Source organism: Biomphalaria glabrata, chromosome 9 (genome assembly GCF_947242115.1).
Source record: "Biomphalaria glabrata chromosome 9, xgBioGlab47.1, whole genome shotgun sequence".
In the NCBI taxonomy this organism is placed as follows: domain Eukaryota; kingdom Metazoa; phylum Mollusca; class Gastropoda; family Planorbidae; genus Biomphalaria; species Biomphalaria glabrata.
Window position 1 is genome coordinate 41025716 of NC_074719.1, and position 72089 is coordinate 41097804.

General features: G+C 35.5%; 4 protein-coding genes and 1 long non-coding RNA gene across 18 annotated transcripts in view; 3 read left to right on the top strand and 2 right to left on the bottom strand.

The window, feature by feature from the left end:
• The window catches only part of LOC106061735 (uncharacterized), a 15088-nt gene extending 10360 nt beyond the window's left edge, over positions 1–4728 (top strand). For all 6 annotated transcript variants that reach the window (XM_056041838.1, XM_056041836.1, XM_013219938.2 and 3 more), the window contains exons 8-9: positions 152–388; positions 1165–4728. In XM_056041838.1, the coding sequence (XP_055897813.1) occupies positions 152–388; positions 1165–1218 (291 nt within the window). In that variant the 3' untranslated portion in view covers positions 1219–4728. The remainder of the gene's footprint in view (positions 1–151; positions 389–1164) is intronic.
• Positions 4729–13358: 8630 nt separating this feature from the next.
• On the top strand, positions 13359–47569 carry LOC106052025 (uncharacterized). 6 transcript variants are annotated; one of them, XM_056041525.1, is made up of 14 exons: positions 13359–13510; positions 14437–14577; positions 15233–15295; positions 18218–18280; positions 19120–19182; positions 22099–22161; positions 23015–23077; positions 24052–24114; positions 24925–24987; positions 25716–25778; positions 27251–27313; positions 27782–27835; positions 44289–44354; positions 45279–47566. In XM_056041525.1, exons 2-14 carry the CDS (start codon positions 14493–14495, stop codon positions 46151–46153), a joined length of 1647 nt encoding a protein of 548 aa, XP_055897500.1. In that variant the 5' UTR covers positions 13359–13510; positions 14437–14492; the 3' UTR covers positions 46154–47566. The 6 variants fall into 6 exon arrangements, with proteins under 6 accessions (XP_055897500.1, XP_055897504.1, XP_055897502.1 ...); XM_056041526.1 differs by having other exon boundaries at positions 13377–13510; positions 14488–14577; positions 45279–47567; XM_056041529.1 differs by lacking the exon at positions 44289–44354 and having other exon boundaries at positions 45279–47569.
• On the bottom strand, positions 35404–39154 carry LOC129928228 (uncharacterized). 4 transcript variants are annotated; one of them, XR_008779812.1, is made up of 5 exons: positions 39059–39154; positions 37419–37561; positions 36911–37010; positions 36396–36506; positions 35404–35730 (listed from the first exon to the last, which is right to left on the bottom strand). It is a non-coding gene; the product is annotated as an uncharacterized LOC129928228 (long non-coding RNA). The 4 variants fall into 4 exon arrangements; XR_008779813.1 differs by lacking the exon at positions 39059–39154 and adding an exon at positions 38962–38978; XR_008779811.1 differs by lacking the exon at positions 39059–39154 and adding an exon at positions 38825–38846.
• A 4110-nt stretch (positions 47570–51679) lies between the features above and the next one.
• LOC106065303 (uncharacterized) lies at positions 51680–53890 on the top strand. The gene is made up of 2 exons (XM_013224087.2): positions 51680–51810; positions 52800–53890. The coding sequence occupies exons 1-2, from the start codon at positions 51700–51702 to the stop codon at positions 53808–53810; spliced, it is 1122 nt and encodes a 373-aa protein (XP_013079541.2). The 5' UTR covers positions 51680–51699; the 3' UTR covers positions 53811–53890.
• A 9573-nt stretch (positions 53891–63463) lies between these two features.
• Positions 63464–72089, bottom strand: part of LOC129928266 (uncharacterized) — a 13475-nt gene continuing 4849 nt past the window's right edge. Inside the window, exons 3-6 of the mRNA XM_056041861.1 lie at positions 71908–72053; positions 70222–70351; positions 67754–67904; positions 63464–63661 (exon numbers count right to left, since the gene is read on the bottom strand). Of these exons, the coding sequence (XP_055897836.1) occupies positions 63512–63661; positions 67754–67904; positions 70222–70351; positions 71908–72053 (577 nt within the window). The 3' untranslated portion in view covers positions 63464–63511. The remainder of the gene's footprint in view (positions 63662–67753; positions 67905–70221; positions 70352–71907; positions 72054–72089) is intronic.

A 72089-nucleotide genomic window follows, 5' to 3' on the forward strand; every position in this document is an offset into this window, starting at 1 on the left:
ATTCTTTGATGTTGTCTACCTTTTGTGTGTCTTAGAGTGTGTCTTTTTAATTTACTTAAAATTTAAAACAAATGTGATATTTATTATAAAAAATATATTTCTTTTGGTTATAGAGATGTTAAGTAATATATTTCAAAAACTTTTTTCACAGTCTCTATTGGCATTAGCGGAGAGACTTGGAGAAGTGAGCAAAGGTATGAGTGAGGAAGACATACAGCAGATTCCTACCAGTAGGCATGTCTGTGATCCAGATGGTGCCACAGCTGATCCGGGAGGAGAGAAGCCCCAATGCAACATCTGCCTGAGTGACTACCAAGATGGCGACGAGATGAGGAACCTCCCTTGTAAACACAACTATCATGTGGTCTGTGTTGACCAATGGCTCAAGGTTAGATATTGAGTTGGCCACAATGTTCATAACAGAGTTGTCTTTTAGAATAATTATTTAGTTTGTTTCTTGGTGGGGAGCCAGACTTTTGAAAATTGTATTAATATTCACTATCAATGGACAACTGGGAAAGATGCTAAAGAGGCAATACATATTGCATTAGTTAATGTAGTCCTTTTAATAATTATAATAATAAGGCTTGTCTTCGAGTCTAAAGATTAATGGGGAATACAGTATTTCCCATGGCTACGCAGTCCCAGCTGTGACCTACATATTTTGCCACATCTAGCAAGGGAAAACCTATTCTTCGCCTGTGGTCGATTGAGATTTTCTTCTCTACAGTTGCTAAAAACCACAAAGATAATTCCGGTTGTTTTGGAACTGGATTCACTCATTGAGGTCATTCATTCCTAAATAATTGATAACGTCCTGATTCTTAATTTGAGTCCCTCTGTTTGGCAAATAGTTAATTATGTAACTATCTCATCCATATGGATAGTGGACATTATTTTACATTAATTTAAGAATGATAGACATAAACCTAGTGAGGGGGCTCCAGTTCAAATCTCAATAAAGAGTAAGAATTTTTATTTAAGATCTGACTTGAGCTTAGTTTAGTTGTATTTTCTAAGAAGCATTGGCACCTTCTCCTACACTCTCTCTCTCTCCCAGAAGTCCACGCAAAAGAGATTAGACCAATGCGCACTGAGCATGCTGTTATGTTGTACAAAATATAAAAAACAACAAACAAACAAAGTTTTTTTTTCTTCCTCCAGATCAATGCTACCTGTCCAATATGCCGTGCTGAATTGAAGAAAAGAAACTCCTGACCAGCTTCCTGTGACTATAATAGCCAGGATTCGTCTCAGTGACAATGTTATTAGTAACACATGACTTGACTGGGACATCTAAGCCAGTGATATGTATAAACATCATTTCTATAACAGAAAACAAAATGGCATAACTAACATGTATTTTTTTTTTTTTTTACTGATTTTGGTAATTTTTTATAATCTGACGAGTGGTTTCCAGTATTTGGGCTTTGAACCTCCTATCATAGAAATCTGCTATATTTTTTTTTGTAATTTCTCATCTTTCGACCCGCAAATTGTTTTTAAAAAAAAGTAATTTCGACCCAGTTCTATTTCCAGGTAAAACAATCTTGTTGTTTAAATAATCTTTGCTTCGATAGATTAAGAAAAAAAACAAAGAACACACCATCAGAAAAAAAGCTACTTCCAATTAACCTTTCTCATATTTATTCTGCCCAGGAGAATGCTCCTTACATGGAAACCACTTCTCTAAATACAATTTTTTTTTTGCTTTTAAATTGCTCATGCATAACTTTTGTATGTATACTTTTAATACAATATTCTTCATTTTGTACAGAATGCTTTTTATTCCCTACCATATTTTAATAGACTTTGGTCAAATCATTGATTGGTTTATATGTCTAAAGGCATTGTTTTTGAGAGAAACTTGAATAAAATGTTTCAGTATGATTCTTGGTAGTAGTCTAAAATGATTATTTGAATCCTGTAAATAGTTTTTAAGTCATCTTTGATTTTTTCTTTTCTTTATAAATTTTGTTTTTTTAACCTATTCAATTCCAGCCCACTCTAAATTTTAGACCTTTCAAATCTCAATCAAAAGGGGATAGCTTGTGGGTTCACATAAAAATCAATAAAAAAACAATCTCCAAAGTAAATAGAGTAAATCCATCTGCAATTAATGAGAAATGATTACTATATATTGCAGTATAAAAGCTTTTTGTTTTTACTAATGAATCTTCAATGTTCTTGCATGATAATGTGCTGGACCTACAATTTTTGTTCTTAAATCACCTTGGTCTTGGATGAAGGCATAAAGGCAATTTTAGAATAATGCATATTCAGGTCTAAATCTAGTCTCGTTCACTGCGTTCATTATCATCATTAACTTTTCCTATTATATGAAGATAAAGACCTCATTTTGGGTCATTAAAGTCCTTAAATAATTCAATAACTTCAATTAAACTTTACGACCCAGTGCCTCACGATTTATAGATATTGTTGAAATTGAAAACCGATCGCAAAACAGATTTTTGTTATATTTTCCGCTATTGGAATTAAAAAATAAATTTACAGTAAGCTTCCTTGGCCTCTCTTAGGAACATATCTAGCGAGATATTCGTTTCATTGGCTACTAATAAGTCGCCATATAAGAAATTGTAGACCAAGTGCTGAGCGTCCGTTTTTTGGCTGAATGGGGCTTAGTAGGTAGTGGCCATATTTGTTGGCTATGGGATTGAATGGGTTAAATACAGCAGCATGTAAAATGAGTTCCAAGAATGACAATAAATTTGGTGCGCATGAACTCATGAGTTGAAAGGTATTTTGCTCAACACGAATATTTGTTTTCTATGAGGATTGATTTTTTAAAAATATTTGGATGATATGGATTTTCTTTTTTTATCTTTGTATTTTATTACTTGTGCATGTATTAGCCATTGAGATGTTCTTATAATTGACAAAACATTTTAAAGACTGTATCATAGTGTAGTTAAACTAGTGATAACGTTTCATGTGTGAATGCTAGACTTATGTTTAAGTTGGTAGAAAAAATTCAGTTTTTTTTTAAACATAAGGGGGAATGTAAATAACAAAATTTAGGCATTAGGATCAATTATCTTCTCTTTTGATCTCTAATTTGTTGGGTAAGATTCATGAACTGTAGAAATAAACTAAAAAGTTGTCGGTGTTACAGAAGAAAAACAAAAAAGACTGCTATGAAATGAAATGCTGATAAGATAAAATGAAATCACTGTCTGGAGACAATCTTAAAACATTGGCATGAGCAATACTTTTGATGAATTTTTTAGACCAAGATTTTCACTTTTAAAAAAATTTATTACACAAGAGAATTGACTTTTGAAAATTGATATCATTTTGTTGTTAAAGTTTCTAAGAAGTGTGCGGTACAGGTGGCACAGAATGGACTAAGATTTGCAAAGGGATTCTGTGGATAACAAAAAATAATATTTAAACTGGTTCACTGAATGATACTGGATCATTTTAAAGAAGCAAAGTGTTTCATTTTTTATTGACATGGGGGCATCAGTTTTAAGTGAATAAATACTTTTTCTTCATTTGGAGACACTTTAAACATTCAAATTTTGTTGCCATCAATCACTTGGTCGTTGTTACATTGTTTGGGGCTTGATAAAACTGTAATGGGCATTAAACTAAATTTAAATTTGATGTACAGTGTAAAGAGTTTAATCGATTTTAGTAATGTAGTGTTCTGTATAATATTGATAATAATCATATATATTACACTGTAGACAAGGATACAGAAATCTCATGGTGCTTTTTTACCAACATTAACATCGTTAATGTGCGTAACATGTTTGCCAAAACAAAGTGCACATACAATACTAGGGTCCCTTTTGCAGTCAGTCCAGATATAATGCTAATATTAAGATTGAGAGAACTTTACACACCCTTGAATAATACCAGCTCTTTCATTACCTTTCCCCTCTGATGAAGTGATGCTTTATTTGAAGCTGATATATAAAAAATTCAATTTATACAAATATTGTACAAAAATCTCTTTATATTACATCTAGATCTTGACACAATTTACTAGATTATATAAGAATATTAATTATAGTACTTCTTGCTAAGTCATTTTTAAAATTATGCGGAGGTTCATTTTAAAATGTTACAAATTTCTGTCTTCGTTCTTCATATAGTTGGAAACTTGTCCGTTTCTTTTCCAGTTGAAATTGTGACTTTGTAGAAACACAAGGATGTTATATTGCAGTGTTTCCCACACTTTTGACCTATGTGTACCCCTTTTATAATTTTTGTAACACAGAGTACCTTACGTCCCCCCCCCCCCCTTCTATGTAATTGCATCTATTTGCTGAAAAAACAGATCATATAATTGGTTTCCTGGTTGTTAATTTTAATCTGAGATGCTGTTCCACATTTAATAGTCTGTTCCTTTTTTTTTGACAAATTCTGAAAAAGCAACCTCTCATGAATATGAAGTTGGAAAAGACAAGATGTATTTCAGATGCAGAGAGTTACAATGCGTGACGATCCTAACCTTTTTTAAACCACACAAATGAAATGTATATTTTGACCTGTAACAAATGTGTCACTCCACCACCCAAACTCTGAAGTAAATCACTAATGCCATTTGGTACATCAAAACTATAAATCTTTTACAAATAAGTATTCAATTGATGGGATCAATGTTTATATTTCTACATTCTAGACACTATGGTAAAATAAAATGTAATCTTTTTGACCTTGAAAAACATCCCTATCCATTACCCAATCTTTGTGAATTTTTTTTTAAGATGAATAATAACACAGATTTAGAGTTTGTATAAATATGAAATAAAATAATATTAAAGGATATTAATTAAAACTAAATAATAATTTATTAACAGAACATTATAAATGAGTATTTTTAAAAAATCAGCATAGTTAATGAGGTGAAACGGGGTACCCCACTTTGGAAAGTACTGTTATAGTGTATAAAAGTCAAATTGCATTTATTGCGTGATTGAGATGGCTTCGCAAAATTTTATTCATCCAGATGTGTCACTCAATGAAATATTGCAAAAAAAAATGAATTTGTGCTTTGGTATAAAAAGAGATCTACCATTCATAAATTGCTTTTCCATTTTTTTCTAAAACAGAACAGGACAAGTTTCAGAGATATATAATTTGATATATATTTATATTGGTAGTTGATATAATGTGTTATAAGTGTATTAGCCAAGTATATTTTTAAATAGCAATGATCTTTATAATTAAATGTAATTAGATATTGATCTACAGTAATTACACTCTAATAAAACTGTAACAGAGTAATAACCTATTAAATGTGACAAGCGTTTATGGTCTTGATATTTTCAGCTCAGGCATTTTACTCTTGTTTAGATATAAGTAATCACTGCACTCTTCTTTAATCTTTGGAATCAAGGACATTAGCATATAAATATAAGTTTCTGATCTGATAATAAATAGCCTAAAAATTAGTGTGATATTACAATGCTATATTTCTCTATATACATACCGGTAGTCATATAACTAGAAAAAATGATATACATGCAAGAAAAAAATATTAGCAAGCAGAAAGTTGTATTTCATAAAAGTATCTTTTTGTTTACTGTCAAATAATTCATTCAAGTTTGTGGTTCATTTTTTTCATATCATTAGGTGCTAGTTTTTTTTTCTCCTAATGAATTATCTCCAACCTTTATTTAAAATTGTATTAATCTATTAGTACTGGTATACCAATATTCTCTTTATATAAATATTGGTTAGGCATTACAAATGAATTATGCTAATGTGCAACAGAGGAACTAAATCATTGTTTTATAAGATAAAAAGGCTTGCATAAAACCAATGGATTTAATTTCATATGTTTTGCATATTATAACATAATTAACAAAACTATATTATATATTTTTGCTGTGTTGGCTTAGTGATACATGACTTCAGTACCTTTTCACTAATGACCTGCTGTAAAGTTTTCTTTTTTTTTTTTTTTAACAAAGCTCACTTTTGTTTGTCTGGCAAGATTCTTGTACACATTATTCCTCCACTTCTTAGTCTTGGGTCACCTTGAAACTTTGCACAATTATTCACTTTCATTGACAACATATGAATCAATCAAAAAAAGTTAATCAATTAGTCAATTAATTAGTGGTAATTAATTTTTTTTTTTTTAACTTTTGTACAAAAATGGAAATAAATCTTGAAGTATTGAGAAATTTAGCAGTAAATGTGTATTAAATAATTTTTTTTAAAAAGTATTTTAAAAATATTTTAAATGTAATAAACCATACGATAATATGAACTAGAACTAGAGATACTTCTGAAACCCAGTTCATATTTCTTATACGTAGGTGTTGATATGTTGTATATACTATGGGTCCAATGTTTGTTTTGGTAGAGATTACAAACACTTGTGAAATGTTTTCTTTGTAGCATGAATGAATCACTCTTCTTGTGACACTTCAAATGGTAGCTGATACGTCCAGTGCTTGGCTGCGGGCATGAAGGTCTGAGGCTGGGGTTGTCTTTTCAGGAGTCAGGGCCGGATTTTACCTCTAGGCAACGCAAGCTAGAGCTTTGAGCCACCAAGAAATATTTAGCACTGATATATAATATTTGGACTTATATAAAGGGCCACCTATCTCAAATAGATTAGGGCCTTTCCATGTCTAAATAGAGCACTGTAAGGAGTTAGGCCAATCACAGAGTCCAGTCATTTTTTTAGGGGGGGGGGGAGTAAAAGTAGAGCTGGTTGCTTGTTAAACTGACCACATAACACCCTGCTATCATTTGTCCAGAGAGTGAAGCTCAATTCAGTAGGTCCATAAATAGCTAGATTCTAAGTCATAAGAAAACTTCTGATTTTAAAATAGCTCAAGTTTGTATGTAACCTTTGTATTTATCCTATTCTTGAATCCTAACTGTATGCATTGAATGGAAATGTATGAATGCTATTTAATTTTTTTTTTCATTTTTATGCATAAAAAAAAAGATGTAACAAAATTGTTAGTTCTCTATTTCTTATAAAACCTACTGGTCTGTGCCAGATTTATGGGAGGGCAGGCAGGGCTACAAGAGATGAACCCCCCCCCCCCCCACAATAGAGGGGAAAAAATCCATATTTCAATGGGTCAGCACGTAACATGTTTTTTTTTCTTTAGTCTTTTGTTTTGTCACATTTTAACCAACAATACTTTCAGTTTATAGTTGGCAACACTTTCTCGTTTAAAAGGCTTATAACGTGCTCGTATTCTCGTAATGTACTCCTGTAAACCCTCAAAATTATTTTTTCTTGTACTAAGCTCTGCATATTAAATAAATATTTTTTTTAAACGAATGAAAAGTAAATTGAATTACAAGTACTCTCTTTCTTTTATAATATGGCATGCTTTTAGATATTAGTAAATTTTTTTTTAAATTAATAAGTGGATTTTTATTAAAGCTTTTGAAAAAGTGTAGTGGAGCCTAGACAGACTTAAATCCGGCCCTGGTGTTTTCTTATGTTAAGATATCTGTACAATTTCCCATTACATAAGTATTATCTATAAAGCTATGAAAGCCAGTGCTGGACAATCGCTGAATAAAAGATGACATCATGCCTTGACTTCTTTCTCTTTGTAGTTGATGTCGTATGCAGCCAGTCAAATTTGTGTGCACATATTTGTATGACTCTTGAAATGCTATGTGTCTTACAATACATATTATCTATTATCACTAATAAATTTATTCAATCGGATTATCGCAGTGTGTTTGTAGACAATGTCAATAAATTAAAAGATCAAGAAGAAAATTGCTGTTTTCTCAATTATTTGTTCCTTTTACAATCTCTCTATTCAACCTGCAAATTTATGTGCAAAAACATCTATATTCACAAACCTGGGTGGATATAATTCTCGAAGACGGTTCTAAAGATTTTCCCTAGAAATTGGACAGTTTATGTATTAACAGAATGTCTTTAATGTTGTCACATTAAAAGCAAAGTAATTGCTCTCACAAAAAAGTGATATGAGGCTGAGAGGCCAAAACTGCATGTCCACCTAACATGGGGGTTTGAATTCGAATCCCGACTCGAGCAGAGTTTTGTTTGCTGAGCGACTAAAGACAGTACGGAAACCTTCTTCCACTGTTCCACAAAAGAGACAAGACTTTACCGCTCTGAGCATGCTACAAGCATGGAAATTGCTCAATAATAAAGCAATAATATTTAGGCCTATGTCTGAGTACGAAGCAGGACGTTTTGGCGCCGCCGTTTTGGCGCGAAGGTCGTTTTGGCGCGAGCCGTTTTGGCGACGGGACGTTTTGGCGCGAAATACATTATGTACGTTTATTGTATTATTTCTTTTAAAAGAATTATTCATATCTATGTTTTGCATGAGTGTTTGTGTTAAGACATATTTTTCACGTACTAAATGTAAATGTGTGTTTGTTTTTCACATCATTTTCTTTAATAAACATTTTGGCTTGTGTATGTGTGTTTATTAAGAGGCACACTTTTATTTTCAAAAAAGGTTTTTTAAGATATTATTTTAAAATTAAAAACAAAATGAAACGATGATAGACTAAAAATTGATGCAATTATTTGTTTACATTAACATTGGTTTATTTAATGACTGTAAGGTATCTCCAGCTATACATACCAAACACTTGCTAATAATTAGTAAAAATATAATACATGTACCATGTTTCTCAAAATACTTTAAGTTAAGTATACATAGACACCATGGTTATTTGCCTAAGTCGCTGGAATTCAAGGGTTCATTAATAAAAAAGCTACGTGCTTATTAAATTATCGTCAAATGATATCTCGCGCCAAAAGTCCCGTCGCCAAAACGGCTCGCGCCAAAACGTCCCGTCGCCAAAACGGCGGGGCCAAAACGGCGGCGCCAAAACGTCACGTACCGGTCTGAGTATGTCACCAGCTTCGTAAAGAAAGAATTGTCTTTAAATTTTTAATTATTTTACTTGTTGGTTCTAAGTTTACAGTTATTACTTTCGAGCCATTAGGATTTACAACTTAGAGAAATATTTGAAATAGATTAAATTGAAATTGTTCCTGTGGTGAGAGTGATTTTTTTCCTTTTGCAACTTCAAGTGTGACTAAAGAGGCCAATGGACCTCATTTACCAATTGTAAATAAACACATTTAGCCACGTCATAATATTGATAAAACAATGACAAATACTTATCACGTGACAGCCTTAATGGATTACATAATTTGTATATAAGATATAAAGAATCACGCGGCTAAATGTTGTTTGTTTAAGGTTGGTGAATGAGGTCCATTCTTGATACACAGCTGCGGTCACAGGTTGGGCATATGTAATCGCCAGGCGCCATTGCCCTTTAACTCATCTTTCTACTACTGTTGTGTATGGCTTCTGCAATTCAGGACCCTTCCTTTATGCTCGCTTTTCATGTAAATCTATCCAGTGCCATTTTTTCCCTAACAGTTAGTGTCGATTTTGAAGAGCTTCTAGGCACGACATGGCCTAAATTGTAAAACAACAACAAAATATCAAATTGAAGAGCTTCATGTCGCGTTTGCATACATCAGTATACCTCAAAGGTGGACGACCAGCGGCACTCCTGCCTTCTGTTAGGTCACCATACAGAATGTCTTGTGGAAGTCGACCTTCTATCATTCTTTAAACATGACCAAGCCAGCCAAGGCGTCTGCTGCTGATAACACATATCCCGGACCCGGCACCCTGGTTTTCGCAGCACTTCCTCATTGGTTATCTTATCTTGCCACTTAATTTTAAAAATCTACCGTAGACATTTGAGGCTGAAGATAGTTACCTTTTTTTTTCTGCCATGAGTAGGTTGACACTATATATTTAACATTATAATCGTTACGGTATAATAAGATAACTCAGTTCAATAGGTAGTCGCCTGGAATGCTTTAAAAGATCAGCTCAGGTCACACAAGGAAGCGAATAACAGGCAGCAAGTAGCTCATAAAAGAACTGGTGCAGTGGGACCTGCATCAAAAGATAACCCAAAAGAAAAGCGAAAATAAAGTCAGAAGAGAAATAATACAATTGCAGAATTGCTGTATTCGTTAGTTGTTAGAAATTATTAGGCCACGTGACATATTGAGCTCTTGTTAAATCTTTTGGCTCACTTTATTTTCGGATAGTGTGTCATTTCTTTTAATTTTTTTTTTTTTGCGTATTCTTAGTTCATAAATCAGAAACATTACACAAAGGCTACTCTCGTTTATTTATTCCCCGGACTTTATATGGTTATTGTCCTCTATGGTCAACTCGCGACTGGCACAAGAAAACCTGGTCGCCCCCACCTCCGTTACATAGATGTAGTAAAACGTGACCTCAAATCAGTGAACATCAATACTGACCATTGGGAAGACATAGCTCTAGACCGCAACAGATGGAGAGAGACAGGGACCAAGAAAGCTATGGCTAGTGAAAGTACATGGGTCTCAGCTCAGGAAGAAATACGTACAATCCGAAGAACGGCCAGCTCCTCTACCACCGAAGCAAAAGCCACCTTAAACTGCGCTATCTGTGGACGGGAGTGTCTCTCCAAAATACGGCTCCACAGCCACACGAGGAAGTGTGCTCTGAGATGAACCATAGTCGTTCTACGACTAAAGGAGGCCAATATATATATATGGCCGGAATATTTCCTCCCCCCCCCCCCTCCCAAATAAACTGACCACATTTGAATGATCTCTTGAACATACTCTTGTAGCCCGTGAATTAGTGAATCTCTTAGAATGAAATGAAACAGCCAGCATTCTGTCTCTCGCTCTTCTTTATCTCTCTCTCCCCATTTTATTTTTTCACCCAGAGTACCGTCATGTTCTCTGACAAAGACTTTATAACGCCCCCCCCGCTTCCACCTCTCATGGACATACACACGCACACATGTTTTTGGGCTCATGAATTCTAGTATCACTTTTACTTCTCCTTTCTCTTTCCGCCCACAACAAAAAAAAAAAGTTCGTCCTACGTAAATCGCTGATTATTCTTCGTCTAATCAATTAGATATTGAATCTTTAAATAAACTCTGTTGATCGGGCCCCTTCCCCTCCCACATAAACACACTTCACCCGGTTTTAAACTTTTTAACCTTTGTTATTACAATGACAACACCCCCCCCCCCATCCTGTTTTCAGCATCCTCCAAGTGATCAAACTCAACATTCACTTTTCAGCTTTGTCTGTAAAAAAATGTTTGCGGTTTGCGCGCCGGACTGTCGTTTGGACTTATGGATGGTCCCGTCGTGCTGCTAGAGGTTTGGACTAGGAAGTAACTCCGAGGGAACAAAATCTAGTTAAGTAATTTCGGATTTCCCCGATGTTTAACTAACGTTATTTAATATTTACAAGCGTGATGATTTATCTGTTTCTCTTATAATACAAGCACGATGACTTATCTGTTTCTCTTATAATACAAGCACGATGACTTATCTGTTTCTCTTATAATACAAGCACGATGACTTATCTATTTCTATTATAATACAAGTACGATGACTTATCTATTTCTCTTATAATACAAGTACGATGACTTATCTATTTCTCTTATAATACAAGTACGATGACTTATCTATTTCTCTTATAATACAAGTACGATGACTTATCTATTTCTCTTATAATACAAGCACGATGACTTATCTATTTCTCTTATAATACAACCACGATGACTTATCTATTTCTATTATAATACAAGCACGATGACTTATCTATTTCTCTTATAATACAACCACGATGACTTATCTATTTCTATTATAATACAAGCACGATGACTTATCTATTTCTATTATAATACAAGCACGATGACTTATCTATTTCTCTTATAATACAACCACGATGACTTATCTATTTCTATTATAATACAAGCACGATGACTTATCTATTTCTCTTATAATACAAGCACGATGACTTATCTATTTCTATTATAATACAAGTACGATGACTTATCTATTTCTATTATAATACAAGTACGATGACTTATCTATTTCTCTTATAATACAAGCACGATGATCTATCTGTTTCTCTTATAATAAAAGCAAGATGACATCTATTTCTCTTATTATTCCTTTAAATTATGCCGTAAAAGCATAAGACGATCATAACTTTAGTAATTAATAATGTAGCTTTATTTCTTGATAAAATATGAATACAAAATTAGCCCAGATTTACTTAAAATTAAGTCTAGTTGCAAATATAAATACATTTCCGCTGGCACTATAAATGCCATCGATTAGGCCTACCCTTGAGACGTATCATTTTAACTTTTAAAAATGCTCACGTATGTGCCTTAGCCTGGTAGATCTTCAAGATGTGTGCACAGCAACTCTGTTTAAATTCAACTGTGTATCTCAATATTAGTAGAGGCACCTTGTAACATGAAATAAATCTCAGTGAGAGCAAGAAAGAGAGAGAGAGAGAGAGAGAGAGAGAGAGAGAGAGAGCGAGAGGAAAGAGAGAAAGAGAAGGAAAGAGAAAGAGAAAGAAAGATAAAGATAAAGAATTAGAAAGAGAGACACAGAGATAAAGAGAAAGAACGAGAAAGAAAGAGAGAAAGCAAGAAAGAGAGAGAAAAAGAAAGAGAGAGAGAGAGAGAGAGAAAGAGAGAGAGAAAGAGAGAGAGAAAAGAGAGAAAGAGAAAGAAAAATAGAGGAAAAAAAAAGAAAGAGATAAACAGAGAGACTAAAAGGGAGAGAAAGAGAGAGAGAGAGAAAAAAAAAAAGAAATAGAGAGAAAGTAAGTGAGAGAGAGAGAGAGAGGGAGAGAGAGAGAGAGAGAAAGAATATGAAAAAGCGATGTACAAAAAAAAAGCAATCTTAATATTAAATCTGCCTTTTATCAACTGAGTTTCTTATATCATGGTCATTTAACTTATGCCATCTTTCTACCAATATAGGCTATGTCTCAACGTAAGTCTACACAACACAGCAGTAGATCTACGCTTTCTTTTTCAAACCCATCTATATTACCTGTATTCTATATCAAATTATAAGAACAGTGCCCAGACAGCTCAGTGTCATTGTCAAAATGACTTATAATAATAAGGCTTGACTTTTGAGTTCGAATATTAATGAGGAATGCAATATTTCCCCAGCTGTGACCTACATATTTTGCCTCATCCAGCGTAGGCATAACCATTGTCCGCTGGTGGTCGATTTATATTTTCTTTGCCGTCTTCGTCTGTCCTTGGCAATGGATTTTGATTTGGTCTCAAATGTGTATCCCGCAGCCTTCGTAAGTCACTTCCAACTGTCCAGGTAAGAACCACTTAACTAAACTAAAACATGGGGGCCTATAGTCACATGGTAAAAATAATTAAGTTTCTTAACCTTATCTTCGATGGCTAATATGAAACTAGATTAACTGGCACAGCAAAGAAGCGAGGAGCATGGACTATATCAAGCTAAGTTTAAATTTTATTTCTCAATAAAGCAGGCCCTACTTTCACTTTCGATTTTACACAGTTGCGTACAACGCAGATCTAACATGTCCACACAAATATTCATATCTAGATCTATACATACCTGATTAATAAAAGACTTGAATTTTCACGTTTCCCACATAAAATTGGTAAGCATTGTTAAAGTATTTATTCTTACTAGAAGAAATGAGAATTCGTATCAAATTTTTGTATAACTAGACTTCGGTCTTCTACCTACAAAGAACAATATTATAAATCTGAAACTATACTATAATATAATTCTACATACTTAACCTAGTCATTTGGTTAAGCCATGGAACTATTCTTAGTATAGTTCCATGGTTAAGTTATGTTAACAATCCTTCTGTGTTTTATATTCCATCTGTTTATTATATTTATGAAAAAAAAATAGTTTGTACTGAATGCTAGATTCTATATGTATAAGTGAAGTCTTTTTGTTTACATTTATGAAGTCCAATTTGATTTGGTGTATGAAACTATGTGACGTGTTAAAACAATTTTACACATGAATAAAACTTATATTGATCTTGCAGCAGCTCTAGAATTTAATAAGAAACTTGGTTAAATATGAGAAAGTAGAGACACTCTCTACTATGGAACGAATCACGGACCTGCGACTCAGCAACAAACCGTCTTGCGTTATATATTAACTAGCTATACCAAAACATTTTGTTTTTTGTTTAAATGTGATTTTATAAAAAAAATACTATACAATATTAGAGGACTGGAGAGCATTACATCTTTAGGTATTGTCTGGTTTAACAGATTTATTATAGTGAAGTAAAATAAGGAAGTAATATAGCTAACACAGTAGAAAATATGCAGATCTACACATAGGTATTTAACTATTAGGAGCCTAATTCTAGGAAACCAAGAGTGAAACTAAATTCCTTTACATATTAGATCTGTACAATTCGTCTTTGTATTCCATTAAAGTTACATATAGTGTTACACTAAGATATAAATAGCTCATTGCTCGGTAGTAAAAATCTGGCTAGAAAGAAGATTAGGCGGCCTACGGGGGTGCATTGTATATTTTGTTCTGTCATTCTAGTGTATAGTGAACAGAGCTTTGCCATACAAGTCCGGATGTTTTGATCTTAAGGTACAATGGACGCCACTACCACGCCATCAACTGCAGCAACAGCATCACACACAGATGTGAAGGAAATTGCTAAGCTTAAAGAAGAAAATGGTAACAACTATGAATTAGAATTTGCTCTTAAATTTTTATTGCCTCGAGTGACAACCCCCTCTCCCCTCAACAACATAGGATAATGATAAGGTATCGTTCAAATGTTCTAATACTTAATACTTGTGACATCCAAAAGAAAAATGTACTTAAAAGTGAAAGGCCCTGACGACACTGTCTTCGTTAGAGGAACGAAATATGCATACCAGAGATGGGTCAACAAAACAACGTGAAATATTTTTCCTTAAGCCGTGGACTCATTTCCTTCATAGTGGCCACACCGTCATTATGAAACTCCATGTGAGTAAGAGAATGAGACATTAAAAACCTCTCCCCCAAACAGCCATGGACTAAAACCTTAAAGTTGTATGTAAAGTTGTATGTAAAGTTGTAGGCCTATGTAGTTGAACGTAGTATGTAAACAAATCAAAAGACAGCGACTTCCCCAAACATGTTCTTTGGAAGTCAGAAAATGTAGGAAAAATATTAAAATAATATGAAAAGTCATGAGTGCTTCAGGACTAAAAGAGTCGAGAGTCAAGAGATTATAATACATCTTGTATTTAACTTAATTATTCTGTTAGCTTTTACAAAATTATCACAGTCTTAGGTATTGATTAATTTTACTTTAAATTTTTAAGGATTTTTGATTTTACAGATCGATCCAAACGAGTAATACAGCTCCAAGGTGATGAAATTAAAAAAGTCAAAAACGAAAACTGTAAGTAAAAATGTATGATTTCAAATTAGAAAATCTTACAAACAAATAAACAAATCTTACAAACAAATAAAGAAATCTTACAAACAAATAAACAAATGTTATAAACAAATCAATAAATCTTATAAAATAATCTTAAAAAAAATAAACCAATCTTACAAACAAATAAACGAATCTTAACAAATAAACAAATCTTACAAACAAATAAATCTTACAAACAAATAAAGAAATCTTACAAACAAATAAATCTTACAAACAAATAAACAAATCTTACAAACAAATAAACAAATCTTACAAACAAATAAACAAATCTTATAAACAAATCTTATAAACAAATCAATAAATCTTATAAAATAATCTTAAAAAAATAAACCAATCTTAACAAATAAACAAATCTTACAAACAAATAAATCTTACAAACAAATAAACAAATCTTACAAACAAATAAATCTTACAAACAAATAAATAAATCTTACAAATAAACAAATCTTACAAACAACTCATTATTCTTAAAAACAAATACATCCTACAAACAATTCAATAAATCTTACAAACAAATTAACAGTTTATTTCGTTTAGCTTATTTAAGGTAACTCAATCGATTCAAATAATTTGAACACATATTTATCGTGTTTATTTTTGAAGATGAAATATATATAAAGTGAAATTGTTTTGAAAGAGTCAGAGTAAGTTAGACTAACTTCGTTTTGAGTTGGTGCTGCCTAGGGTTGGCAGTGCACAGAAACACCAAGCAAACTAGGATTTTCAGAGTTACTTGTATTACAGAACATGGCTTTACATTCCGAATCAAAATATTGCCGCAATTTTGAGACTGACACATTATTTTTAAAAAGTCTATTCTAACTAGAATTACACCTTTGTGGGATATAGTCCGATATACTGACATCTGATCTCTTTCTTTTAGCTCAACTTCAGCGATTGCTCAGAGACACTGATTCGTTAGTTTCATCATTAACGTCTCGCTTTTCGAGCAAGAATATGTTCAGTTCCACCTGTTTTGTCTTCACCCTAAAACGAGGCACGAGTTCTAACGTAAAGAATGCAGAAGTCTAGTTGCCGTTAGCTACGAACTGAATCCTATGTTGAATAAGACGCCATGAACTTATTCGACTTCTGGCATTAGCAAGCACAAGTTGCAGACGTTGCCACGTTGGACGGTGATAACGTGTTGAAAAATTGTGATTTCTTTCCGGCTAACTTTACCGGCCACTACGTGTAGCTTTGGACGATCTTTCAGCCCACTCCGAGATATGAAAACCTGGTTGTGGTCACAATGAATGATGAAAGACTCTCAGCACTGTACATGATATGCCTTCATCGTTAGCTAGTCCATCACAACAAGAAGCAATTTATCAGTAAAGTCTTTGACAGTTTAGCCTATTTTTTTTAAATGACCGGGAGACATGAGCAGTACGGATAGACGTGAACGTGTAGAGTTAAACGTTTGTTTATTTTTTTTAATACAACAATTTACAGAGCTCTTAATACTATAGTAGGATGGAGAGGGCTGCAGCTCTTTTTATTTATTTTCTTATGTTTGTCTATCTGTAAATACAAACAGACGAAATTGGGGTACGAGCTAGCAGTAAAAGAAATGAAAAAATTTAACTCGGTGAAGAGATGACAGTTATAATTGAGTCAGATAGAAACATAGACAGACAGACAGACAGACAGACAGATAGATAGATAGATAGATAGATAGATAGATAGATAGAAATTAGAAAAAACTCACGTTTTCTTCGTTGTCTTGTTCTGTTTCTATTGAGATAAAGTCTTTACACTGACCACTCATTAAGATTTACGCCAATATTTATTTGAAACAAAACCCCTCCACCTTTAATACTTTGCTATTATCACAGTTACATTGTCCCTAAATATTTTACATTGTCCTGTTGTTGTAATTTTGTTGTCAATGAAATCAAATGAGACATGATGCTGAAGATGATGGCCTTTTAATCGCTAATTGTTACTAAACTGCCCCAAAAGCATTTCCTTCTGACAAGGCCAAAGATCTATTGCGGACACTACTCAGGACAGTCACGTCGGCATTAGTCATGTGATCATCCATAAGAGACGAATGACGTTCCGTCTGTTTTTAAAAGTCCCTTGGACCCTATATAACGAGCAGTCAAGATGGTTTGTTTCATAGTTTAAAAAAAAAGACACTTCATTTGTACGAGACGAAGTCACGAGTCAGGATGAAGCCCCGTACAGCGAGTCCAGTGTGAAGTCAGTCCGCAACTATTGAACCTAGCGCAAGTGCGGGACGAGGCGGAGAGGCCAGTAGAGTTTGAAACAGCGGTACAAGAGTTTGAAACAGCGGTACAAGAGTTTGAAACAGCGGTACAAGAGTTTGATACAGCGGTACAAGAGTTTGATACAGCGGTACAAGAGTTTGATACAGCGGTACAAGAGTTTGAAACAGCGGTATAAGAGTTTGATACAGCGGTACAAGAGTTTGAAACAGCGGTACAAGAGTTTGAAACAGCGGTTCAAGAGTTGAAACAGCGGTTCAAGAGTTTGAAACAGCGGTTCAAGAGTTGAAACAGCGGTATAAGAGTTTGATACAGCGGTACAAGAGTTTGAAACAGCGGTTCAAGAGTTGATACAGCGGTACGTTTATCATTGTTAAAGTATTTGTACAGTCAGTGTAACGTGATGCCGATTGCACAGTATCGGCAGCAATTTAATACACATTAATGTGTTCGTTATTTTGGAGCTCTGAGTCGTTAAGTTCTTCAAATTGGTGTTGTCGTGTGGTGCAGTTTGCAGTGAGTCTGGATAGCAAGAGTCGTTAGGGTTAGGGTTGCCGCTATTTTGAGACTGACACATAATTTTGAAAAGGTCTATTATAAGTAGAATTATATCTGTGGGATATACTGACACCTGATCTCGTTCCTTTAGCTCAACTTCAACAATTTCTCAGTGACACTGAAGCAAAGAATAGAGAGCTTGCGTTAAATGCAAGTATGTCGCTTTTTAAAACTATTTAACCTATCTATCTTTATCTATCTATCTATCTATCTATCTATCTATCTATCTATCTATCTATCTATCTATCTATCTATCTATCTATCTATCTATCTATCTATCTATCTATCTTTCTATCTATCTATCTATCTATCTATCTATCTATCTATCTGTCAGTCTGTCTATCTGTCTGTCTGTCTGTCTGCCTATCTATCTATCTATCTATCTATCTATCTATCTATCTATCTATCTATCTATCTATCTATCTATCTATCTATCTGTCTGTCTGTCTTTCTGTCTGTCTGTCTGCCTGCCTGCCTGTGTTTCTGTCTATCTGTCTATCTATCTATCTATCTATCTATCTATCTATCTATCTATCTATCTATCTATCTATCTATCTGTCTGTCTGTCTGTCTGTCTGTCTGTCTGTCTGCCTGCCTGCCTGCCTGCCTATCTATCTATCTATCTATCTATCTATCTATCTATCTATCTATCTATCTATCTATCTATCTATCTATCTATCTATCTATCTATCTATCTATCTATCTATCTATCTATATCTATCTATCTATCTATCTATCTATCTATCTATCTATCTAATCTAAAAAGGATATGTATTATGTTCTTAAGCCCATTTTAAAGTCAAAATAAAAAATACGCAACAAATTCTTTTGATATTGCTATTACAAAATCTTTTCTGGATCACTTTTTTTTTTAGATTGATCTAAGTTTAATAACATAGAATTAGAAAACAGTAAATACTAGTTTTTAGAAGTTTGTAACTTAAACGGAACCTTAAAAATTAAAATAAAAATCCTTTCATCTCAATCGTCCAGGAAATATTGTTACTGCCCTGAAAGCTTTACAACTCAAATACAAGGCGGAGCTGGCGTTAAAAGGTAAAGAAAAACTTTTTTTATCTATAGTTTTTACAAATAAATTATTTGTCTAAAAATACAATTTTATAACGTAATAAAATTAATATGGAAGTAACATCAGCAGAGAAATGATACAAGAAAAATTATTTTAATAGCAGAATTAAAAAAAAAAACATTTGTAAAGATGCTACTTTGTTAATTTAGTGTTAAATATTTTTATAATTATAATATCATGGGTAGTCGATGGCTAGGAGAAAAAGGAAGGGAGATAAGATGCACCCCTGTCTCACACCTGTCTCGATCGTAAAAAACTCTGTTGTTCCATCTTCTGTTTTAATGCAGCAACTAGACTGACTGTAAAGGTGTCGTAGGATCTGGACGAAGTTTTCTGGGATACCGTATTCTCTAACTATTTTCCATAGTGATTCTCGGTGGACACTATCAAACGCTTTTTTGAAGTCCACGAAACTGATCGGGGCTACAAATAAATGCATTCAAGAAATGACGGAGAGCCTAGACAGAAAGGCACCCAAAATTGGCCTCCGCATAAACTTGGATAAGACTAAAATTATGCGAGTGGGATATAAGGCAAAGGGTGTCCCTGTCAGACTTGGCGAGTCAAAGCTTGAAGAGCTGGACAAGTTCACGTACCTTGGCAGCATTATAACAAATGATGGAGATGCTTACCATGATGTAGCGTGCCCAATAGGAAAGGCATTTTCCAAAGGCTGCAGCCTATTTGGACTAGCCAAGCTACTGGACTCGAGACAAAAATACACCTTCTCAACACAATCGTCATTCCAACTGCTACATATGCATGTGAGACGTGGAAGTCATCTGTCAAAATTGAGAAAAGACTAAATGTGGCTCAACAGAGATGGCTGAGACGGATTTTGGGAGTCAGTTACACAGACCGGATCTCAAACAAGGAAATCCTATGCCCAACTGGGAGTCGAACACTTAGTGAGGTTGTGACTGAGCGTCGATTGAGGTTTGCGGGGCATGTTCTACGTCAAAATGAATTACGCACACCAAGAGTTGCGATAACATGGAAGCCAATACGAGGAAAGCGCAAACAGGGACGTCCTCGTATTACCTGGCGACACACCTTCATGGAGGACCTCAGAACAGTGGACACAAAGTTGGAGGAGGCTTCAGACATTGCCAGTGACAGATCATTATGGAGACAGCTTGCCGCCCAATGCGCCGAACGGCGCGGGAGGACCTAAGTCTAAGTCTAAGTAATGTCATGGGAAAACTGGCTCCCTGGTCGTGTGGCTTGCACTTCGTACTTTCGCCACAAATTTAATTCCTTCTCGCCCGACTCGCTGTCATTCTGTCCCAGCATGCAGTAGGTTTGTGCTACTTTGTAAAAATCTTTGTAAAAAAAAACAACAACAAAAAAAAAACTTCCGAAGTATTTCAAACAAAACAAAACATAGTATTAGCGTATCAAGGAGATGGGTCAAACATATCAATAAACGGTATTCATACAAATTTTAGGTTATTAGATTAAATGTGTGCTGTAGGTGAAAGCTTAAACTGGCAGAATTACACAAAGACTTTTAAAAAAATATTTAATTTGGGATTTAATGACCGGAGATAAAATGAAAGGGATTAAATGACTATGAGTGTGTATATGTATGTATCTTTTTACAAAAATTATTAAATTACTCTGTCTGGTAAAAAGTGTGTAAAAGTTATATAACCAACACGCGCTATAAGATCAAGCTGAAACTTCGCACAATTAATCAATGACAAAACACGAATCAATAAAAAAACAAGGTTACCAAGACAGTTTGTGTGAAAACAGAAACTCAGAATTGGCCCCCGAAATGGTCCGCTCAGGCAAGTAAAAAGGCAGGTTTCAATATTTTCAGCAACAATCAGAAACTATGAACTTCACACTACCAACAACTACAAGACGTGCTCGTGAGGAAAGTGTTGCAGATAGTTGAACTAAAACGACTTAATACCAAAGGATACGGAGATTTATTAATGTTATTATTATTACTTTGTTAATATTCCTGTGTATTCACTGAACTGATAGCTTTAAATATATAGTTAAATCCTAGGTGTCAGTTACAAAGACCGCATCACGAATGATGTGATTTGAAACAGGATTAATACAGAAGTTGAGCCCCACGTTGACCTGTTAGCTACTGAGGAAAAAAACAACGTAAAATCAAACTCTATGGATGCATCATAAGGTCCTCAGGGCTCGCAAAGACATTCCTTCAGGGAACAGTACCAGGACGAAGAAGAAGAGGAAGACAGAGAAAGCGATGGAAAGACAACATCAAAGAATGGACGGGCCTGTCAGTGAATGAAATTCTATCAAAGGCAAAGGACAGAGTGAAATGTGATAGATCTAGTGTGGTACCCCAACGGTCCTAGTGTAGTAAATGGGGACATTCATACATAAAGGCGCACTCATTTTATGCTCAAAGCTGTGTACGAGCACTTCTGACCCCACAGTGGCCGCCAATTATCATCATCATCATCATCAAACTCCATTGGAGTGAGGGCTTGAGAGGCTCAAATCCTCTCTTGCAAAAGCCCTGGACAGAAACCCTGCTGTCTTGCGTAGTGCATACATGTCAGCATACAAGTCGAACATGTTTGGTTTCCCACACCTGCCGAGACGGAGATCAGCAAGTCTGGGGCAGTCAAACATAAAATGAGGCATGTTTTTTTCTTCTTCCCCGCAGCGGAGACACCGTGGACCGCCCTGGAGACTAGTGGAGGGTCAAGCCATTAAAATTTGCGGGCTCTAAACTGGTGGTGACAAAAAAGGTCTCCTGGCTCACTCCACTTTTGTGGATTAAACCCTGCCCATACGAGTGGCCCTACGAGTGGCAGCTAATAAAGTAGTCTGTAACATTTACTCCATTTATTATCTTACTGTAAGTACAATTATGCTGTACATATTTTCAGATGAAATTCAAAAAGCTATGAGACTTCAAGAAGAAAAGAATTTTCAGCTGTCCATTGAAATAGGTTAGATAATATTTTTTCTCGTACTATTATTTATTAAATGTAGATATCCAAAACCATTGTCACAAAGCTTATATCAACTCACTCTGATTATCTGTCTGTCTGTATGGTTAAAAGTTTGAACATGTTTTTTTTTTTTCTCATTCTCGGATCAAATTAAAACTTTGCATAATTATACATTGAACCTGACAAGACATGAATCAATCACAAAATTTAATCAATTAGTTAATAAATTATTACTAGTCAATTATTTTGTTTGATATCGAAATAAGGGCAATAAATGCTACTTGATGAGAGATGTGGATGTATATACGAATTTAATCCCCTAGTAACGTTTTCACGCGTTTTTCTTCCACTTCCCATTCTCGGATCAAGTTGAAATTTTTCATGATTATTTTTTCAAAATGGCGCTGCACTGTGGCGACATGCAATTTGTGCTTTCATTATTCATTATTATTTCTTTGCTGGATGTATATTGAATGTTCTTTTGTAAATTATGAGTGAGTCTGGTGTGAATGGACACTTTGGTTTCTTATAGTTATAATGTTTTTTGTTTGGTGTAATGCACAAAATGTAAGACAAATTTCCTTACGGATAATAAAGATTATTATTATTATTATAGTCGATGACAATATACAAATCAATTTAAAAAAAATCAATGAGCTAATAATCATTTAGTACTAATTAATTGAATTTGTTTATATAGCAGAAAGGGAGCTAAACTCTGTAATTTACAGTATACGAAAGCTTTGTTTTTTAAAAGTATTCTTTCTTCTATTGCTTGTTAGAAGATAATTTTCTATTAAACCTCATTATACAACCGTGTAACCTTACATTTCTCATACATATAATACAGATTACTATAAAAATGGTCTTATAAAACAAGAAGAGGCTATCTTGAATTTAAAAAGAGAAATAGGTAAGCCATACTTGAGTTTGCTATATGCCTACTATAATCAGCCTAATGTGAAATAGAAAGTACCCATCATGCCTCATTATATATGCTGCATGTATGATGTAACACGCACGAAACAAGTCTATTACAAATAGTATATATATAAACATATATATATTTAACTTTTAATTGCTATTATCCATACATATTTTCATGGGCGTAGTCAGTATTTTTTTTCCTGGGGGATGGGGGGGGGGTCGCGAAAAATCTCACCTAAAATAAACAAAATCAAAGCCAAAAATTAGTCACTAAAGACGTCTCCCCCCCCCCCCGTGGTAGGGGGTTTTAAACTCAAAAACCTCTTGGCTGCGCTGGGGCAAGTGATGGTTTAGTATTAAAATCTCACCTAAAATAAACAAAATCAAAGCCGTCTCCCCCCCCCCCCGTGGTAGGGGGTTTTAAACTCAAAACCCCCTGGTAGGGGTTTTAAACTCAAAACTCCCCCCTCCTGGCTACGCCCATGCATATTTTCTCTAAATGAGCAGATCATTATAAAGGCGGTCTCAGAGAAGAGACGCTGCCATTATGAGCTTAACAAGTGAACTTGGTATGAGTTGTTTTATCTTATTTTATTAACACATTTGGTTACTGTAAAGAAATGTATACACAATGGAGATTAAGTTTTGTTTATTTTTCATTAGCGCTATTTATTCTGAAGTGAGAAGACCTACTAACTAACACAAAAATATTTCTATAATCTGTTTCAAAAGAGTAGAACAAAAGTATCAATGCTATTCGGTTAAAATATTCAGTTTGTTGTAATTCTTCATCCGTGAGAAACATGACATTAGCAGTGGGAGAAGTCCTTTTTAGTATCTCTGCGTTTTTAGTTTTGCAAAAATCATACTACAACGCTACGGGCTATGTCGCCTCTAATAAGGAATTATCTTTCTAAAAAAAAGATCAACATAACATGTGATTTTATTTTTTATACACAGATAATTATATGACAAGTTCTATAAGTCAAGAAAATGCTATCAAGACTATGAAAAGACAACTAGGTAAGCATTATTTTAACTTGTTACGATGAGTTACATCCCCTGTACGTTGTTAGGCGCCTCTGCGCTGTGTCTTTTGCAGATCATTCTAAACGGAAATAACTCTCTAACAACCCAATAACACAGGCGAAAGGCGAAGAATACAGAACATGCAGGAATGTCAACCACATTGAAAGACCTGTTGACTCCACGAAATATAGGTGAAGCGGTGGCCACGGTTAGGAAACAAAGGGCACTGCCATTGCTCATTATAATCAGATAAGAAGAGCAGGTTTTGTCTAAACTTTGAAAAGTTAATGGAGGCGCTGTGGCTGAGCGGTAAAGCGCTTGGCTTCCGAACCAGGGTCCCGGTGTTCGAAACATGGTGAAGACTGGGATTTTTAATTTCGGAATCCTTGGGCGTCTCTGAGTCCACCCATCTCTAATGGGTACCTGACATTAGTTGGGGTTGTAGGACTGGCTACATGACACCTTCGTTAACCGTAGGCCACAAAAACTGATTACATCTTTCACAAGATCTTTTTTTTTTTGTCACCACCAGTGTCGACCAACAAAACGGTAAAACGGCGGAATAAAAATAAAGAGGCCAAAGCCCCCCCCCCCCCCCCACCTCCACGACACACACGTACAAATTAGGAAATGTGATGTCTGAAAAAGACTGACCAGTACTGGCCAGATATACCTATCACTTGATTTAAATATACACTGTCAACTACTATATTTCATCTGTATTAGTTTATATAAACTGATCTACCTAATTGGGAAGTCAAGTAATTGTAGAAATTGTCTAAGTTTTTACTTGTGTATCCACAGATCACTATGATGAATGTTTAAATGAGCAAGACATTATCATTATGAGTTTGAAAAGTGAAATAGGTAAAAACTAAAAACTTTGTTTTTATGTTTTTGTGAAATGGGTAACAACTGGGTTTTTATGTTTTTGTGAAATAGGTATGTATAGCTCCTCCTTCGTGATCGAAGATGAACACATATCTCATATCCTTTGAACTCGAAGATGACTGTAATCCTCACTTTAAAAACCTGGCCGCATACGTAGCATGGGTAGGTTAGGTCAGTTGCAGATAAGCCTGCTTCTTCTCTCAGCTTTTTTTTTTTTTTGGTTCGGCGCTCTTTCACGCTTCGTATCTCGTGACTCCGAGACTCACAGCTTCACGCCATGAGGAGCGATCGAGAGCTAGTGCTTCCCAGCCGTGAACGTCAATATCACATTCCTCGAAGAAGCTCTTAAGGGTGTCTTCATAGCGCTTGTATTGACACCCCTCCCAGGAAGCGCTTTCCTGCATACAGCTCCACGTACAGAGGTCGGATGGGAAGGGGATTGTCTGGCATGCGGACTACATGTCCAGCCCACCTAAATTGGGAACTTTTTACTGCATTGATACTGTCAAATAAGTAAGAACTAGGTTATAATGTTTATACCCAGTTATAGACGCGAATCGAGAGTCAAAGGTTTCTTTACTACTACTATTATTACTACTTTGTAATTACTAATATTTAAATAATTAGAAGAATTCGTTTTTTTTTTCACATGTGTTAGTATCTAAAATCCATTAATCTATAAAAACATTCAAACACTATTTCAGATAATTCTGTTCTCCTTGTGAAAACCAAAGATGCAAACATTCTTGAACTTAAAAATGAAAACGGTAAGATGGTCAGAAATGTTTAGAGTGTTTCGGGCGTTCCTTCAGACTTCAACATAATCTACATCCTAGTCCTAACCTCCCGCAGGGTGAAGTGGGATGACAGTGGATAGAGTATGATCCCGAGACAGTCGAGACGACCGAAAAACAGTCCATAAACATAAACATAAACAAATAGTAAACTATTTCACCACACCGATCAATTAGGCAGCCATGGTAATATTAATAGCTAGTTTTTCACCAAGCGTGTCTTGTAATAAAATATTTAAAAAAAAATCCTGTTACAGTAGCTAAAATCATATGTTATTAATTCATATGAAAATGCATTCGTTAATTTATTTGTGAATTCTCAAGGGAACTAATTCAACGTATACAACCACATTTGTCAAGTACGATTTCTTTCCCTTGTTTAAGATACCAAGCAAAAGAATTAATTACCATGAGTTAATTAACTAATTGGTAACTTTTTTTTTTTTATTGATTCTTGTGTTGTCAGGTCAAGTACGATTTCTTTCCTTTGTTCAAGATACCAAACGAAATAATTAATTACCATTAGTTAATTAACTAATTGTTCTTTTTAAATTGTTTCTTGTGTTGTCAGGTAAAAGAAATAGTAGTACAAACTTTTAGACTTGATAAGACCCTAAGCTACTATAGATATTGGGCCCTTACTGAGACAATTTTTTTCGTATGCTCTATCTCCATAATGATTGAAAATATCCCTGTAACCAAACGGAGCCCCAAGCTATGGCGTATGTTGCCTATAGGTAAACCCAGCTCTAGTTAGTTTTCCCTTTAAGACCTTAGGATCTATGGGGCAGATGATGTTAAAGGTCATCTGTTGTTTTTTTTACCAATGGTTAATGAGCAGGGTGTCATGTGGCCAGCACAATGACCAACCGCCTTTATTTTATCCAACTAAATTCAGGCACCCATTAGTGGGAACTCTGGGGCGCCCTAAAATTCCCGAAATTCAAAATCCCAGTCTTCACCGAGATTCAAACCCAGGACCCCAGATACTGAAGCCAAGCTCTTAACCACTCAGCCACCGCGCCACCAAAGCCAGCCCTGCTTATGTATATTCATAGAAAAACTGATATGTTAAGCTGTATGTTATTTATTATGTTAATTCGTATACAATTCATATATTGATTCATATGTTGATTCATATGATTCATATGTTGATTCATATGTGGATTCATATGTTGATTCATTTGTTGATTCAATTGTTGATTCATATGCTGATGACATAGCTAACAATGTAAATTTTGAGATGCAATTTTATAAAACGTTTAGCCTAACTTTTTTTCTGTCTCACTCATTTATTTGTTGAAATTTGTATGTTGAACATTTTAATTTTCGGTAATGCACATTTCTATAGAAACTTTCACATTTTCGGTAATGCACATTTCCATAGAAACTTTCACATTTTCGGTAATGCACATTTCTATAGAAACTTTCACATGTCTCCACAGATCATTACGAAAACGTCCTACAAAGTAAAGAAAATGTTATTGAGCAGTTGAATACCACTTGCGGTAAATTTTATTCATTAAATATTTATTGAAAACTATTTAAAAGTAGTAAGATATCTGTGCTTTAATCAAACACATTTTTCATTTTTATATGTACACTCTGTTTGTACTTGCAACTATATTGTATTTGTTATAGTAGTGGGCCTAAGGCTGAGGTAAATGGTGATTAGATGCCGCATCTCATTTGCGCGTTGACCAATGAAATTATCTAATCAAATTCTTGTTGTTTATATAGTAAATACGCTATGGAATATATTATTTTTTAAAAATAAATATAATACAACTTAACGTCCAACATATGAAACTAGAAGGTAATATTAATAACAAAAAATAAACCCCTGCCTTTGTTTTATTTGTAGAGCTGGAAGAAAAGAAATAGAATAACACGAAAAACATTACAATTATTAAATCTAATGTGCACTTGAAATAAAATATTGAAATAATACATTTCCATTTCTCCATATTCTACAGCCGAGTTTCTGGAAGAGAATAGTAGTTTAAATGAGAAAGTAACACAGGAAAAAGGTACGTGGAATAAGACACAAAACATAAAATCAAATAAAAAATGTAGCTCAGACCATGACCAGAGACCTTATCATACGAGACATTTCATGATTATAGCAATTCATCATTTAGGGTTAGGGTTACGGTTAAGGTGAGGGTTAAATTGCTCAGTACGTTAATTACTTGGTTACGCCTACATGTACTTATGTTTGCAAATTGCACTTTATGCAATGATGAAATGTTATGGTGATAAAATGTTATGGTGATAAAATGTTATGGTGATAAAATGGTGCAATGATGAAATGTTATGGTGATAAAATGTTGTTGTGATAAAATGTTATGGTGATGAAATGTTATGGTGATAAAATGTTGCATTGATGAGATGTCTCGTATGATTAGATGTCAGGGAGCCAGTTCAGACATGGTGGTCGGAGAAGCGGGGCCATGATATAAAATTGTCAAAGTTCCATAGATTAGTTTAATTACACTTATGGATGTTTTTAATATACCTCGAATACAAGAGACTGTGGTACTGATGGAAGTACTTGATTGCTTAAGGTACAAAGTAGGAGCCTTTCCTGAGATCAAGATCGATAATCAAAAAGTAAAGTTCCCCTTTCAGACCTTGTGGTCTATAGAGCAGATGATGTAAAGGTCACCTGTTTCTGTGGCCTACGGTTAACTAGGGTGTCATGTGGCCAGCACAACGCAAAACCACATTTTCTTTTCCCCAACTAATGTCAATGAACCCATTAGAGCTGCGTCGACTCAAGGCGTCCAAAGAGCCGAAATGAAAAATCCAAGTCTTCACCAGGATTTGAATCCGGAATCTCCGGTTCGGAAGTCATGGGCTTTACCGCTCAGCCACTGCGCCTCCAGATCGATAATCAGGAATTCAATATTTGCTTTTGCGACTTCTCAGCTGTATTTGATACATAGTACAAAGAAGGGGCGGTTGAATACCGCTTTTTTATGTGTCTGTTAACCTTATGTCCTTTGAACTATGACCTGCACACACACACAGATACACGAAGCAAAACAACACATTATAACCTGTACATCATGCGAGGCTCAATGGAGCTAGCTTTTGCACCCCCTCATCTTGGCTTCAATAACCCTTTCCTTGGCTGCAATACACCTCATTCCTACAGTATAGCACCCCTGTTCTGCCCCTCGAGTCATCTTGATTTATGTTATACTTTGATTGTCTACCATGGGCGTAGCCAGGATTTTTTTTCGGAGGGGGGTTTTGATCCCCCCCCCAGCGAAAAAAATATTTATATGTATGTATGTGTGTACATAATCTTTATTACATTCTGACCCTTCATTCTTTCAGAAGACGTTTATTGTGCCCTAGAATATGTTCTTCCTGGAGTTAGTGGAAAAATTGAAGACTCCTCGCCATTGCCAGAAAGGGTGTCTGGGGGAGCGCTAGGAGCTCCCCCAGCGCGGGGCTTCGCTCCAAGCACTATTTCTGGTTTTGAAAGCCAACAAAATACATATTCTGAGGGATCTACTGTGCATTTTCCTGCTGTTAAAAAGGTTTATTTCAAAAACCTAATGTGCTATTCTTACTGACTTAGACCCTCCCGCGCCGTTCGGCGTATTTGCCGTCAAGCTGTTTCCACAAAAATCTGTCACTGGTAATGTCTGAAGCCTCTTCCCACTTTCTCTGAGGATCTCAATGAATGTGTGGCGCTAAGTTGTACTAGAATGTCATCGCAACTCTTATTATGCGTAATTCATTTTGTCGGAAAACATGTCCCGAAAACCTCATGCGACGCTCTGTCACAATCTTACTATGGGTCGACTCCCAGTTCGGCATAGGATTTCCTTGATTTAGACCCGATCTCTAAAACTGACTCCTAAAATCTGTCTTAGCCATCTTTGTTGAGCCACATTTAGTGTTTTTCAATTTCGGCAGATGACTATCACTGCACTCTATTAATGGAGCCTGCCACTGGTAGAAATGTGTAACCTTTCTTGAATACGCTCTTGAATACGCTCGTGGAATTAGGTGACTGTAGTTTGCATTAGATTTTATACCGAAAAGTGAAGTTTTATCGTCAACGTCAAATTCATCTGTTGGGGGTTTAAAACTAAAAAATCTCTGGAGATGTTTTTTTTTTTTTAATTGAAAACCCCATTTAGCTACGGTAATAGAATTTAATAACTGTAGTTTGCTTTAGAATAATATTGAAGATAGAGGTTTTCTGTAGGGGGATCTTAAACTCAAAACCATCTGGAGGGGTTTTAAACTTTAAAAAAAAGCCATCTGTAGGGGAGGGGTTTAAACTCAAAACCCCTAAATGGATTGGCTACGCTTAAATAATTTTAGTGTGTAATTTGCTTTTTTTTATATTGAAGAGGTATTATTTAATTTTTTTTTTCAAACGCTCATAGATTTTAGAGTGAGTACTTTTCTTTTATTTATATTGAAGAGGTACTTTTTCACTTCAAACTCCACTGGAGGGGAGTTAAAACTCAAAACCCCTTAGACTACACTCATAACATTTTTAATGTATAATTTGCTTTGTTTTTATTATTAAAGAGGTATGTTTTAACTTATAACCCCGCTGAAGGGGGGTTTAAACTCAAAACTGAGTAAAAATCCATTTATAACATTTTGAGTGCGTAATTTGAGTTTTTTTATACCTGGTATTGAAGACGTATTTTTTAGCTTCAAACCCTATTGAAGAGGGGTGGGGGTTAACTCAAAACCCCTTTGGCTACGCTCATAGAATTTTAAAGTGTGTAATTTTCTTTTTTTAAATTGAAGAGGGGGTTTATCGTAAATTTTGGAAAGGGTTTAAATATCAAAATATTCCTTAACTGTGTACGTAACATTTGGGGGATTTTCATTTTCATTTTTTTTTGGTGTTATTATTATTATAGCTTTTTTATAACGCTACTTTCATGCTAATACCATGCTCAGAGCGCTTTTGGTCCAATCTCATTTGTGGACCAGTGGGCGGGGGGAGGGAGTATCTAGGTGTTGGTTTTCCGTGCTGCCTTTAGGCGCTCAGTAAACACAACTCTGCCCGAGTCGGATGTCGAACCTCGAGCCCCCTTCTAAGTAGCCAAGCCAAGCCAAGTTCAAGCGCACTTGGCCTCTCGGGAATTTAACTGCGAAAACCCCATGGTAGGGGGGTTTAAACTCAAGCCCCCCTGGCAGGGGTTTTAAACTCGAAACCCCTGGTAGGGGGGTTTAAACTCACCCCCCCCTGGTAGGGGTTTTAAACTCAAAAACCCCTGGTAGAGGTTTAAACTCAAACCAACCCCCCCGGCTACGCCCATGTCGCCAACCCCATTTCTGGAATACATTCATTTTTTCGAGCGTTTTTCAAAAAACTAGACTAGGTTCTCCTTTGAATTAGTGGAAAGACAGTGTATACCACTCAGGACAACTGGTGGAGCGCCTTGAGCTTCCCCAGCTGGGTCCGGGGTACGTAGCCCCAACAACAATACTGAAAATTGTCCAAAAGCTGGCTTCTTAGTTTCAGACACATTCAGACTCTTCACAACCCTGATTCACTGTTATTCTATCCATTCTAGTGTCTTCCTGTTTTCGTTCACTTGTGCGCACCTCAAGCACTGGTGCAAGGCAGGGTTACAACACTACCCCCACCTTAGTCTTTTCGTCCCGAAAAGAAACATGTTCACGGTTGATCAGTGCAGGTGGAGGTCTGTCGGTGGGAATCACAGATTGAATGGATCGTGCTCCCCACAAAGCAATCCACACTGCTCTCTGCAGATGCCGCTTTGTTCTTCTGCTCCAATTGATCTGCCTTTGGTTAAGAGGACGTCGTTTTCGTTGTCTGGCCTTTCTCTTATTCACCACCGAGGGCAGCCTCATGGCAAGAAGCGAGGCAGCTTCCTAAGCGTTGTCATTCTTTCCTTTCGTTGAGCTACCCAAATCTCACTTCTGACACCAATGTAATAACTGAAGGGAGGCAAACTCACGAGACATAGATGTTTATTTACAGGAAATCACAAATACATGTAGAACAACAAGTCTTGAGTAAAACATCTTCATTAGCTCTAGACTTGGGCGGAAATCGTTCTCTCTCTCATGTCAACATCCTTCCAGTCTCTAATCACAGATAGTGCACACCTTCTTTCTGCACTATCTTGGATGGTGGTGTGCATGGCAAGGCTATAACATTATATTCAGTGGTCTCTTCACTGTTGTGATTGGTGCGTATTTGTTTTTAATCATGATAATAGTTCCAAAAGTATATTTCGATTTTTGTTTCAACATACTTAATACATGGATTAAATGGTTCTCTCAGAGGTTCAGGTAGAACTTCATATTTCTATAGCTGGCTCAAAACTAGAAAAAAAAATAAAAAATTGGTAATTTCTGAACGCGATAGTCCACTTTTACGTTAGATTAAAAAACCCAAAGGTTTGACTATGGCACCTTTTGTCTCGGAAGGCAATGGATGCGCCCAAAAAAGAGCACGAATTATGGGTAAGGTAATTAAGTGTAGGTTAATCATTTTTCAATTGTTTATGATTTAATACTTGTGAATTATAAGAACTTACAAATAAAATTAAAAAAAAAAAAGCAAACTTAAAATTGAATGGCGCAAATTTTGAGATTTCCTTTTAATAAATAAAAAAAAAGCAGTCTGCCGCTCTAGAATTGGCTTTATTAGCCACACTAGATTTTGCCCAATTTCAAGACGAAGCAGAAACCAGTAACTCATCTTGGCGCATCCATTGCCTTTCAAAAAAAGGAGCAATACTTAAGACCTTTGCTTTTTATTTTAACTCTTTGACTGCGGTGTTTTTTTTTTTTTTTTTTTAAATGCTACTTTTTAAAAAAAAATAAGAAAATGTTTCAAACATGGCTAAAACAAAAATTTATTGTTTAAGTACCAATAATGCTATAGTAACATATTTGGTATCAAAGTAAAGGTAAATGAATGGAGAATGTGAAAATGTAAACATCTTTCTATTCAAATATAAGATACAAATTATAATCTAAATAATATGACACTCGGAAAAAAAAATGGATGCCAACTTTAGAACTTTTGAGACCTAAATTTAGATTTTGTTCTTTGTATTACTGTTGAAACAGCATATTTAGACTATTTACAGCATTTTCAAAAAGAAATGTGATAAAACAGTCAATAAAAGATGATGAATCATTGATTATTATGCATGACTAAATGCATGATGCGTAGGATGTAATCATCTTCTTTTTTGAAGTAACGTCTGTATCATATAAGATAAGATAAGATTATATTATTATTTTTAGCTGTTTTTTTTAGTCTGAAAAAAAGTGCAAATTATTGCGCTTTTCATTACTACCAATAACAATAGATACCAGTACTAAATCTATCAACCAAATGCACTCAAATATTATGTACATTTGAATCAATGGGATATAGATCTAGATTTGTCTTCTTTTTATTTGCCTAGAACATCTTTTATTCTAATACTAGACCAGTGCAAGACATAGGCTAGCGAGAGATCAAAGCCTAAATCTTTAACTAGATGAAGGACAATAAAAATCCTAATTCATTTTCCCTAAGATTTAGACATCTTATAGATCATTATTACTGTTCCTTTGTGATAAATTATGGATTTAGAATAGTTTTATACTTTACTTTTATTTAGTAGTAAACCTTTTGGAGTGCAACTTGAACCAGTATAGCGATGGTGATGATTTTTACCAAAAAGCAATACTAAAAAAAATTGCTACAAAATATACCAAGAAAAGGCCTAGCATGGTGGATGAATATTGGATTTAGATCTGCCATTTCTGTTGTTTTCATTTATCTTAGGCTTAGTTCTATAGGAATCTACAAAGTTGTAAAGATAAAAGCATAGATCTAGTCAACCTTGATCTACATTCAGGACCTAGCCCTATAGTCTAAGGCTAAGGCCTAAGCATATAAGGCAATACTAGATCTAAATCTAAATGCTAATAATGTCCAAGTCTGCTTCATCCTATGCTAAATCTTGATCAAGATCTTCATTATTACAATTCATAGAAGTATAAATAAAACAATAAAGCTTCTTCAGTAGTAAACATTGTGGGTGTGTCTTGGACAAGCATAGCCATGATGTTGTAGATTTTTACAGATTTAAACAATACTAAAAATAAAAAAGAAAATGGGGAAAAAATGCCCACAGTGGATGATTATTTGATGTAGATCTACCATTTCCTTTCTTTTTATTTACCATAAGCTTAGATCTAGAGATATATCTAGATCTAGAGTCCAAGTCTATAGATAAAAGCTTAGATCTACTCATCTAGTCAATCTCGATCTACTTCATCTACAGACTACACCTGACCTACTGTCACTGACAATAATAGATTTAGATCTAAATACTAATAATAAAGATATAAATACGCTAAATTTAGACCTACCTGGATCTAATCTATATAATAGATCTATATCTAGATCAAATCCTTCATTATTACTATTTATTTGTGATAAATTTCAGAATAATTATAAAGTTTCTTCAGTGGTCAACATTGTGGGTGTGTCTTGGAATAGCGTAGTCATGGCGACGTTTTTTTACATTGTAAAAAAAGTAATAAATAAAATTAAAGATGTCTAAATAAAGCCAAAAGCTTCTCATTTCTATGTAAACAAAGGATGAAGAACTCTTTTATAAAGTAAAAATAGTTCCACTGTTGTTAGTTAAAAATTTTAATTTAAAAATGCAACGAAACAACCCTATAAACATGCCCATTACGGCCCAGTATCAGTTTTAATTAGGGTTATCCCCCTTTGCCCTAATTGCAGCCCTAAATAGCCCAAATCGCGCCCTAATGGGTGCGCATACCGTTTGCACATTGGCGTCATTAGGTTCCCATAAGGGACCAATACGGGCTACCCTAATCGTGCCAATATCGGCCCAGAATGGGTAAACCCACTTCCAGATTCATTGGGGATTTCCAGAATCGCGCCCTAATCAAGCCCATACTAGCCCCAATGGTTTAGTAACTGAGATTTTCATTGGGGTTTAATTAGGGATAACCCTTATTGTGCCAATATCGGTCCGATGCTGGCCTGAATGGTTTAGTAACTGAAATATTTATTAGGGTTCAATTAGGGATAACCCTTATTGTGCCATTATCGGTCCAATGCTGGCCCTAATGGTTTAGTAATTGAAATATTAATTAGGGTTCAATTAGGGATAACCCTTATTGTGCCAATATCGGTCCGATGCTGGCCCTAATGGTTTAGTAACTGAAATATTAATTAGGGTTCAATTAGGGATAACCCTTATTGTGCCATTATCGGTCCAATGCTGGCCCTAATGGTTTAGTAACTGATATTTATTAGGGCTCAATTAGGTATTATCATGCAAATACTGTCTCCGATGGTTCAGTCATTAAATTTTATTATGGCTTAATTAGGAATAATCTTTAATGTTTTTCAATACTGTAGTTTAAAACAAATTCATTAGTGATTTTTTGTTTATAATGCCCTTTTTGTTCAAATGCAGCTCAATTTTTAACCTTTTACATAGGTCTACTTTCACACTGATGATTTAGATCTAGCAATAGAATTATTTGACATAATTGTTTGGAAATTATAATAATTGAATCAGTGCATGATTTCTTTATACATCTAGCTATAATGTCAACATATTTATAAAGTAATGGACAAGTTAAATTACATTTTTGGGTTTGAACACTATCAAACAATACAATTTTTGGTAACGTACTATATAAGACTTGCATGCTCTGATCATTTATTCTTAAATCAAACTTACACAATTAACTTTTTTTTTATTTTTTATTCATGGAATAATTAACCAACACAAAAGACAAATATAACAGCACAAACAAGATATCAAGACAGCATTTTCATTCAATTCTTAGCATTCTTTACAAGCTGACTTCAAGACTGGTGGCAATAATTCATATTTTGACTTCCATGCAGCAGCTGGAACAAACAAACAAACAAATAAATATTATAGTCATGTAATAAAACTACCTTCAAGCTGTATTAATAATAAAAAGAATCTAACAATTAAACATCAGAAGACCTTACATTTATCTATGTGGACATACTATTTAACGGTTATATTTCCAGCCCTTGATGATAAACGGTGCTCAAAAATTAGGTTGCTTCTAAAGCCTATTAAGCAACACAAAAATTAATGGTATTTCAAAATTTGGAGTTCAATCTTCTCTTTAAATTAAATGTTATGAATTGGTGTCAGCAAATGTGGCACTGGTATTTGACTATGCTAAAAGTGCAATGGCAGACTAGATCGAGCTAGGCTTCAATTCATTCAATATTATATTTTGTCCAATTTATTTATATTAACTTTATCACAGGCTCTTACTAATACAACTATATTCTGTTGTAATTAGAGTTCTATGGTAATTTTAAAAATAAGTTGGCTGAAAAGTTATTCTAGAATTAAAATAAATAATTATCACAGTGAAACTTAAAAAAAACATAACAAAAAAAAAACAAACCACAACCAGCATATTTCAAAATTAGGATAGCATTTCTTTATTTACATTTAATAAATTCCATCCCATTAACAATTTACTTTCAGATTGCTGATCAGTAATCTAAAAGCAAAATTTAATTCTTACCTTCTTGAGCAGGCTTGCTTATGAAAAGATGAACAGCATCTGTACTGCATGCATAGGTTATTATTAACCTAAAAGATTAATGTCAACTTCCCCTAAAGAAAATGTGGCGATCTGTTAAAAAAAAAAAAAATAAATAAATAAAAACATAAAAAATGTTTAAAGAATGCAAAAAAAAATAATATTACAATAGAGGCAAAACACAAAATGTTTAAGGTAAGGTATACAAGAAGGATTGTTGCTATATAATGACATTAGGTCAAAAACAATTCTATGTAGGCCCTATTTTCATTGTATAAATGTTCATTATAATTTTTTATGCAAATTAATAATGAACTTAAATCTCAGTGAAATTACAAAAAGCTGAAGATATTGCTCTCGAACATTGTTTCACAAGATTAACATTTATTTTACATTTTCTTTATTTAATCGATTTGATCTCATTAAAATTTTCATTTGGTTTGGGGGGATAGGGTGTCACTGATCAGTAATCTTAAAGAAAAATTTATTCTTCGTACCTTTTTGAGCAGGCTTCCTCATGAAAAGATATTGAACAGCATCTGTAGTGCATACATAGACAATTCTTATTGTCAGCTGCCCTTAAAGAAAACTGGCATTCTAAAAAAAAAAAATAAATACAATTACAATAAAGACAAATCCTGAAATGTTTATGGTATGGTGTATAAGAAAAACTGTTGCTATAGCCTAATGATGAGACTCTGTATTTTTTCTTTAACAGTATCCACACAATGAAATTTTAAAAAGCCTAAGCCTTAGCTAAGCCTATAGAATGAATCCTAGATCAAATTGTAGAAAAATGTGTAATATAATAATTAGTATTAAGACCTCTAGATATTCTAGCTAGATCTAAATATAATCTAGATCTATGTCTAGTTTATAGATCTAGAATTTCTAGATCTGTATAGATCTATTTAATTCTATTACATAGAGCCTAGAGTCTTTAAAATTTACAAAAAATAAAATCTAACATATATTGAGTATTGGTGAATAAAGATGTAACGCTACCTGGACCTGGTTATGTGGTATGCACGATGGACTGTTTGGTCGCCTCATTGGTCTCTGCGTGGTCGTCTGGTTCATACCCTGCAACTGCCATCACTTCCCTAAGCTCCTTTGAGGTTTAGACTACCAAGTAGATATCTTCAACTCTGAAGGAACATTAAAAAAAAACAAAAAAAAAAACAATGTCAATATAGGGCTATAGTCTATAGCAGCTATAGGGTTAGCCGTTAGTGGCGTTAGTCTATTATATATAGGCCCCTAATATAGATATACTATATATATACATATTTTTCTAGACATATCTCAATATCTGATTTTAAAACCAATATAAACGTTTGATTTTATTTAGATTCTATTTGTATAAATTTAAACATTCTAAACTCTAGACTAGATTTTCAAGATCTGGAGTGTAGGCCTAATATTGTACATTAGTCTCTACAAAGTAAATATCTATATTATAAGATTATAAGTCTATACTATAGGTCTATGACTATAACTAGTTACTCGATCTAGAATTATTTAATCTAAATGACCTATCGCCTATAGTATGAAAAAATTTAAGATTAGTCTGTATTAACAATATATTAATTAAATATTATTCTATATCTACTAAATTTTCTAATAACAACTAGATTTTAGAATCTAGACTATTCTAGACTATCTTTTATTAGATCTAGATCTAAGTTTACTAAGTCTTAGTATATCTTATAAGTCTAGGTCAATTTTTTCTAACCTCAAAATATTTGAATTAGAATAGAACTAAAATCTATATATGAGTATGAGTACTATGAGTATAATAATTATTATATTTATATACCAAAGTGTCCAAAGTCTAAGTATTAGTTTACAGTTACGTGACTAGATAGGCATATAGACTAGATCTAATATTCTGCCCTAAAAGTTAAAAGGTAGTAGATTTAGATTTAAGATCTAGTAAGTCCTTAACTAAATCTAATTCTATGCTGCAGATGCATTAGCCATTTCATGGCAGATTCTAGAATCTAGATCTATTCTAAATAGTAAATCTAGTCATAACGCATAAAAGTTAATCACTTAAGTCTAAGTCGTCTAGATCTAGATTTAATAGGTCTCAAGTCTAGATTAGATATAATATAGACCACTATATATTAATAATATTATATCGTACTAGATCTAGTAGCCTATTACTACTATTAGTAATTAGATCTAGATATTATAATAAAACTAGTCTAGAGAGATCTATAGAATCTCTAGATCTAGATTCTTAGCATTCTAGATTATCTAGATATATCTATAAATCTATTCTAAGTCTAGACCTAATCTACTATCTAGATTAGATCTGTTAGTAGTGTTAGAGTACTTAGAGATTCGTCATCTGATGATGATCTGTACTTGTGATAGGCTTAAGACTTTAACTTATAAGTTACGACCATTCCAATTGAATTTCCATGGCTGCTGCCATTGCTGCCATGAGTTGAAGAACATATGCATTGATATCAAGAAGTACAGCTCTTATAATTATTTATAATAGATCTATTATATTAATGAAAGTCTAGATTGACTAGACCTAGACTAGAGTGACTATAGCTCTATAACTTGTAGTATAACTAATAACTTAACAGATTTAGATCTATATAGATCTAGCTAGCTCTAATTTGATCCACGTGTGTACGCTCTAGAGTGAAGACTGAATAATCCAGTTTGTGCCGAATATCGCGAGCTTAAAAGAAATAAATGCTTCTTTTTCATTGGTCGAAAAAAATGTTAAAATGTATAAAACTTTTTCTTAAAATCTAAATCTAAAAAAAAAAAAAAAAAAAAAAAATATGTTCTCCTTTAACTTAAGATTCTATGTGTGATTAAATATTACTAGATATAGATATTTTTTTTTAGTGTGCACATTAAAAAATCAGACACACACACACACACACACTATTTGATTACGAAAAGTCTGCATTGGGCCCATACGGGTAAAACTTCACTATTCCAGTTAGGGATTTCCCCAATAGAACCCTAATTAATTTTTTTAAAAAATCTTAATATTACTTACAAAAAGGATTCAAAGCAACATTTAGCTTTAAGACGATTAATACTACATTTTAAAACATCATAATATTGTTTTTTATGTTATAATAAAGATTTCATCATGTTGGTTCTGGCGTGATTGGGGAAATCCCACACCGGCACGAAAGCGGAAAGACGTTAACGGCCCAATAACTAAAATCCCACACCGATCCGTTAACGTTTTTATAGGGGCGATTGTAAGTAGGTCAATCTACCCAATGAAACCTTATTACCCCACACCGCGCCAGAATGGTTTCGATGGGGCTTTGTTTATAGGGAAAGGTAGGGTCATTTAGGGCAGACAGACCGTCTATGTGATAGACGCTCCGCACTCAATGAGTTAACATGTATTAGTTATTTAGAAGGCTGTATTGTCGTTTAGAAAATAGTATTTTAAATGTTTTCACTTGTTCAATTATAAAAGTAAAATACAATCGCTCTATAAATAATTTTAAAATGGGTATCTGGCTAATAAAATTTATTTTTAAAATTGTATTTAAAACCTTAGTTAAATATGATTTCCAATACGTTCGCGCGGATTAAATTTAGACAAGTCAAAACGCTAATTTGATAGGGGGGAAAGGGGAATATTTTACATGCACCACATAAAAACTATTACACTTATCTTGCCCAACAATAAGCTGAACAGAATCCTGCCACAGACACTGCATGCTTGCAAAACAAACATCCACATACACGACACTAGGAAAAAACAGACATCGCACCATTTAGTTGTAGTTTTAGATGTAGCTTTAGTTGTGTAGATGTAGTTTTAGATTTAGTATAATTTTTATAGTTGTAGTTTTAGATTTAGTTGTAGTTTTAGATTTAGTATAATTTTTATAGTTTTAGATTTAGTTGTAGTTTTAGATTTAGTATAATTTTTATAGTTGTAGTTTTAGATTTAGTTGTAGTTTTAGATTTAGTATAATTTTTATAGTTGTAGTTTTAGATTTAGTTGTAGTTTTAGATTTAGTATAATTTTTATAGTTTTAGATTTAGTTGTAGTTTTAGATTTAGTATAATTTTTATAGTTGTAGTTTTAGATTTAGTTGTAGTTTTAGATTTAGTATAATTTTTATATTTGTAGTTTTAGATTTAGTATAATTTTTATATTTGTAGTTTTAGATTTAGTTGTAGTTTTAGATTTAGTTGTAGTTTCTTAGTTCTAGTTTTAGCTTTAGTTGTAGTTTTATAGCTTTAGTTGTAGTTTTGTAGCTTTAGTTGTAGATATAGTTTTAGTTTAAGTTTTAGATTAGATTTAGTTATAGTTTTGTAGCTTTAGTTGTAGATATAGTTTTAGTTTAAGTTTTAGATTAGATTTAGTTATAGTTTTGTAGCTTTAGTTGTAGTTTTGTAGATTTAGTTAAAGTTTTGTAGATTTAGTTATATTGGTAGTTTTGTAGATTTAGTGGTAGTTTTGTAGATTTAGTTGTAGTATTGTAGATTTAGTTGTAGTATTGTAGCTTTAGTTGTAGTTTTGTAGCTTTAGTCGTAGTTTTGTAGCTTTACTTGTAGTTTTGTAGCTTTAGTTGTAGTTTTGTAGATTTAGTTGTAGTTATGTAGATTTAGTTGTTGTTTTGTAGATTTCGTTGTAGTTTTGTAGATTTAGTTGTAGTTTTGTAGCTTTAGTTGTAGTTTTGTAGCTTTAGTTGTAGTTTTGTAGATTTAGTTGTAGTATTGTAGCTTTAGTTGTAGTTTTGTAGCTTTAGTTGTAGTTTTGTAGCTTTAGTTGTAGTTCTGTAGATTTAGTTGTTGTTTTGTAGATTTCGTTGTAGTTTTGTAGATTTAGTTGTAGTTTTGTAGCTTTAGTTGTAGTTCTGTAGATTTAGTTGTAGTTTTGTAGATTTCGTTGTAGTTTTGTAGATTTAGTTGTAGTTTTGTAGCTTTAGTTGTAGTTTTGTAGCGTTAGTTGTAGTTTTGTAGCTTTAGTTGTAGTTTTGTAGCTTTAGTTGTAGTTTTGTAGCTTTAGTTGTAGTTTTGTTGCTTTAGATGTAGTTTTGTAGCTTTAGATGTAGTTTTGTAGCTTTAGTTGTAGTTTTGTAGATTTAGTTGTAGTTTTGTAGATTTAGTTGTAGTTTTGTATGTAGATTTAGTTGTAGTTTTGTAGATTTAGTTGTAGTTTTGTATGTAGATTTAGTTGTAGTTCTGTAGATTTAGTTGTTGTTTTGTAGATTTAGTTGTTGTTTTGTAGATTTCGTTGTAGTTTTGTAGATTTAATTGTAGTTTTGTAGCTTTAGTTGTAGTTTTGTAGATTTAGTTATAGTGGTAGTTTTGTAGCTTTAGTTGTAGTTTTGTAGATTTAGTTGTAGTTTTGTAGCTTTAGTTGTAGTTTTGTAGATTTAGTTGTAGTTTTGTAGCTTTAGTTGTAGTTTTGTAGCTTTAGTTGTAGTGGTAGTTTTGTAGCTTTAGTTGTAGTTGTACTTTTAGATTTAGTTGTAGTGTTAGATTGTAATTTAGTTGTAATTTCAGATTTAGTTGTAGTTTTAGATTTAGTTGTAGTTTCAGATTTAGTTGTAGTTTTAGATTTAGTTGTAGTTTTTTAGTTGTAGTTTTGTAACTTTAGTTGTAGTTTTGTAACTTTAGTATTAGTTTTGTAGCTTAGTTATAATTACCATTGTAGTTTTGTTGTAGTAATTGTAAGTGTAGTTGTAGTAATACTTTTCAATACGCGCACGCATCACATGACACTAAGTTCTTCTCGTGGCTCATCTAAAGACAGTGGCGTCACTAGTGCTGTAGTAGTACTTTTGTATTTGTACTCTTATCGTTGTAGTTTTAGTTGTAGTTTTGTAGTTTTAGTTTTAGTTGTAGTTTAGTAGTTGTAGTTATTTAGTTGTAGTTTTGTAGATTTAGTTCTAGTTTTGTAGTTTTAGATGTAGTTTTGTAGTTTTAGATTTAGTTGTATATTAACCAATGACTTAAATTCTGCCAAGTCACTGGTTTTCCTGGCTAGCTCAGGCAACCCATTCCATGCTCTAATAGCATGGGCTTGCCAGGATTTTTTTGGAAAGGGGGGTGTGAATTTTTAGACCCGATCTCTATAACTGACTCCTAAAATCTGTCTTAGCCATCTTTGTTGAGCTACATTTAGTGTTTTTCGATTTCGGTAGATGACTATTTACTGCAGTTTATTAATGGAGCCCTGCCACTGGTAAAAATGTGTAACCTCTCTTCAATACGCTCTTGGAATTAAGTGACTGTAGTTTGCTTTAGATTTTATATCGAAAAGAGAAGTTTTATCGTCAAAATCTTCTGTTGGGGGTTTTCCACCTCAAAATGCTCTGTAGGGGGATCTTAGACTCAAAACCATCTGGAGGGGTTTTAAACTTAAAAAAAAAGCCATCTGTAGAAGAGGGGTTTAAACTCAAAACCCCGGATTGGCTTGGCTACGCGCAAATAATTTCAGTGTGTAATTATCTTTTTTTTTATATTGAAGATGTATTTTTAGCACCAAACCCCTCGGCAACGCTCATAGCATTTTGAGTGCGTAATTTGCTTTTTTTCTTACACTTAAGATGTACTTTTTATTTTTTTAAACTCAAAACCCCTTTGACTACGCTCATAGATTTTAGAGTGAGTAGTTTTCTTTTATTTATATTGAAGAGGTACTTTTTAGCTCCAAACTCCACTGGAGGGGAGTTTAAACTCAAAACCCCTTAGACTACACTCATAACATTTTTAATGTATAATTTGCTTTGTTTTTATTATTAAAGAGGTATTTTTTACCTTCAAACCCCGCTGAAGTGGGGTTTAAACTCAAAACTAAGTCAAAACCTATTTAGCTACGCTCATAACATTTTGAGTGCGTAATTAGCTTTTATTACATTAAAGAGAGGGTTTATCGTAAATTTTGGACGGGGTTTTAAAATCAAAACCTTCCTTAACTGTGCTCTTGGATTTAGGGGATTTTCGTTTGCATTTTTTTTTGTTTTATAGAAGAGGGGGAGTTAACTGCAAAAACCCCAGGTAGGGGGTTTAAAACTTAAAACCCGTGGTAGGGGGTTTTAAACTCAAAACCCCTGGTAGGGGTTTTTAACTCGAACCCCCCTGGTAGGGGTTTTTAAACTCGAACCCCCCTGGTAGGGGGTTTTAAACTCGAACCCCCCTGGTAGGGGGTTTTAAACTCAAAACCCCTTTGGTTGTGCTGGGTGCAAGTGATGGTTTAGTATTAAAATCTCACCTAAAATAAACAAAATCAAAGCAAAAAATCAGTCACTAATTTCCGACTCCCTCCCCCTTGCTACGCCCATGACTCTCCACTAGTTTATTTTGAATGTTGTCTACTAGTTATCTTCTACCTTTTATCTGCTACTACTTTCTTAAATTCAAATATAGAATCTGGTTCTATACACATTCTACTTCTGGTATAATCCCCCATGCAACGCAACACTAACATTCCCATACCTTGATAATACTTTATCATAAGTTTGAACCCACATTTCCAGATATGCACAAAGACTAAAACCGGATTTACACTTAATAAGGCCCTAAGATATTTGAGGTGTCTCGCCCCTTTTAGTATGAAGCAGGTAATTTAAAAAAAAATGTATGTTGTTTTCAGAAAACATTCCTGTAACTATTAACGTGGAACCCTTAAGTACGTGGAGGCTCCTAAACTAAAGAGTATGTTGCATATAGGACTATCCAACAGTGACAGAGACTCAATTTTCATAGACGTACTTCCTAAATTCTGTTCATAATACGAACTAGTAAAATCTTCCCGGACGAGCTTTTATTTGTGAGATTATTATCTTAAGTAGTGAAACATTTACTATATTGATAAATGTTTTCTATGCTAATCTAAATGTAAGTAAAATCTAATTATAGAATGTCCATGCAAGACACTAGGAGGTGAAGATGGTGAAAGCATTAAAACCTGCCCACATTTAAAAGGTAACACTTTCAAACTTGTTTATTAGTGGTGTTACTTCCTAGTTCAGACCTGATGCAGAGCTCAATCATCGTGATTGCAGTCCAGAGCGCATCCTTCACAACTGGCAGCCATCCTTCTTTATTCTTTCTTTCTAGTTGTTATATTAACTGACACTTTCAAAGTCAAAAGATGAAAGATGGACAAAAGGTGGAATGTGGTAAAAAGTGGTAAAATTTGGAATGTGGTAAAATTTGGAGTGTGGTAAAAAGTTGAAATGTGTTTGAATAAAATGGAATATAGTTAAAAAATTGGAGTGTGATAAAAATCGTGGTAAAAAGTTGGAATGTGGTTAAAAGTTGCAGTGTGGTAAAAATGTAATTTACATTATCGTAAAAAGTTGCAGTGTGGTAAAAAGTATTGAAAAGTTGGTATGTGATAAAATGTTGGAATGTTATAAAACTTTGGAGTGTGGTTAAAATTTGAAATTTCCTGAAAAGCATAATGGCCATATTGTTTTCTGTTTTTGTTTTTTCAATAACACATGAAATTTAGTTTACTTTAGTTTTTGAACATATAGAAGGGGTGGATTTAAAAAAAATGTATTTTTATAACCCCGCCATGCACACCACCATCCTAGACAGTGCAGAAGGTGGGCACTATTAGTAACTATTCTAGGAAGGATATTGACATTGGAGAGAAGAGAGAACGATTTCCGCCCAAGTCTAAATCCGAGATGAAGATGCTGTGCTCAAGGCAAATGTCCTATGTGCTTGTCATGTTTCCATGTAAATAAACATCTAAGTCTCGTTGAGTCGTCTCCCTTCAGTTATTGCAGTATGTTTTTTTGTTATGTTTCTTTTCTTTAAATTAAAAATTTTATAGATGGAAAGAATATAAAGATATACTTATGTGTCTATATTGTTGTATTACATTTTCTATAACAGGTGAGCATGAAAATCAAGTATCAGACAGCCAAGATCTTAGCAAATATTTGGACAACTGTGTCAAGAATCCTGGCCATACACATTTTATACCTATCAAAAAACTAACACTGAAACATCTACCAGAAGGCCATCGTGATGAGGAACTGTGTGGGTTTATTAGAGCGGCATCAGATCTCACAGTCTGTGTTAATGTCACCATGACTAGTCTACAGAGACCCGAGTTCTGGCCTGACACCGAAGTTCCATACTTCCTGTACACGATGAGGGCAAGTCCACACTTGAGGACAGGAAGTGGCTGGATTAAGGAGGTATTCGAGCACAGGGACACCACCTGCCCGTGTGATCAATGCAGACAGTCTGGTCAACCCAACAAGATTTGGTGGGACATTCACGTGGAAACGGCCACCAATCTAATTTTTGACGAAACCGAGGCGAGCAAAAGTTCCATACGATTGTTTTATGACAGAGAGTACAGTCCCTTGAGTGTTCTCAGCAACTCTATTAGAGTCTACAACGCTGATTTTGAGACAGATTGGTGCACCTTGTCTTGCACTACTTGTGACAGAGGTGTCAGCAGCAAGCTGAAGAAAATGAGGGAAACCTACGTTTCTGATAGAAATAGAATTCGTAACAGATACACTGAGACGAGAGATGTGGACAAGCTTATGTTCATAGTGTCCCACCCTCACGGTGGCTCCAAACAGGTCTGTGTCGGGCGCTGGACGAAGAAATACAAGAGGGGTGATCTCAATATGTTTACATACACCACAAGTACATGTCCAGGGAGCAGTGGCGCCCCAGTATTTTGTTTAGGATTCGGTAGGATGCTTCACTGCGGCACTTTGGTGTCTGGCCTTGGTTATAGCAGTTTTTAGACTTAAATCTCATTTCAATAAACTCCAAGGCTGTGAAGTCCGATCTTTGCTTTGAAAATCGATTTCACTAAGGGTACGGGCAGGTTGGGTGTTTTGCAGTATTATCATTTCTTTGATCTAAGTTTTTTTTTGGCTGATCTGATTATTACTTTTTTTTTTTGCAGAGAGCTATTAGATTGTCTTTCCCTAGCGCTAATAACACCACACTACAAAAACTTTGTTAACGAAATGTCCTGGACTAGTGCAGGGATGTACCATTAAGCAAGCCATACCATTAAAACCTTTTAGAATATGTAATTATAGCAATTATAAGATTCCAAAGATTAAACAATGTTTGATAATTATTAATTATACCATGGATTCAACCCAGATTAATATATTGCTAATTAGTAGCTACATAGGCAAACAGTTCTGTACTGGGTTTGCATAGTCATGGGCTGCACCCTATCTTAATCTTCAGAATTGAGGATATTGTCATAATTATTATTAAATTTACAGAAAGACTATTGTGATCCATGCGGTCAGGCTGTATTACTGCTATTTATACTAGTTATGGAAAGTGTTTGTCCAGTATTTTTTTGTGAATATAGACATATAAAAATACAAAATTTTGATACTTGATATTGCATAAAGAGATTAATGAGTTTTATGTGTTAAAAAATAAATGTTTATTATTTAGTTTTTTTTTCTTTTTTTTTTTTTTGATAAGTATTGCATTAAATATGATAATTATTTTAAAAAAAATTAACAAACCATTTTTTTTACGAAGTATTAAACTCATTAAAAATATATATAAAATGGTAGGCCTAAACCAGTCGAAGAAGTCTTTTTTAATCTCCTTTGAATTAATTGTTTTGTTTTATTGCACTTGTACATTTTAATTATCCCTTAACCCTATAATTGAAAGCGTTTTACTAAATGTAAACCTTTATTCTATAAGATCTGGGTTTCATCAAAGTTTTTTTGGTATCATGTAGGCCTTATATGTTAAATGCTGTTATTTTGTATTTTTTGTATAGGGGGACTAACCCAGACTGTAAATATAAGTCTTTTATTTTAATTGATTGACTCCCTTCTATTTTAATCAGTTGTATCTTCTAAACATAATTTTGTGTGTTTTTTTTAAGCTAAATACACCTCCTGTATAATGGTTTGATGGTGATTTTCTTCAATTGTTAGCATTAATAAAAGAACAAGTTTGCCAACCAAAATCCTCGTTGCCAACTCTAAATTGTGTACTCTTTTATTTCCTTTCTTTTTTTCCCTCCACATTTACGTTATCTCCACCATAACTATGTGAATTAGATCTATGGCTCTGGCTCATTTAAAACATTTGGACCATGTTGCAGATTTGATGCGGAGACCATGGCGAACTGTGAACCTGTAAAAGTTACTGACCTCTCAACATGGCTAACCTTAGACGATTACGGGCCCTAGGCAAAGTGAATAAGGTGACTCCAAGGGAAATAAATTTAAATTAAGACCAAAAAATAGGCATTGAGTTAAAAACCTTCTTATATATATATATATATATATATATATATATATATATATATATATATATATATATATATATATATATATATATATATATATAAAGTACATAAACTAAATTTAAAAAGCGCCGATAGCAAGAATATACCTTATGGACGATTCATGATCCCCAGACGAGAAATAACATTTTGACATTTCAGCAAAAGGAACAATGGTCTTCTAATATAAGTAGTCAGACAAGTAGACTATATCTAAACAATCGTGATTAAATCACAAACTATAGAGACATAGAGCTAGGCTAGTGGACATAAAGCCATAGAGTTCTGCTATGTTTGAGATTTGATTCATGTTTAGCAATTTTTTCTCTAAAAATATTCTTTGAGTCGTGCGTGAAGCCCCCACCAATCGGAAGACCAAGGCGGGCTGCCTAGTTTGCCTATGCATATGGTCGGCCCTGCTTGGAGTCTTTTACTGTAATACAGTTAGAGTACTAACTTAAAATGCTGGCGCTCATAATCTTTAGAATCAAAGATACGCCAGAGAAAAGCCAAATGTAAAAAAAAAAAAAAATGCAGAAGACCAAATCTGGTCACAGAACCAAAACCAATGTTGTATGATAGTCCAGTTTGGCCAGAAATCAAGAATATGATATAATTGGTGTTCCCGTCCTTACCCCTCCCCTAGCACTTTATATGGCATTAAGGTCTACGTGATGCTTACGTGTATAAGTATACACACAAGATTAGCTTTTGTAGTGGTCACATAACACCCTCATCAGCATTGTGTGGTATAGAAGAGTGAACCCTGATGTGCACGCTTCGTTAGCCCTTGAGTATCTCTGGGAAACTTTATTCAGCTACTGTTAACGTCTATGCATGCTGTGATAAATGGATATATATATATAGATAGATCAAAGAAGAGCCTTATCTCATGTTTTGTTTCCAATCTCCTGTGTGTGCAGAGTTTCCAATGAACTTTATAACTAGTCAACAGAAGACCTATTTTGGCGCATTTATTTATGCGCATTGATACATAGCTAAAGCAGTTGATCTGCTATTTAGAAAAAAAAGATACAAGAGATTAGAACGGCTGAAGGGGTCTCGAGTTATGCTAAACTTAAAGATGTGTATTCAAGACTTAATATTAAAGAAGAGCGGAGTGCGTCAACTACGTGGGTAGTCCCCCCCCCCCATCCCGTCATTCGGGGTCTACTTAAGCATAAAAAGTAACTTTCCCCTTTCAGACCTTGTGGTCTACAGGGCTGATGATGTAAAGGTCATCTGTTTCTGTGGCCCAAGGTAAACAATGTTGTCATTTGGCCAGCACAAGGATCAACCGCCTTTACTTTTTCCCCATCTTATGTCAGGTACCCATTAGAGCTGGGTGGACTCAAGGCGCCCGAAGATCCCGAAATTAAAAATCCCAGTCTTCACCAGGATTTGAACCCGGAACCCCCGGCTCGGAACCACACACTCACACACACACATATATATATCTCCTTCTGTGTCTCCTTGTTTCAAAACATGTTTTTATTTAGTTTGTCTTTAAAACCCCCATATCACAAGGACATATCTCATATCTGCTTGCAATCTCTTATGGATTCGAACTGGAAACTGGGTAGAACCTGAGAGGGCATTTCGAAAACGGCTCTAACGATTTCTCTAGAAATTTAACAGTTGATGTATATTTTTTTTTGGGGGTGGGGTGGGGGGGGGAGGGAACTACCGTGGAAACTCTGTTTTGAAACTAACAATTTTAATTTTTCAAAATGTAATCAACTTAAAAATAAATTTGGCTGACGTCTCAGTATTAGTATTAGGGAATTTTAAATGATTGGCTGGTCTGCATCAGTAACGCTTTCTGTCAGGCAACAACAATAATAATAATAATAATAATAATAATTGTCCAAAATAATAATATACCCCATTGTTATATCAACCGAGGGGAGGGAACTACCGTGGAAACTCTGTTTTGAAACTAACAATTTTAATTTTTCAAAATGTAATCAACTTAAAAATAAATTTGGCTGACGTCTCAGTATTAGTATTAGGGAATTTTAAATGATTGTCTGGTCTGCATCAGTAACGCTTTCTGTCAGGCAACAACAATAATAATAATAATAATAATAATAATTGTCCAAAATAACAATATACCCCATTGTTATATCAACCGAGGGGATAATAACAACTGACCTCACAGACACCTTCAAGGCCCTTAACATTCCTAGGAACATCTTCGTTGCCTGTCAGAGAGGCGGTACTGCTGCAGACCTGCCACATCACCAGAAAATTCCTCAGTGGAAACTGTTAAAGGGACTACGATGAATTTTGTTTCTCTTTAGCGAAACTCGACCCTGGCAGCGCCAGAGAATGACTACTCGTTCATTTCTAATATAATAATAATAATAATAATAATAATAATAATGTTATTGAAGGTCTAAAACATCGACCATTGAAACACATTTGTAATGTATTCCCTTATTCTAATATTGTTTTAAGCGAGTTTTTTTAAATTCTAAAATACTGTCTTGATTTCTTTTCTTTAAGTTTAACTCATTGTCTAAAATAAAACCAACACTACAAAACTATCTCGATGAGGAGCAACGGTAGAATGACATTATATTGAACGTAATCGTGATAAATAGTGCGTCTACAGCTCACACTAATATAGGTCCATCTTGTCAATTAGATTAAGTATATGTCTATAAATTAAAAGAAATTTTGGCTAATGCTTTCAAAATGTAACATAATGAACCATTTATGAATACGGACAAGACAGATTGGAAACACTCTAGACCATACATTATCAAATAACTGTTACACTTTTCAAACATTTCCATCCATATGATTTAACTCTGGGAAAACTGACATAAAAGCTGTAGGGCTTAAAGGATTAAGAATCTTTTTAAGACGTTCAGTAAAGAATTTAAGATGGCCAGGGATTACGTGCAGCAACCCATGACGGCAAAGACACACAAGTCTAGATCAAACGACACAAACCATGATGGCTTCCAAACTGCGTATTTCCTTGACCGCCAGACTATAATGGACCAAACAGTCTATTTATCCCCAACAGCGATGATTTCTGAAGCCCCAGTTCACTGACTGTGTCTGAAAGTTCACGCTATGGGCCAATGAAACATTTCCGTATTGTAAGAGATAAAAGTTGAACATCGAACTAACATGCTCTACAAAAGTATATAAAACATTCACACATTTTCAAATTTAGTTAGTTAACAAATTAGACTAGAAGATTATGGTAGAGAAACAGATAACAAGGTAATTATTTTAGCTCTATATTTTCTTTGTATTCATTAATGATGTAGTGACTATCACACATTTTTTTATAACTATTATTGTATAGCAGACCTCCATGTTATTTTATCGAGTTCTGTGTGCTTTTGGACCAATGTTGTTTTTTAAAATTCCCCCTTTCTGACCGTTCGATCTATGGGGTAGATGATGTTGAGGTCATCTGTTTCTACGTCCAACGGATAACGAGCACTGTGTCACGTGGCCACCACAATGACCAACCGCCTTTACTAACCCCAATCAATGACGATCTGATTCGTTCAGATCAAATCCGAGCCGATCAATGACCATACGATTCGGTCAGATCCAATCCGAGCCTATCAATGACGATCCGATTCGGCCAGAGCCATGAGTTCAAATTCAGGTCGTTCCCCCCCCCTTTTGAAAAAAACTTTAAAAAAAGGAATACGATAAAAATTCAATTCAACCAGATATCTCTTTCTTTCTTTCTCCCCCCCCCTCCTTCCAATATTCCCACATAGTCCTGATAAGGATCATATTGTATTGAGAAAGCTAAAAGCATGATATAGTAAAACAGTATGTCAAAGTATTTCTAATCGCACAGATTTATAGTTGCTGGTCTAGATACTAGATCTATTACAAACTTAATTACATTTACAATTACATCCAAACTAATAGATACAATTAAAATTCGTATTAACTGTGTATTTAAAAAATATTTTATGTGTTTTTCTTGCTTCTTTTACTTCAGATATACATATGTCTGTCCCATTGACTTACATGAGTACACTTGTACTGGCTTTGTCTTTGATGGCCTCTGTTAAAGGAGATGTGGATTGGAGAGAGTCTCTCTTGCAAAGAATAGCTCAAGCTAATCAATCTCGAAAACAGGTAACCACATTGAAATAGAGGGAGCTATTTCTTTGGTTATGATTGCAAAGTCTTCGTATTCGAAGATTAAGGATGTGTGCAGAGTTTCACACCACTAAACAAATCGTGAAGAAATCACAAAATATAGAGACATAGAGCTGTTGCGACATACATATTTTTTCACATCTTATGCAGACAAACCGGTTGTCTGCCGGGGTCAATATATTTTTTTTCGCCTTCTGTGTCTGACTTTGGGAAGTGCTTTTATTTCTGTGTCAAATCATACCTAAAACTCTGTTGGTGAGAACATTACTTCCTTGCATGTAGTTGGTTCCTAGGTCTTTTAGATGTGAAGATTTGATTTCAAATCTACAATTAATCAATTAATTTTTATGTAATGATATAATATGCAATCTTTTATCATACATTCTCATTTTTTAGAGCTTATATCAACTCACTCTGTTTGTCTATCTGTCTGTATGGTAAAAAAATAAGCCAGTAAGTTATTCATTTGGTACTCATTAAAAATTTTGTTTTTAATTAACAGTAAGGGAACTAAACCCTGTAATTTTCATATAAATGGCAGTAATTAGCAGTTATTTCCCCTGAGATAAGCTCTGGTTTTAAAAAAAGTATTCTCTTTTTTCGATAGCCTGATTAACATTTCCAACATTAAAGATTGTATGCTTCATAACAAGTTAGAGTAATTAATGAACTAGTACAATGCTATTTACGGTTAAATTTAGAGATAATTATAATATTGTAAGCATTAACAAGATAGACATTGGTTACATCATCTCTAGACAAAGTTGTCCTTTCTGTTTCGTTCCCTATCGTAGGCTGGTAAATAGGTTCCGAAAGGTTCAATAGGTTTCTAGTTCAACTGCAGTCTAATCTAGTCTTATAATTTGACTTTTGATGAACATTCGGGCTCTCTCTTTCAGAAAAAAAATTTTCATCACTTTCTTGTCATAGAAATGTTAACTAGTCATCATTCTTGTTACTTCCAGGTGCCTACTTCAGATAGTGGTTTTAGAGCCCCAAGCCCTGGTAACCAATACCCAAGGAGCCAGAGCACTGGCTCTAGACAGTTGTGGGCCAGACCTCCTCCTACAAACTCAAGAGAACTCGCAAACAATCGGTACAATGAAAGAACCTACGGATCACCATACTGGAGGGGTGCACAAAGAACCGACTTCAGTAGACTAAGCGACTGGCGGAATCGATTTGTCGGTGACTCCCAAGTAAACGGCAATTCAAAACAAGAGGCTGATTTATGGAGTCGCTTCGGCAGCAATCGACCCGCTAATACTCTCCCAAACATCAACAAGAATGAGTTGTGGAGACGTTTCGGAGGCAGCAATTTTCAGCAGAGAGAGATCTGGAGCTCCAATGACGAGCAATCAGATGAAGGTCAAGTAAAAGAACCTGAAGACTGGAAGGAAAGATTACTGCAAGGAATTTCTCAGCGGCCAAATGAAGAAGATAGTATTTTAAGCCAAGGGGAAGACGATTGGAAAGACCGTCTCTATCAAATGATTTCTGCAAGACGATCTGAAAAAGGTCTAAATCAGGATCAAGAGAGTTGGAAAGAACGTCTCTATCAAATAATTTCCGAGAGACGATCAGGAAATGGTCAGAATCGAGACCAGAATGATTGGAATGACTCATTTTTGCAATCGCTTTCAAGCAGGCAAGGGAAAGACAGCTATCAAAGTGAAGACGCTTGGAAGGATCGTTTACTTCGAACCATTTCTGCAAGGCGATCGGAAAGAATTCAGAACCAGGACCGAGGCGATTGGCAAAGCAATATTCGTCAAATGATGTCTGGAAGACAAGGGCAAAGCTACCTGAACCAAGATCAGGGTGATCAGTTTATGTCCTTGTTTTCTGGAGGGTCATCGGGAGATGAAATCAGTGCAAGGGACTTTAAAAGCTGGATAGATCGAGCCATTTCCTTGGCTGGTGTACAGTCACCACTAAAAGGCTTCATGCCACCTCAACAGATGATGCCCTTTTAAAGTGGTAACTTGTGCCAAAGAAAACAACATCATCTACAATTTGAACTGGCGAATTAGATTTTTGTATTGAAACAAAGAAAATAAGGTTATTAAAAAAAATTAAAGTAAAATTATATAAATTTAATTTCACTAATATTATTTGTTGTCAAATAAAAAAATTAAAATAAAGGATAATAATACCAAAACATAAAGCTCAACATTTTAATAATTTGTTTTTTCACTGTCGATAACGGATTTTATTTTCCGTTACCATAAAATTAACTCAAAATCGCTGAATTTAAGTGGTTCATAATTATTTCAACATAGGACTAATACCGGAAGTCACTTTGCTCTTGTTTTCTTTATAAATAATTGTGTCTGTCAGTCTTATAACTTTAATTATAAAGTCATATTTTTACTATTGTATAGCTTTTGGAAGTACTACAATAATCCATTTACAAGGGGAGTAACAAAGTTAAAATCTAATTGGGGTCAGGCGAGACCATTCGTTCTAGAAGGCCTCAACACTGACCTGCAACGCCAAAGCCTGTGGGCAATTCAGACAAATAACTCTTTGTCATGCCACAGGTCTGTATGATGTGGCAACGAGCGCTTGGTCTAAACTGCCCTTAGTTTGTGACGTTGCAGGTCAGCACAGGATTCTATGGTCTCCTTTAGACACATATTTTATGAGATGAGGGCCTGGTCATAAGCTATGGCCGGAACGATGTCACCCACACAGCTGTTTTCCCCTCTCCACGTAGCTGTATCTTAGGGAATGGCAAATGCCGTTACACGTTGGAATCAGTGACTTCAGCCAGGGTGTAGCACATTTTTTGCTGCAAACTGCCTAAAGGTCTCAAGGGTTGACTCCCGAAGCATTTCCCATGTTTGGGTATAACTGCAAGGCAGCAAAGGTTGGAATTCAGAGTTTTCCTTTTTCTACGTGTGTAATTAGCCAAGGCAGTTGTCCACAGTCGTTCTGATGACGGTATGAGCTAGTCTGGTAGGAAGTTACTATCTTTATTTATTGAGAAACATCTGAAACTTACAAGTCATTATAACTTCAAACCTACTTCTAGAGCTGTGATATTACTAATCAAGACTCTGTAACAATATCAAGTAGATATTATCTTAGCTTTTGCGATTCTTTTTTTTAAAAACGATTTGTAGGGTTTGGGAGTTGAATATTCACAAGAATATAATCTAATTCATCTAATTAATATATGGATGATTTGTGTGTTTCAGTGCTAATCTATAACTCTTAGTTTCTCAATGGGAATTTTGAGTGTGTCATTGATTTTGCCTTTTGAAAATCTGAAACAAATGATAACCATCAATGCGCTGAAAGAACCGATGCGAACATACAGAAGACAACAAAATATCTTGACGTAAGAAAAGTATTGACAAGCTAAATACCATTGTATTTACAAGCTAAATACCATTGTATTTACAAGCTAAATACCATTGTATTGACAAGCTAAATACCATTGTATTGACAAGCTAAATACCATTGTATTGACAAGCTAAATACCATTGTATTGACAAGCTAAATACCATTGTATTGACAAGCTAAATACCATTGCCAATAAAGAGTAAAGTTCCCCTTTCAGACCTTGCGATCTATAGGTCAGATGATGTTAAGGTCACCTCTTTCTGTGGCGCAGGGCTAACGAGGGTGTCATGTGGCCAGCACAACGACCAATCGCCTTTCCCAAACTAGTGTCAGGTACCCATTAGAGCTGGATGGACTAGGAGGCGCCCAAAGGTCCTGATATTCAAAATCCCAAGTAGGGCCAATATGTAGCCAAATATTTCGGGCCCAGCCACTGAGACACATAAAATTTAAAGGCAAGTTCTCAGCCACATGCGTGACAGAAGTGATCTTCATCGTAGCCACAAATAAAACCAATATCAGGGAATAACATTTCTCTAGAAGCAACAAATCACAATAAAAACACTAGTCTCATTTGTTAAGTACCTATCTTGTCTGCCTGTATACATCCGTGTTTATCAGAAACTTATAATAGTGCATCTTCCAAAAGAAAACTATTCACGGTGATAAAAATCTTTACATTTAACTTAATGTCCTGTTTTCAAGTAGGATTCTAGTCAATGGGCTTTCTGGTGTTGAGCCTGCCAAGTAAATCAGTTTCTATTATTTAAAAACACAATATACATGAATATTAAATACATTTTGTTCTATTCGTATTTATCCATTTTAAGTAACCGCCTACGTTAAATGTGTATTTTTCTGTTGTGTTGTCTTCATATGACAAAATGTCCTTGTAATCACAACAAATTTCCGTAAGGATCAATAAAGCAGTTTTAGTCTTAGAAAAAACAAAAGCATAGTGTTTTTAAAAATCTATTTCGCCTAAATTTACTCAATCAACCAAATGATATACCATATTTTCGCGCATATACCCCGCATACGAACTTGCAAAAAAGGTAAGAACAAAATCGTACAACCCGCACCCTCATATACCCCGCATGTGACTTGCGTAAAATAACTGTACATAAAGTTGTTGATCATCAGACGTCTGTCCCTCGAGACACAATCGTGTTCCAGTCGTTCAGACAAGTGATACATAGAGTTCAACACGCGTGTGAAATACAGGCTTAAGGTCGTATCTTATCTTATCTTATCTTATCTTATAAAATACATGTAACTTAAAAAAAAGTGATTACGTCCTAGTATATTGTTGCAACAGAGAATCGTTGACAGGAATGTTTATGCCTAAAAATAGATTGTGTGAACCCCACACCTTTGTAATATTACATTCGTTTTCTAAAACGAACACATTTGTACAAGTGCTCATTCTTCCCTAGTGCCCATTGAGAATGGAATGGGTTGCCTGAATCAGCCAGGAAAACCAAGTACTTGGCAGAGTTTAAGTCAGTGATTAACATGCATGGCTAGAATTACACATGAAATACCGGGTGGTCTAAGAGTAGAAAAAAAAATTAAATTAATTTTGATGTATTTATTTTGATTTAATACATTTGTATTTACTCTTTCATTAAATTGACAACTTAGAGATATACAAGTTTTAGTCTTGAGTTGGCATGCCCTGCTCGTTTAACTAGTCGTAATTATCTACTTGTTTTTATTTTTGAAGAAATGTATGCACCTGATAAGTAACTGATAAGTTAAGAGTAAAATGATGTATTAGCTGGTCCACTTATAGTTTGGATGTTTATCCTGGTGATTACAGTTGCCCAACCTGGGACCGCAGCTGTGTATCTTGGATTGGCCTCTTCAGTCCAATAACAAGTTGCAAAGGAAAAAGTACGTCTCTCGAAACGTAAAATGCCACAAAAACACCAGCAATTACTTTAAGCGACATGAATGTCTTCATTTAAAGATGGACACACAGTCTTTGAGTCTGAAGTGTGTGGCTACGCTGACCTAACTAAAACATATTTTGTCCAACACGATGAAGAAATAAGACTCTGGTCAGCGATAACATTATGGGCATTACCTCATACACTTAAATCTTAGATCTTTACGTGCCGCATTGGGCGACAAAATGTCTCCATAAAGAACTGTCACCGCAATATCTGAAGCCTCTTTTGCCACCTGGTGTCCACTGTTATGAGGTCCTCCATGAAGGTGTGGCGCAAAGTTATACGAGGACGTCCTTATTTGCACTTTCCTCGTCATAGCAACTCTCGGTATGCGTCATTCATTCTGTCTGAGGACATGTTTTTAAAATGTTTTACATGTTCCGTCAGAGTTGAAGATAATTACTTCCTAGTCCAAACCTCCCGCAGGACGATGGGAAATGGGAGCGGGCAGGGTTTGAACCCGGGACCATCGATAATTCTCAACCACAGTCCAGCGCGCAAACCTCACGATCAGGCAGCTATCCCGCAAACGTCATGTAATACTGACCAGAGCAAAAAAACCAATTAAAATTGGTTGTCTAATTACTATATGTTAAATAGTTAACATCTTGAAAACTACAACCTGTGACGTGGCAACGAGCTATTGGCCTAAGCAGCCCACAGGTTGCGACTTTGAAGGGCATTGTTCAGGCCTTCTTAAACGATATGTCTCGCTCTTGTTTGTCCCCCGCTAGTGCACTGAACGTGGATACTATTTCGCTTCCATGTTTTACGATTAGTTTCCCCTAACAAACTTTCCCACCCGAGCGCTAAGCTGCTGCTAAGAAGCGTTGCCCGCGCTAATGGGAGCAGAAGGCAATTTTGGCACGATTTCGTACTGGACGCTGTCCGATAGGAGCCTACTTCGCCAGGATCCAAGAGAATCACGATCCCAGATGTGGACACTATCACACAGAAGACGAGACAGTATAACACATCCTCTACGAATGCAGGGTGATCAGAAACACATTCGAAGATACGACTAGTCTTAAAACAGAACTAGTGCATGTGGGGGGTCGTGCAAACACTAGAGAACACTGCCAGATACCTAGACCGTACTGTAAGGGATTAATCACAGCACGGGGCCTTAGTGTATGGAGGCTTACAAATGGGTACTTGACATTCGTTAGGAAAAATTAATGCAGTCTTTGTGCTGGCCTAATGACAACTGTATGCCGAAGAAACTGATAAGTGTTACATTAACTGTCTCATGAACTGAAAACCGTGAATGTAACTTTTGTTGTACAATGGATAATGTCATGTATTAAGGGCAAATAGAAAGTACAAAAAAACAAAAAAAAAAAAACAAAAAATGGTGCATGGACATCACAAGGGACGGGCTGATTAGCAGGTATTAACCAAAGAAGAAAGGATATACTGAATCTGAACCACTATGATATCCTAGCCAACCAACAAACCAGGAGACAGACACATAAAGCGATAATTAACACAAACTTTATACAAGCAATTAGTTATCATATATTCTATTTAAAATCTCCCCTTCTCACGGGAAAATGCCTTTATATCATGCATTGTTCTACTTTTATTATAACGTATTTCTTCTCTGTGCCACATCAGCCTTGCGGATGTCCGCTATAAAAAGGCCTGTAATAAGAAATAAAGAACACTGAAGAGTAACCTAAAACAAGGCTTTATTAAACTAGAACGACACATGAACTGACGATAGAGACTTGGACTGTAGCACACTAAATCAATGTTGTGAACACATTCTCACGACCTAACACAAACATAAACAAATAGTAACTATTTCACCACAAGGCCCTTAAAGGAATGGGGTGTGGATAGCGATATGTCTGTTGGAAGCTCTCTTCCATTACCGTCAGTGCATTGGACTCGGTCCTTATGGTATCCCAACGGGGGTTTTGTCTTGCTTCCCTATTGGCCTAATAGTCTCCTTTTATGGCCGTTTCAACCAGAGTTTGGGAGTCACTAGTGAGTTCCTGAGCGTCAAGTGGGGTATTTTCAAGAGGAAGCGCTCGGAGGTCCTCAGAGCCTACCAGGGGTTCTTTCCTTTCTTGTATCACCGTAGGGGTGTTGACTGGTACTTCCGTGTTTTGAGTTTCTGGAGGATATTCATTATCCTCACTCTGAGGGAAGAACGAAGGTTCACTTGTTGTTGTGGATGGGGAGGGGGTGGAAGCCAAGCGTCTTAGAGAGACCGTCTCCTCTTTACCGCTGGGCAACCGTACGACGGCATATTGGGGGTTGCACATCAGCAATTCGACTTCCTCCGAGAGAGGATCATACTTTGAAGATCGGTTCTCTCTTCTCAGCAACACTCGACCTGGGCTAGATAGCCAAGTGGGGATAGATATCCCGAAGGAGGATTTCCGGTTGAACCGGAAAACTCTCTCATGTGGAGTTTCGTTTGTTGCCGTAGATAGTAATGATCTAATCGAGTATAGGGCCTGGTTCAAGACAAGCTCCCATCTTGAGATCGGGAGATCGAGGTCTTTCAGTGCTAAAGTAACAGCGTTCCATAGAGTTTTGTTTAGTCGTTCAATTTGTCCGTTGCCTGAAGGATTAAAAGCTGTTGTTCTACTTGTAGCTATTCCCCTCTCGTGCAGAAAGGATTGCACCTCCCTCGACATAAAGGACGTACCTCTGTCAGAATGGACGTACTCTGGCATCCCAACTAAGGAGGCATCTGTTTCGACTGTTAGTGGTCGATTGTAGTCTATCGTCGACACAGCAGCGTTTTCAAGTTCGTGTTTTAGCTGTTTAAAAGCTTGTTGTACTTGTTCAGGGGGAGGAAAGGCTTTGTTGTTCACCAATAAATGGATCTTGTTGGAGAAATTTGGGATCCATTGAGAATAATAGGACAGTAGTCCAATCACCCGCTTTTGTGATTTCATGTCTTGTGGTGGAGGTAGGTTTCTCAATGCTTGAAATCTTTCAGGGTCTGGTCTTAATTGCCCTTGTGAGATTTCGTAGCCTAGGAGGCATACTTTATTAGTCGCAATAGCACTTTTATCATTGTTGAAGGTGATACCGTACTTTTTAGCGGCATTGAGAAATCTCTGTAGATTCTGGTCGTGGCTAATGGAGTCAAGTCCGCAGATGGTAACGTTATCCACGTAAGCGAACGTGTCCTGTAGCCCTGCCTCCTCAATTATTGTGTTGATCGTCCTTTGAAATGCGGCGACTCCGTTTGTCACTCCAAAAGGAATGCGGCAAAACTGATAAAGCTTTCCGCCAGCCTCGAACGCCGTGTACTGCTTTTCATCATCCCTGATAGGTATCTGGTGGTAAGCGCTTTTGAGATCAAATGTACTGTACATTGAGTATTTAGATATTTCCTGCACCAGTTCATCAACTTTTGGCACGGGATACGCGTCGAGGTAAGTGAATCGATTGATGGTTTGGCTATAGTCGATAACCATTCTCTTTTTGTGCCTTTCATTCGTTGTTACAATTATCTGGGCTCGCCACGGGGACGTGGAAGGCTCAATAATTTTGTCAGATAGAAGTCTCTTGATTTCAGTTTGAATGAATTTGGAGTCAGGCATAGAATATTTTCTAGATTTAGTGGCTATGGGGTGGCAGTTAGGAGCCAGATTAGCGAAGAGGCGAGGGGTTTCAACTCGTGCAGCTTTTAGCGTACAGACCTGGAGAGTGCTTCGTTTTCCTTCAAATGGGATCATCAGTTTTTCGTGCTGGCTGATGAAATCTAGCCCTAAGATTACATCAGATACTAGTCCATCTAGTAGTGAGAGCTTAACACTTTCATATTGTTCATCTTTGTACTTTATTTTAGCGAAAATATGGCCGTGAGTAGTGCGAGAAAGATGTGTAGAGGCCATGTAGATTCTGTTTCTGGACGTTTCTAATTTCCATTTGTACCTTTTAGCAATTGAAGAAGATATATAGCTTTCACTGCTCCCCGTATCTACGAGAGCCTTCAATGGTACTCCATTGACGAGTATTGAAATAGTAGATTTAGTAAGACCAGACGCTGGTGTCGATGCTCAGGAAGATCCAACGGTTGTAGTCCGAGACGTCTCATCATCTGCTTTCACTATGGCTGAGGTTATAGATTTGAGTGTCTGTCTGGTCGATCTACAGACTTTCTGGAAATGGCCCCTCTTACCGCACAGGTAGCATGTAGCGTCACGGGCCGGACATCTAAAGCGTTGATGTGGGCTGTTTCCACAAAAGAAACATCTTTTACTAGTCGCCGCACTCACCTCGTGTTCTACCTTTGTCGTTGGAGAAAGGCTCTCCTCGTCGGCGCTAGCTCCACAGGGAGTTTCAGAGTGGATGTTATACGCCATGGCATGGTTATGGGCATATTCAAGTTGTCTTGCCTCTTCATAGGCGCACTGTAGAGTTAGAGTAGATTTCTCTAAGAGTCGCAGCCTTATGCTGTTTGAAGCCAGTCCAGTAATGAAGGCGTCTCTTACGAAGATATCTCTGTGTTCTTCAGCGGTGACAGCTTTGAAGTCACAGTCTTTGGCCATACTTTTAAGCTTAAGTAGGAAGGAGTCAACGGTTTGTCCGTTCTCTTGTCGACAAAGAGTTATCATGTGCCGTGCAAAAATTTCGCTTTTAGGCTTCACGTAGACATTTTGTAGAACTTTGATTGATTCATCGAACGTGGTACACTCACTTATGTACTGAAATACGCTCGAAGAAACGTAGTTTTCCAGTAATTTCTTTTTGTCAATCTCGCAGTGAGAGACTGAGGAGATGAAATTCTCAAATGTTCTGAGCCAGTGCAGCCACTTCTCGGCAGCCGATGGCGAGCTAGGCTCTATGTCCAGCTCTTTTGGCCTAAATAGACGTTCCATTTCTATTACTACTTTTACTTACAGACTGAGAATAGTGTTGAACGAAAATCCAAAAAAGATACGTGAGGCACATAGATCCATGGAATTGAAAATTTCTAGTTTAATAAATTGTAATAAGAAATAAAGAACACTGAAGAGTAACCTAAAACAAGGCTTTATTAAACTAGAACGACACATGAACTGACGATAGAGACTTGGACAGTAGCACACTAAATCAATGTTGTGAACACATTCTCACGACCTAACACAAACATAAACAAATAGTAACTATTTCACCACAAGGCCCTTAAAGGAATGGGGTGTGGATAGCGATATGTCTGTTGGAAGCTCTCTTCCATTACCGTCAGTGCATTGGACTCGGTCCTTATGGTATCCCAACGGGGGTTTTGTCTTGCTTCCCTATTGGCCTAATAGTCTCCTTTTATGGCCGTTTCAACCAGAGCGCAACTTTATTTCTCTTTCTATCTATGTAGCGCATATATTGGCCTCTTTCAGTCGTTCAACGACTATGGTTTATTTCGCGCACTTTTTCATAAGGCTGTGGAGCCCTATTTTGGAGAGACGTTCCCATCCACATATATTGCAGGTCAATATCCAAGAATCGAAGGGCCTTCCATAGAAAAGGCATCGAAGAATGGAGAAAGAGACGATAGACAAATCGTGTGTGGCACCCCAACAGTTCAACATACTAAGAAATACGTGAAAAAGAAAATTAATTTGATATATATATATATATATTCTGTAAATATAATTCTCTACGTCGACCAACCATGCGGGACACCACTCACGCACGCCGATTCTCTAATACTCGATGTCATGGAAAGATAACTCTTTTCTTTCTGCAAGTCGGACTAGAGATATCCCACGTAACTTTCGAGGCGATAGAGAGCGTAGCTCAGAAAAAAAAGGAGGGGGGGGGGAGAACAAGTAATCTTCTCTTCTCCCGCCCGCACCCGCGCACTCCTCTCTCTTCAGGCATGCGCATACAGTCGTTTGCCCAAACCCACCCAATTTGGACAACTGTGTCGTTCAGGAAGTGTTCACCCGTCACTAAATGGCGGAGTATGCTACGCCGCGGGGATACTTGTATATATATATATATATATATATATAAATATATGGGTCTATGTTCCCTGAAGCCTAACAATTTTATAATAATGTATTACAATCTTTGATGGAGAAGTCTAACACATTTAAACCGTGTTTCATTTTTACTTCTGGCTGTCCCAGACTTGCTGATCTCCTCCTGACTTGCTGATCTCCGTCTCAACAGGTCTGGGAAACAACAAATTTTCAAACAGTTTGTTTGTATGCACACCGCAAAACAGCAGGGTGTCGATCCAGACTTCTTAAGTCGTCACTCAAATGTGGTTGGTGATGATGAAGAGATGTAAACATATTGTTTATCTATAAAAAATATAGAGACCAACTAAAAATATGGAAGCAAAAACAATTTTATTGCATTCGGAATAGCATTTTTCTAATTGATACAGTCCACGGCCTATGTATACATAAATATTTCTAATAGGCCTCTTCTGTAGCTTTGATTTCACTATTTGGTTCAGTTCTTGAAGGCGTAGTGTTGAGGGTAAACAGTAATTCATCTTTCTGGTATTTACGACCGTAGGTTCTTCCGGGTAACAGAATGCTGCGCAGTAGATGCTTCATAGCCTATAAAGAAAAGATTTTTAAAAAATGTATTATTGATAGATTCCCACAAAAAATTATACAGGGACTTTGTTTTACATACAAACTCGTACGTGGCCCATGTGTATCATCAGACCCACAAACCTAAATGACGTAGATAATTGCTGGTTAAAACTTTCATAAGAACTCAACAGTATGTTTAACATTTTAAAAATCTTTTTAGCGATCTCCGTAGGTGACAAAACACTAGGTTTTGTGCTATTGTGAACTCCTGACTTAGCTCTGACCTGGACACATAAACGTACGTCTTTCGTTAATTCAAAGAGACGCCAGGGATTAATTACGAACAAAAATATGAATTTAATAAAAACAATAAGAATAAACTGTATTGTATAACTGTATAATTGTAGACAACGGCCTCAAATGTTAATTAAACTATTAAATATGCACATCTTATATTGAACACTGCCTTCAACACTATACATATACGATTAGACTCCAAATCTCAGGCCTCTGACAATAACAAACTTTCAATACCCATATCTTTACTTTAACTAATAGACCAATGAAATCATACAAAATAAACAGAATTCGTTATATGTTAAAGCCCAGATTCTATCAAGTGCTATTTACAATACGTACTTCATATAGCTACGTCTCGTTTAGTTTATTTAGGTGTTATTTCATTCAGTTGGGACTTCGAGAGATGACATTTAGCGACACTCACTTTGTCTTTTTTTACCTTTTTTTTTTACCTTTACCTAACCCTTAGTCTTTTGGACCGTCGGGGCACCATGCAAGATTAGTCTTTCTCCATTCCTCTCTGTCTTTTGCCTTAGTTAGAACCTCTTTCAATGGCAGGCCGTCCATTCATTTATGTTATCCTCCCATCGCTTTCTCTGTCTGCCTTTTTTTCCTGGTACTGTTCCCTGAAGGAAGGTCTTTGCGAGCCCCCGAAGATCTTGTTATATGACCCTAGATTTTAAGCTTGCGTTTTGTTTTTACAATTATTGTACACATTGGTTATTGGTAGTTGGTATTTAATTATTTTGTTTGATATCGAATCAGGGAAGAGATTGTTCTGACAGAAAAATAAAATCGTCAACTGTCAGCACTGTCAATACTAAAGTCCAAACAGTAATCCTTAAAGAAAACTCGACTGCGTTCTAAGAGGTTAATTTCATAGGCAAGCAGAACATAGGCAAGTAGAACATAGGCAAGTAGATCATAGGCAAGTAGATCATAGGCAAGCAGAACATAGGCAAGTAGATCATAGGCAAGCCGAACATAGGCAAGTAGATCATAGGCAAGTAGATCATAGGCAAGTAGATCATAGGCAAGCAGAACATAGGCAAGTAGAACATAGGCAAGTAGAACATAGGCAAGTAGAACATAGGCAAGTAGAACATAGGCAAGCAGAACATAGGCAAGCAGAACATAGACAAGTAGAACATAGGCAAGTAGATCATAGGCAAGTAGATCATAGGCAAGTAGAACATAGGCTAGTAGAACATAGGCAAGTAGAACATAGGCAAGTAGAACATAGACAAGCAGAACAAAGACAAGTAGAACATAGACAAGTAGAACATAGATAAGTAGAACATAGGCAAGTAGAACATAGGCAAGTAGAACATAGGCAAGCAGAACATAGACAAGTAGAACATAGGCAAGTAGATCATAGGCAAGTAGATCATAGGCAAGCAGAACATAGACAAGTAGAACATAGGCAAGTAGATCATAGGCAAGCAGAACATAGACAAGTAGAACATAGACAAGTAGAACATAGGCAAGTAGAACATAGACAAGTAGAACATAGGCAAGTAGAACATAGACAAGTAGAACATAGGCAAGTAGAACATAGTCAAGTAGAACATAGACAAGTAGAACATAGGCAAGTAGATCATAGGCAAGCAGAACATAGACAAGTAGAACATAGACAAGTAGAACATAGGCAAGTAGAATATAGGCAAGTAGAACATAGACAAGTAGAACATAGGCAAGTAGAACATAGGCAAGTAGAACATAGGCAAGTAGAACATAGACAAGTAGAACATAGGCAAGTAGAACATAGGCAAGTAGAACATAGGCAAGCAGAACATAGACAAGTAGAACATAGGCAAGTAGAACATAGGCAAGTAGAACATAGGCAAGTAGAACATAGGCAAGTAGAACATAGACAAGTAGAACATAGGCAAGTAGAACATAGGCAAGTAGATCATAGGCAAGTAGATCATAGGCAAGCAGAACATAGGCAAGTAGATCATAGGCAAGCCGAACATAGGCAAGTAGATCATAGGCAAGTAGATCATAGGCAAGTAGATCATAGGCAAGCAGAACATAGGCAAGTAGAACATAGGCAAGTAGAACATAGGCAAGTAGAACATAGGCAAGTAGAACATAGGCAAGCAGAACATAGGCAAGCAGAACATAGACAAGTAGAACATAGGCAAGTAGATCATAGGCAAGTAGATCATAGGCAAGTAGAACATAGGCTAGTAGAACATAGGCAAGTAGAACATAGGCAAGTAGAACATAGACAAGCAGAACAAAGACAAGTAGAACATAGACAAGTAGAACATAGATAAGTAGAACATAGGCAAGTAGAACATAGGCAAGTAGAACATAGGCAAGCAGAACATAGACAAGTAGAACATAGGCAAGTAGATCATAGGCAAGTAGATCATAGGCAAGCAGAACATAGACAAGTAGAACATAGGCAAGTAGATCATAGGCAAGCAGAACATAGACAAGTAGAACATAGACAAGTAGAACATAGGCAAGTAGAACATAGACAAGTAGAACATAGGCAAGTAGAACATAGACAAGTAGAACATAGGCAAGTAGAACATAGTCAAGTAGAACATAGACAAGTAGAACATAGGCAAGTAGATCATAGGCAAGCAGAACATAGACAAGTAGAACATAGACAAGTAGAACATAGGCAAGTAGAATATAGGCAAGTAGAACATAGACAAGTAGAACATAGGCAAGTAGAACATAGGCAAGCAGAACATAGACAAGTAGAACATAGGCAAGTAGAACATAGGCAAGTAGAACATAGGCAAGTAGAACATAGGCAAGTAGAACATAGACAAGTAGAACATAGGCAAGTAGAACATAGACAAGTAGAACATAGGCAAGCAGAACATAGACAAGTAGAACATAGGCAAGTAGAACATAGGCAAGTAGAACATAGACAAGTAGAACATAGGCAAGTAGAACATAGACAAGTAGAACATAGACAAGTAGAACATAGACAAGTAGATCATAGGCAAGTAGAGCATAGGTAAGTAGAACATAGGTAAGTAGAACATAGGCAAGTAGAACATAGGCAAGTAGAACATAGACAAGTAGAACATAGGCAAGTAGAACATAGAGAAGTAGAACATAGACAAGTAGAACATAGGCAAGTAGAACATAGGCAAGTAGAACATAGGCAAGTAGAACATAGGCAAGTAGAACATAGGCAAGCAGAACATAGGCAAGTAGAACATAGACAAGTAGAACATAGACAAGTAGAACATAGGCAAGTAGAACATAGACAAGTAGAACATAGGCAAGTAGAACATAGACAAGTAGAATATAGGCAAGTAGAACATAGACAAGTAGAACATAGACAAGTAGAACATAGGCAAGTAGATCATAGGCAAGTAGAACATAGGCAAGTAGAACATAGACAAGTAGATCATAGACAAGTAGAACATAGACAAGTAGAACATAGACAAGTAGAACATAGGCAAGTAGAACATAGACAAGTAGAACATAGGCAAGTAGAACATAGGCAAGTAGAACATAGGCAAGTAGAACATAGACAAGTAGAACATAGACAAGTAGATCATAGGCAAGTAGAACATAGGCAAGTAGAACATAGACAAGTAGATCATAGACAAGTAGAACATAGACAAGTAGAACATAGACAAGTAGAACATAGACAAGTAGAACATAGACAAGTAGAACATAGGCAAGTTGCTAAAACGAATGAATGCAGTTATAGTCTCCAGATTTACACCAGTCTGTGGTTGAATGTGTGTTTACGAAAGAGATACTTTAAAGTTAGCACCACCTCAGTCTCTTGTATACCTCTCAATCTGATTACCTCAGGTAACAGGTTCTCACCTCATTAGAGTTTTCCGTTGAGATGTAGTGATTGGGGTCACAGCGTTCTACTTGGAAGAGCTTCCTGTAAGCCTCTTTGGCGAGGTCTACTAGTTGTCTAGAGCAGCTGCCATGGAACAAGTCGTAACATTCTTCTTGAGCTTTGATCATACTGAAATAATAGACATCATATAAACCAAGGCATTAGATCACATCGTTTTAGAATCAGCCAAAAACAAATAGTATTTAGTTAGACTGATTAAAAATGTATATGTCCTGAGGAAAATTCATCTGTTTAACGAGGGTATCAATTGGCCAGTACAATGACCAACGGCCTTTACTTTTCCCCTACTAATGTCAGGCGCCCATTAGAGCAGAGGCGTAGTAAGCTAAACGTGCGCCCGGGCAAGTTACTTTATTGGCACCCCACCCCCAAGTTTCCATAATCATCACATAGAAATATAGGCTTATAAATAAAAACTATTTAATCATAATATTATTATAATAATCTTAGAATGTATTACCTAACTAAAATATCTACAATAATTATATTTTTTTGGCGCTTCTCTGCGTGTGGCGCCCCCCTGAGGGAGGCGCCCGGGTATCGCGCCCCCCCCTTGCCCCTGCATTTACATTATTAAATGTAAAAAAAAAACAACAAAGAAATGATAATAGATTTTCGCAGGGACAAGAAGGAAAATGATATTGTTTCTGTAGCTGGAGAGACTATTGAAATTGTGCAAACCTTTAAATACCTTGGTACTATCCTAGACAATAAACTAAATTTTACTGCAAATACTGATTATATCAGCAAAAAAGGGCAGCAAAGATTACGACTACTAAGAAAACTGTCCTCGTTTAATGTTAGCGAAAAGGCCTTGGCTCTGTTTTATCACGCTCACATCTGCAATATTTTCAGTTTCAATATCACTGCCTGGTATGGTAATCTGAGCATTAAAAATAGGAATAAACTTAATAGAATCCTCAATGCTGCTGGCAAAATCATTGGCATAAAACAAACCCCATTTGGGCAGTTGTTTGAGACAAACATCTATAAAAAAGCTAACAAGATCCTCGAAATAAAGAATCACCCTTTGTGTCAGGATTTTGTGATTTTACCATCACAAAAGAGATACAAGACACCGATAGCAAAGACAAACAGACACAAACACTCTTTTGTTCCCCTGGCAATCAAATCATTAAATAAGAACAATCTGGTATAAACTTTGTCACATGTAAATTATGAGTGAGTCTGGTGTGAATGTACACTTTGGTTTCTTATAGTTATAATGTTTTTTGTTTGGTGTAATGCACAAATTGTAAGACAAATTTCCTTACGGTTAATAAAGATTATTATTATTATTATTATTATTATTATTAGAGCTAGGCAGACCTAAAGATCCCGGAATTAAAAAATCCCAAATCTTCATCATTCAAACCCGGGACCCATAAGTTGGAAAGCCAAGCGCTTTATCACTCATTCTCCCATGTAGGTAACTGACTTGCTGAAAATCCAAAGATAATATAGAGAAGACAGTAAATTCAATGAAACTAGTTAATGCCTGATTAAATAATGAAGCTAACAGACACATTTTGAAAGCCAAAAACATCTTATCTTATCTTATCTTATATGATACAGACAGAAGATGATTACGTCCTACGCGTCATGCATTTTGTCATACATATTAACCAATGACCTAAATTCTGCCAAGTCACTGGTTTTCCTGGCTAGCTCAGGCAACCCATTCCATGCTTTAAAAGCGCAAGGGGAAAAGGAGCATTTGTACAAATTTGTCTTAACATATGAAACGAGGAATGTGCCTATTGAAGACCATAGCATGGATAGCTGCCTGGTCGTGATGCATACGTGCTGAACTGTCGTTCGGTCATTTCGATAGTCTCGGGTTCATATCCGTCCGCTGCCATCTCCCGTCGTCCTGCGGGAGGTTTCGACTAGGAAGTAAATTATCTTCAACTCTGAAGGAACATTTGAAACACGTAAAACATTTTACAACACAAACAAAAACAAAGCATTGAGGAGTTAACAAGGTGCAGGATCTTAGGAGCACATTCTTGGTTGATCTTTTGTGTCATCGGATGTTGCACGCTAAATAATGTAATGCGTACTAGCCCGAAGCGCGGTAGCATCATATTGTCATCCCAGAGGACTACAACTACCCCACAATTTACATTATATTGTTATGACTCTACGTTGCGCACTGTCATTCGGCGCGACATTGTGTACCAGAGGACACGATAGAGAACAGAGGAAGGAAGATGGCCGATGATTAGAGATGTAAACAAGAAGGCCTGAGATGTGACTCTGGGTTTGGCTCTAGATCCAGTTTATAATTGATTATTAAACGTTCTGTTTTATATCACTTTTGTTGAGGTTAATTGCTAAGTTATAGCAATATGTTGGAAAGATGTTTAATGATTTAGATAAAATAAAATAGTACTGTATGAGATGTCACATCCTTCATATTTACCTGCAAATGGCTGGCTGTATATTGTTACTATTCGGTTCTCCCTGGACCTGCTTCAGAATGTACAATTTACTCACTAGACATTGTGTGTGCGCTAACTGGGTGCTCGCCATGCAGTCGTTGTCAACAATTTCTGGGGGGAGAAGGGTTAAAAATCTATTTACTAATACACCTTTATTTAGAGTTATCTCCTTCTCTTCTAACTGACAATACCAACGTTGATGTGACCCAATTAAATTAAATTAATTTTTTGGTTTTATAAACTTTAATTTGTGTTTATATGAAAAGAGCATGCATTAGTCTATAATTATATACCTAATATAACATTTCCTGATTGCATACAAAAAAGTTATTGACGTTTAACCCTAACAGGGGAGTGAAACACAAAAGAACAAAACGAATAATTCCATCGGAACGTGGATGGAAAATAATTACGGAGAGAAAGAGTTAATGCAATTTCTTCTAAGGACCTTGCATTCCTTTGGAAAGATAATTGAAAACTCATCTGTTTTATTGCCTTTAAATTTCCTATCTATTGGAAGGCTTGATTCAGTAAGTCTATAATAATAATAAATATAATATGTATAAAATCACGTATAAGGACCGCAGTATAGAGTAAGAGATTAGAGACACAGTTTCTGCAGCGACCTGTTAACCATAGTGAAAAAACGGAAGCTCAAAATCTATGGCCATATTACAAGATCTTCGGGGCTCGCAAAGACCTTCCTTCAGGGAACAGTACCTGGATAAAGAAGAAGAAGAGGCAGTCGATGGGAGGACAACATAAAGGAATGGACGTTCCTGCCATTGAAAGAGGCTCTAAACAAGGCAAAAGACAGGGAGGAATGGAGAAACGAAAGACGGTCGACGAGTCCTGCTTGGTGCTCCAACGGTCCAATAGACCAAGGGATAGGTAAAGGTAAAGGTAAAAATAACATCCGTGTGCCCGGCATCAATGTCATGTCATGATAATATGTGAAGACGCCTCATAGCGTGCAAGCCCCAACAGCTACTGGACCATGAAACAACAAATTGACCCCTGACCTTCTTCTCTAACATAAACAATAGTTACCATCATAATCTATCATAACTCCTTCATCTTAAAATTTACGATATCACATAGCTAACCATGACTCAGTATTTGCTTCTAGATAAATAAAGCTATTTTCTGTTCTTACTAGTTATGTACACTGACATTCTTGACTCGATTTAAAGAGATTTTATTATATTTTTTTTTTGCTGTTAGAGTAATTCCTCAATTTGACTTAAAAGTAAGCAGGATTCTTACTTCACGTAAATGTAGTTTAAATAATATTTCGAGCAATAAATGGATAAGATCTCGTTAAAAGCTGGCTTAACGTAAGTTTAGCTAAGTAATTTGGTTAGAACTGAGACCTAGTTTTTTGTTTTTAAGAATAATCAGTCAGAACTCATAGACCACTTAGACCATATATGCCACATAGAAAACATAGAACACATAGAACACATGGACCACATATAAAATATATATAAAATAGACCACATCGACCACATAGACCAAATAGACCACATCGACCACATAGAACACATTGACCACATAGACCACATGGAACACATAGACCACATAGACCACACAGACCACATAGACCACATAGAACACACAGACCACATAGAACAAATAGACCACATAGACCACATAGCTGCTATTACCTTCTTTGTGTTGACAAATAAACTTCAAGCCATGCAACATTCTTTTCTTATCTGGCAATATGGACCTCATCTCCTCTCCGTAAGACAGACAGTCAATTATATCTTCTTGTATACAATAGATCAAGTCTGAGACCTTTTCCAATTGACTGCCAAGCAGATACATTTATAAACAAATTAATGAT

Bases quoted from the DNA above. Each gene is read 5' to 3' on its own strand.
- LOC106052025 (XM_056041525.1), top strand. From the start codon at position 14,493: ATGGACGCCACTACCACGCCATCAACTGCAGCAACAGCATCACACACA. The intron at 15,296-18,217 runs GTAAGTAAAAAT...TCGTTCCTTTAG, and splicing joins AAAAGTCAAAAACGAAAACT to CTCAACTTCAACAATTTCTC. The intron at 24,988-25,715 runs GTAAAAACTAAA...ACACTATTTCAG, and splicing joins GAGTTTGAAAAGTGAAATAG to ATAATTCTGTTCTCCTTGTG.
- LOC106065303 (XM_013224087.2), top strand. From the start codon at position 51,700: ATGAGTACACTTGTACTGGCTTTGTCTTTGATGGCCTCTGTTAAAGGA. The intron at 51,811-52,799 runs GTAACCACATTG...TGTTACTTCCAG, and splicing joins CTAATCAATCTCGAAAACAG to GTGCCTACTTCAGATAGTGG.